Consider the following 72,089-nt stretch of genomic DNA (forward strand, 5'->3'; position numbering starts at 1 on the left):
ATAAAACTTCGGTCACCAACACATATAACTCAACTATACCGAAACGTCACCGAACCTTAAGTGTGCAGACCCTACGGGTTCGAGAACTATGCAGACATGACCTGAGACACTCTTCGGTCAATAACCAACAGTGGGACCTGGATGTCCATATTGGTTCCTACATATTCTACGAAGATCTCTATCAGTTGAACCTCTATGTCAAGGATTCATATAATCCCGTATACTATTCCCTTTGTCCTTCGGTATGTTACTTGCCCGAGATTCGATCGTCGGTATCTCCATACCTAGTTCAATATTGTTACGGGCAAGTCTCTTTACTCGTTCCGCAATACAAGATCCCATAACCAACTCCTTAGTCACATTGCTTGCAATGCTTGTTGTGATGTTGTATTACCGAGTGGGCCCCAAGATACCTCTCCGTCACACGGAGTGACAAATCCCAGTCTTGATCCATGCCAACCCAACAGAGACCTTCGGAGATACCTGTAGAGCACCTTTATAGTCACCCAGTTACGTTGCGACGTTTGATACACACAAGGTATTCCTCCGGTGTCCGGGAGTTGCATGATCTCATGGTCATAGGAACAGATACATTGACATGCAGAAAACAGTAGCAATAAACTGACACGATCATATGCTATGTTTATAGTTTGGGTCTTGTCCATCACATCATTCTCCTAATGATATGATCCCCTTATCAAGTGACAACTCTTTTCTATGGCTAGGAAACCTTAACCATCTTTGATCAACGAGCTAATCAACTAGAGGCTTACTAGGGACAGTGTTTTGTCTATGTATCCACACATGTATTTGAGTTTCCAATCAATACAATTATAGCATGGATAATAAACGATTATCATGAACAAGGAAATATAATAATAACCAATTTATTATTGCCTCTAGGGAAAATTTCCAACAGCTAGATGGCTTCGTCTCCCTCTTTGTTCTTCAATACCATGTTCTTCATGATCTTCATGGAGATCTATTCGATGTAATACTCTTTTGCGGTATGTTTGTCGAGATTCGATAAATTGTGGGTTTATGTTCAGATTATTTATGAATATTATTTGAAGCTTCTCTGAATTCCTATATGCATGATTTCATATCTTAGCAAGTCTCTTCGAGTTATTGGTTTGGTTTGGCCAACTAGATTGGTAATTCTTGCGAGGCACGTATTGTATTGTTGCCATCAAGGATAAAAGATGGGGTTTTCATCATATTGCTTGAGTTTATCCATCTACATCTTTTCATCTTACTTAACGTGTTACTTTGTTCTTCATGAACTTAATACTCTAGATGCAAGCAGGAGTCGATCGATGTGTGGGGTAATAGTAGTAAATGCAGAATTGTTTCGGTCTATTTGACAGTAATTTCCTTGGATATCCATAATCATTGCCTTGGATATCTTCATAATTATTCACTTTTCTATCAATTGCTCGACAATAATTTGTTTACCCACCGTATTATTTTCCTTTATGAGAGAAGCCTCTAGTGAAACTTATGGCCCCTGGGTCTTTTTCCATATTATATTTTCAGATCTATAAACCAAAAATACCAAAAATATATTCCTGCTATTTATTTACTTTTGTTTTACTTTTAGATCTATGAATCTTTTATATCTATCTCTATTAGATCCAAATAACTGTGAAGGGATTGGCAACCCCTTTTTAGCATTGGGTGCAAGTGTGTGATTGTTTGTGTAGGTACTATGATTGGGGCCTTGCTTGTTCCTCCTAGTGGATTTATACCTTGGTTCTCAACAAACTGAGGGAAATACTTATCTACTTCGCTGCATCACCCTTTCCTCTTCAAAGGAAAACCAACGCAAGCTCAAGAGGTAGCAAGAAGGATTTCTGGCGCCGTTGTCGGGAGGGATACATAGCAAGATCAAGCCTACCAAGTACCCATCACAAACTCATCTCTTGCATTTACATTATTTGCCTCTCGTTTTCCTCTCCCCCACTTCACCAATTTGCTGTTTTATTCACCTTTTTCTCGCCAGATCTCTTTTTATCTACTTGTGCTACCATGTGCTTTCTATTTGCTTGCATCTTTTCTTGCTAAAAATCTATTGATATGGATCCTCATCCACTTGCTAATATTTTCAAGAGATCCAATTATGATGAACCAATTGCTAATGAGTTGAGTGTACTTTATTATCTTTATGAAGTTTTGCTTGAGATTCATGAATCTGAAAATTGTGATGAAGTGATTCATGATGTTTCCTTGAATGAAATGCATGATTTCAATGATATTGTCATAAATTCTATTAATATCAATTGTGCTAATAATATGAAAACCCACAAGCTTGGGGATGCTATATTTGATGAGTTTGCCATGACCACTACTTATTGCAATGATCATGATTGGGGTGATAATGCTTCTTATGATCTTGATAATTTGTTTAATATGGTATCGAAAGTGGGTTTGGAAGAGTGTCAACTTTAGGTAAAAGTAATCCCACGTATTTTGAGAGTGTTCAGTATTATGATTTTTTTGATAAAAGTGGGTTTGGAGAGGTCACGACTTTAGTTAATGTTAATACCACTACCTTGGAAGATTGTAAGACTTTTATGCATGTGGATCATGAAAATAATGCTTTATCTGATAGCTATATTGTTGAATTTATTCATGATGCTACTGAAAATTACTATGAGAGAGGAACATATGCTTTTACATATTGCAATAATATCAAGTTTCTTCTCTATGTGTTGGAAATTTTGAATTTATACTTGTTTTCCCTTCCTATGCTAATTGATTCTTGTTCCCATAATTTGTTTGCTCACAAAATACCTATGCATAAGAAGTGGGTTAGACTTAAATATGCTTGCCATGTGATTCATGATGCTGTGTTTATCCCTCAGTTCTTTACCTTTATGCGAGCATCATTGAAATCGTTATGCCTAGCTAGGGGCGTAAAAGGATAGTGCTTGTTGGGAGGCAACCCAATTTTATTTTTATGCTTTTTTTTTCTTCTGTTTTTGAGTGTTGCACACATTATTACCAGTGTAATAATTGTGTTTCTTGGTTTAATTAGTGTTTGAGCCAAGTAAGACCTTTGGGATGGTCTACGGTGTTTGCAAGTTCATTTTGCTGAAAAACAGAAACTTTCGCTCTCACTCCAGGAATTTTGGAAATTCTCCCGAACGTGCTTTTGATCTGAATTTTTACACAAGATTGATTTGCAAATTGTACTGATTTTCCTAATTTTTCAGAATTTTTTGAGTTACGGAAGTGTTCGAAGTATACAGATTGCTCTAGACTATTCTGTTTTTGATAGATTATGTTTTCTTTGTGTTGTTTGCTTATTTGGATGAACCTATGGGTTATATCGGGGGGTATGAACCATGGAGAAGTTGGAATACAGTAAATATTACACCAACATAAATAAAGAATGAGTTCACAAACGTACCTAAAGTGGTGATTTATTTTTCTTACACTAACGGATCTCATGAGTTTTCTGTTGAGTTTTATGTTGTGAAGTTTTGAAATTTTGGGTAAAGATTTGATGGGCTATGGAATAAGGAGTGGCAAGAGCCTAAGCTTGGGGATGACCAAGGTACCCCATGGAATACTCAAGGATACCAAAGAGCCTAAGCTTGGGGATGCCCCGGAAGGCATCCCCTCTTCGTCTTCAATCCATTGGTAAATTTACTTGAGGCTATATTTTTATTCACCGCATGATATGTGTTTTGCTTGGAGCGTCTTGTATGATATGAGTCTTTACTTTTTAGTTTGCCACAATCATCCTTGTTGCACACATCTTTTGAGAGAGACACGTTGAATCGTGAATTTATTAGAATACTCTATGTGCTTCACTTATATCTTTTGAGCCAGGCAATGTTGCTCTAGTGCTTCACTTTTATATTTTTAGAGCACGGCGGTGTTTTATTTTATAGAAATTATTAAAAACTCGTACCTCACTTATATTATTTTATAAGTTCTTTAAACAGGATGGTAATTGGTTTAGGTTATGAATTTAGTCCTAATATAATGGGGATCCAAGAGGGATATAATAAAAACTTTCATATTAAGTGCATTGAATATGATGAGAAGTTTGATTCCTTGCATATAGTTTTGAGATATGAAGATGGTCATATGAGAGTCATGCTAGTAAGTAATTGTGAATTGGAAGAAATACCTGTGTTAAAGCTTGTGATTTCGTAGCATGCACGTATGATGAACAGTTATGTGATGAAGTCGGAGCATGATTTGTTTAACGATTGTCAACCTTTGTGTGGAGGCCGGGATCGGGCGATGGTTAACTCCTATCAACCCTTCCCCTAGGAGAATGCGTCTAATACTTTTCTTCGATAACTAATAGGATTTTGCAATAAGTATGTGAGTTCTTTATGACTAATGTTGAGTTCATGGATTATACGCACTCTCACCCTTCCACCTTTGCTAGCCTCTCTAGTACCGCACAACTTTTGCCGGTGCATTAAACCCACCTTCCTCAAAACAGCCACCATATACTTTCCTCAAAACAGCCACCATATCTACTTATTATGGCATTTTCATAGCCATTCCGAGATATACTGCCATACAACACCACCGTCCCATTGTTTTTGGTTTTATGACATGCACCATCACTTCCATATTGCTTATAGAGTCCTATTTTGTTCTAGATATCGAGTTGTAATCTTTGAGTTGTAAATAAATAAAAGTGTGATGATTTGCATTACTAGAGCATTGTCCCGTGTGAGAAAAGGATGATGGAAGCTATGATTCCCTCACAAGTTGGGATGAGTCTTCGGACTTTACAAAAAATAAAAGAGGCCAAAGATGCACACCAAAAAAAGAGAAAAAATGTGAGAAAGAGAGAAGGAACGATGCTACTATCCTTTTCCACACTTCTGGTTCAAAGTAGCACCATGTTCTTCATAGAGAGTCTCCTATTTTGTCACTTTCATATAACTAGCGGAATTTCATCTTTTCCACAACCACTTAGTTTTCTTTTTGAGCTTTCATACACTTATAGCTCTAGTGCATTTGTTGCATGGCAATCCCTACTCACTCACATTGATATCTATTGATGGGCATCTCTATAGCCCGTTGATACGCCTAGTTGATGTGAGACTATCTTCTCCTCTTTCTTTTTCAACCTCCACCATATTCTATTTCACATATATTGCTGTATCCTTGGCTCACGCTCATGTATTTGTTTAGGGTTTGGAGCCCCTCGGACTGCTTACGAATGGTCATAGATTTATGACCATTTCTTCAAGGATCACTTACACAAGGTCACAAGTTGACATATTTCTTGTAGTGGCACTTAGTTAACGTGACACATAGATTGGATGCATTTCGTAGGAATCTCACGACATCGAGGTCATTCACAATTGATTCTATGTATCGTGCCCTCATGCCTCACAGGTTCCACTGGTTAATAATAATAATATATGGCAGCCAAATATACCTTTAAAAATCAAGATTTTCATGGGTTATCTTCGTAGGCGAGTTGTACTAATTAAAGACAATCTGGCGCATTGTAATTGGCATGTAAGTAAGAAGTGTAGTTTTTGTACCCATCATGAGACAATTAAACACCTCTTCTTTCAATGCAAGTTTGTGGGTTTTCCATGATCGGTCATCCATATAGCGTCGAATATGTATTCGTCGATGAGTATTGCCAATATATATGATCACTGGCTTGATGGTATATCAAATAGATTTTGCACGCAAATAAGGATGAGAGCTTGTGCCTTATTATGGTCGCTTTGGCTATGTCGAAATGACATTGTTTTTAATGATAAAACTCCTTCTCCTTTGCAGTTTATTTTTCATTGTACGCAGTGGTTTCACATGTGGTCTATGTTGCACCAAACGTAGTATCAAGCATTGTTCAAGGCAGTGTGTACGCTGTTGATGCGAGTGAGCGGGGAAGTTTTTACCAAATGTAGTTCCGGTCTCATAGGACTTTACTATTGCCAATATGTCGTTTAGTTCATTTATTTATTTTTGTTAAACTTGTTCATGTTGGTTGTGTGCATCCTAATTATGCAGAGGTCGGATGTTGCTCCGTCTGATTGTATTCCCTTGATGCTATATTTGAAGTTAATAAAAACGCCCATTGTCGAAAACATATACAAGGAAGGGATATAGAAATTACAATTGCAACACAATACAAAGTCACAAGGATGAAGTTGTCACTGATGCTCTCATTTTCGAAAATAAGTCTATACAGACTACAGAGGTTATCAAGTTCCCTTGCATCATGACTCTTACTTGGGAACTCATGGAAACCCAGCTTAGGTTTCTAATTCTTGTCGCCGGCAGTATTGGATCACAAATATAAAATCACCTGTAGAAATTTAGTTAAAAATCCAAACAATAAGAGATAGGAATTTTAGCACCCGGGGGTCTGTACACCCGGTTATCTTAGCCGCCCGCGCATTACCTTGCACGTCAAGATATGTGCCTTGTCCTTGACCGCCGGTTAGATTAGCAGACTACTGGAATGGTAGGTGCATGAAAGTATTTGAAACGCAATTTGGGTACTGGGCCTAGCTTAGCACTGTTCATGTGTAGGTGGAATCTCTTGCATGCGCCACCGTCGATTCATATCGTGACTGACATGTCAGCACATGGTTCAAACCACCGAAATGACCTCCCATCGTTGTAGCACTAGAGATTCTCAAAAATGAAAATTCTTGTATCACTAGGACGCGTTCATCTTCAACCCCCTTGAATGTGTTGAGAGTACTGGTCTGTTAAAGAAGAAATACTTTAACAATACCAGAAAAGCATCCTCATAGAAAAAAAGTATCCTTCAAAAGCAAAAGTTAATACTACTAATAGAGGCGTTGTTTGTGAATAGTGGCTGCTACTACTCTTACCGTCGCTAGCTAGGAGTCCTGCTAGAACTAGTGCACTGTGCGAACAGTGATGGCCGAGCTTGACCGCTAACTAGCCTCTGCGGCGGCATCCTGCTGCTGCATGCTCTCCGACTGGCCGCTGCTTCTTTTTATGACAGTGCTGCTGCATGCTGTGACAGTGCTGCCACACCAAGGCCACTACGCCTATCATCACGGGATCCTCGGCGCATACCAAGGCCATCACTTGAACCGTGTGCTCACAGCAAGGCCACCACTTGAACCACCTCCACCACCAGCACTTGAATCACCTCTGCCACCCCCTTCACTAGTAGAAGCATTGTGACCTTTTAAAGTTTTGTTTGTTTTGCAAGTCCTTTTATTGTGTGTTGTTTCATTACAATCATCGCATTGGTTCCTATCAAGTGGCTTCATGAAACGTCCACTACCAAACTCTGTGGTGCTCATGAGGTTATCCATATCATTCCTGTATCGTTTTGTTTTCCTTCTACCCTTCGGTTGAACCATCATTTCTGGATCCGGCCTAATATTAGGATCGTGATACTCTGGCAACTGAGATGGGTCAAGAAAAGGGTGAAATCTCGACGCCCATGCTAACTTATGAGTTTGCAAGTTGAATTCATGCAACCTCACAACTACACCATCAGAAAAAGGCAAATTCCTCATGCGGCATGCCCTCATCATGTGCGAGCATGTCCAATGATATTTACTAGGCTGTTCACAAGTGCAATGCCGCGTCCGAAGGGACACCGTAAATGAGCAACCAGGCCCGGTCCTGAGATTTTGCGGGCCCGCGGCAAAACTAAAACTCGGAGCCCTAAATTTTCACGTCAATTCAGATATTAGATATAATTAAAAAAGATTGTGATGTTATATCTAACAAATTCATACTAAGATGATATAAAAACATAAGCATGAATTTGCACATCAATTCTAATAAGTACTACTAAATATTATAATTTTATCATCTTTGATGAGTAATCTCCAAAATTCTCGTACTGCTTCCCCGCATGAATTTAAATGAGATAAATAGAATCACAAATCAGGCCACATATGAGAGTTAGAGTGAGAATGAGAGTGAGAGAGGAAAACCTAATTGTACGCATGCATACACACACGAAGATCACTTTTGAGATTTGCAGATCTTTAGGCCTTTACCCATGGGTCAATAATCCTTGTGATGGTATATAGAGTCGCATCTGCCATCAAACATAATTACCAGGAAGTTATAAACTCAACAACTTATCAACATCTAGACTGTGAAACAAGCTGCGCAAAAGCTGTGATGGATCGATATTCTCACCATCTCGCCTCCAAGCAAGAGCCAACAGCTACGATGGATCGATCTCTTCATCGTCTGGCCTCCAAGCTGCGCATCAGTGTCTAATGAATCAATCCCACAGGAGCAACTTGCGTCGATGGTGGACGACGTGGACAAGACCGTAACCTCTGGCTTGCGCCTCCCGATCTGAGCGAAAAGGAATCAGCCGAGAAACTCGCGAACAAGTCAATAAACTAATTGCAATATCAGTGTGTACTTGTCTCCCTTGGGCCTGGGCCTGGGCCTGGGCTATCTGCGTACATGGGAGGGCACCCCTGGATTTTGGGGCCCCAGGGCGGCCGCCCCTGCTGCCCCCCTCAGGGCCGGCCCTGTGAGCGACCAAGATATGATTGCCCATCTCTTATTGTACCGCCTGGCTCATCCACTTGGTATTTCATTTCAACATTATCGAAACAAGTGGCTCGCTGCATGGCTGGCTTCTCTTTTTGAAACTCTAGCCACTCGGCAACCTTCTTCGGATAAATCTCATTGGAAGGCTTCTCACTTCCACCAATCCACTTGTCGATTTCTTCGGAGTGCTTCAGAAAATACTCATTGAGCTTGTAGAAGGTATATTCCGCTATTCCCGTCACCGGCAACTGACGTGCACCCTTCAAGACAAAGTTGAAGCACTCAATAAGATTGCTTGTCATGTCGCCATATCTCATGCCTCCTTCGTCACATGCCCATGACTACTTGTGTCTCTCATCAATATTCTTTTCTAATAAATCTTTCCCACCTTCATTTTCCTTTTCATAGATTATGTTCAATCGTTTCATGAACGACTCAACGGAGAAGGTCACACATGCGGAGTTAACATCCTTTGCCACATCTTTGTTCTTACAAGCTGTGTAAACGTTTGCAACGAAGTGCCTCATGCACCATCGATGGTGAAGTCTCACATGCCCTGGCATGTGAACATCCATGGCCTTCAATATGCCTTGGTGCCGATCGGATATGATGCATACCTCCCTATTCGGAGGAATGACCGTGCTTCTCACAAGTCTCATGAACCATTCCCAGTTGTCTTGGTTCTCCACGGACACCAAAGCAAATGCAACAGGCAACACCTGATCATTAGCATCATGTGCCATTGATATCATTAGTGTGCCCTTGTATTTGCCTGTCAGGAATGTACCATCTATAGACAAAACCGGACGACAATGCTCAAAAGCTGCAATGCATGGGCCAAACGTCCAAAAGGCACGACGGAACACTCCTTCAATATCTTGGACATAGTGGTACATTCGGGGTTTTTATAGGACATCGCGCCCAGCAACCTGGGTAGCATGTTGTACGCCTCTTCCCATCCACCGTACATCATTCTAAGAGCGACTTGCTTGGCCTTTCATGTCTTCCCCATACTTGACCTTATATCCAAACCTCTCGTAAACCCAACTCATCAACAACTTCACTTTAATGGTGGGATCCTCAGCTATATGTTTCTGGTATTTATAACCGATGAATTCTGAGGTTAGCTGACGATATGTCGTCGGTGCTTCATCGGTCGACGATGTGCATTGGTGAGTTGCTTTGCAACTACTTATCCTCCACCAACATCTTTCGTGAGTATTCCATTGACTTTCATTTGCATTTTTCTACCTCGCATTTCACGGTGTATCGCTTGTTGTAGTCTGAGTGAACAACTATGAAAGGCATGTAGTGTTTGACGGCATACTCACACAACCACATCTTGAATTCTAGCATGTGCTTGAACATCAAACTTTTCTTTAGGTAAGACGTAGAAACCGCGTCGTGTGTGCTACTTGAGAACATTCTAGCCTCAATTGTCTTGCTCATGCCACCGTCGACTATAGCCTTATCTCCAAGGCTAACATCACAAAACAAGGGAACTTTGTGATCCCTACCGATGAGTTTTGTATACAACTCCGTTTCTTTCTCAGTGAAGCCATCCTCGTCCAACTCATTCACCGAGCCTTCATCAGATGACTCATCCACAGAAGCACGCTGATATACAATGTCAGGATCCATGTCATCATGCCTTACTTGATCCTCTACGTTACCAACAATGTTGTGGTGCCTCTCATACTCTTCGTCGGAGTCATGACCATCATCTTTGATTGGTGCACTACCTCCGAACTCATATTAGGGATACTCATTGGCTTCGACTTCAAATTTATGCTCAAAAATAGGTGGCACACTACTAATCGGGCTCAAATCATCTACTAAGGGTTGGTTCAAGTCAACATGAAAAAGAGGAGCCCTCACCACCTTACTTCCAAACACCTCGAGTAACTTGACTACCGAGGATGCAACAACCTCTTTGTATGTAACCCAATGCAAATTGGAGTTGATACACATTGTCTTCATTCGACACTTGTATGCCAACCCAACATCATATCTTCCTAATAATTCAACTTGGTCACTGATACGTCTCAAATGTATCTATAATTTTTTATGGTTTCACGTTGTTATTTTGTCAACTTTGGATATTTTGTTTACCTTTTATATCTTTTTTGGGACTAACTTATTAACTCAGTGCCAAGTGCCAGTTCCTGTTTTTTCTGTGTTTTTGACTCTTTTCAGATCTGATTTTGCAACGAAGTCCAAACGGAATAAAATCCCCAAAATGATTTTTTTTCCAGAACGGAAGAAGATCGGGAGGCTTGAGGGCCAAGCAAGTGGGCCCACAGGGAGCCCACAAGCCCTGTTGCCGCGACCGGGGGGGAGGCCGCGGCAACCAAGCTTGTGGCCTCCCTCGCGCTCCCCTGCCTAGGTCTTTGGCCTATAAATTCCCTAAAAGTCCAGAAAAAATCAGGGCGTCCACGAAAACACTTTTCCGCCGCCACAAGCTTCCGTTTCTGCGAGATATCATCTGGAGACCCTTCCCGGTGCCCTGCCGGAGGGGACTTTGGAGTTGGAGGGCTTCTTCATCAACATCATCGCCCCTCCAATGAATCGTGAGTAGTTCACTTCAGACCTACGGGTCCGTAGTTAGTAGCTAGATGGCTTCTTCTCTCTCTTGGATCTTCAATACAAAGTTCTCCATGATCTTCATGGAGATCTATCCGATGTAATCCTCTTTGGCGGTGTGTTTGTCGAGATCCGATGAATTGTGGATTTGTGATCGGATTATCTATGATATATATTTGAGTCTTTGCTCATTTCTTATATGCATGATTTGATATCCTTGTAAGTCTCTCCGAGTCTTGGGTTTTGTTTGGCCAACTAGATCTATGATTCTTGCAATGGGAGAAGTCCTTGGTTTTGGGGTTCTTACCGTGTGGTGACCTTTCCGAGTGACAGTAGGGGCAGCAAGGCACACATCGTGTAGTTGCCATCAAGGGTAACAAGTTAGGCTTTGTCGTAGATATGAGATTGTCCATCTACATCATGTCATCTTGCTTAAGGCGTTACTCTGTTCTTTTGAACTTAATACACTAGATGCATGCTAGATAGAGGTCGACGTGTGGAGTAATAGTAATAGATGCAGAAAGTATCGGTCTACTTGTTTTGGACGTGATGCCTATAGATATAATCATTGCCATAGATAACGTCATGACTTTGCGCGGTTCTATCAATTGCTCGATAGTAATTCGTTCACCCACCGTCTACTTGCTTTCATGAGATAAGCCACTAGTAAACACTACGGCCCTCGGGTCTATTCACACCTATCGTTTCCACCTTCTCTTTTATGTTGCTTTGTTACTTTGTTGCTTTCAGTTCTCACTTGGCAAACAATCTATAAGGGATTGACAACCCCTTCATAGCGTTGCGAGCAAGCTCTTTGTGTTTGTGCACGTACTTGTGATACTCCTTCACTGGATCGATACCTTGGTTCTCAAAACTGAGGGAAATTCTTACCACCGCTGTGCCACATCTCCCTTTCCGCTTAGAGGGAACACCAACGCAAGGCTCCAAGGCCACAGGGGAATCCTTTGCATATTTGCATAGGAAGTCCCTAAAGGCGTAGCCGTAGCAGAAGGATTCCCGGTGTCGTTGCTGAGGAGAATCAAGACAAGAATAGTCTCCCGTCAGCACGCTTGTTTCTGGCGCCGTTGGAAGGTCTTTTGTTGCAGTAGCAAGAAGTATTTCTGGCGCCATTGCCGGGGAAGGAGAGATCTATCCAAGTAGGTCTCACAAACTCATCTCTCGCATTACTTTTGCCAGTTGCCTCTCGTTTTCCTCTCCCCCACTTCACATTTGCCGTTTTCATTTGCCTTTCTCCTTTGCCGTTTTCTTTTGCCTTTTGCCTTTTTGCTGTCCTCCTTTGCCGTTCTCTTTTGCTCGCTTCGCTCGCTTACTTCCTGCTCGTTTGTGTGTGGGATAGTCCATCAATGGATAGACCCACTACTCCAAACGATACCCCTCAAAACGAAGTTCTCAATATCAGGCAAAATGAGGAAGAAAATTTAAAGGACGCTTGGTACACGATTTGCAATGCTCAAAGTAGATCTACTCGTAAGCAATCCACTACCGTTTTTGTTCGCAATTTTTATGTTGGAATTTCTCCTTGGAATAGGTATATCCTTGATACCATTGTAGGCGGGAATTTTTTGTGGAGCCATACTGTTGACTCCTATGGAGCTATCATGAATTTGGTAGGCTCACCCCCGCTCATGGTTAATGGAACTACCTTAACCTTGGAACACGCGATGCAAAGGCTTGACGCTATTGAAAACAAAATTGCCACAGTTGAACTTATTGAGGATTTGGATAGAAAGATCCACAATCAAATTACTCAGTACAGATCCAAAGTGGGAAATTTTTTGAAACATTTAAGGGAGAAGGAACTTATAGTTAATGATTCTTCTAGAATTGGCAAACTAGAAGATGTCATAACCAACTTGGGTTCCGCTTTTGCCGCTGTGCAAAATACTCCAAATCTCACTCTCAAAAAGACCGTCAAGTCTGTTTTTGTTCCTAAATCTAGTGGTGAGTCATCAAATAAAGATGAAGATCTTAAGATGATAAATGATCACACTACTTATGGTTTGAGCACCATAGATGACTATACGTGATTCCATCACCTTTTGCCTAGCTAAGAGCAAGTCTAGTAGAACCCTCAAACCCTTAAATCTAAAATCAGTTTTAAGGGTTGAGAATTGCTCATTTTTTACACTTTTAAGGGTTGAAAAACAGGAGCAAAGACTAGAACCCTCAAACCCAACCCGTAAAAATCGGAATACAGCCAGGACCGCGCGCGCCGGCTGCTGGCGCTCGCGCGCTGCTGCTGCTGCGGTGCCGCCGCGGCGAGCTCCTTCTGCGGCAGGGAAAGGGAAGGGGAGAGGACCTTGTGGGCGAAGGCGGCGGAGGTGGCCTTGGCGGCGGCGGAGATGGAGGCCATGGCGACGGTGGCCGAGGCGGGCGGGGCGGCTGGCGCGGCGGCCGGGGCGGGCGGGGCGGCTGGCACGGCGGCCGGGGTGGACGCGGGGGCGGGGCGGGGCTGGCGCGACGGCGGCCGGGGCGGGCGCGGCGGCTGGCGCGGCGGCCGGGGTGGGCGGGGCGGGCGCGGGGACGCGACGGCCGGGGCGCGGAGGGAGCGCGGGGCGGCGGCCGGAGCGAGGGGGGAGGCGGGGCGGCGGCGGCCGAGGCAACTTCCTCGCGCGGGCGGGAACCAACTGCCTCCCGCGCGAGGTGGGAAGTGGAGTACGGGTTGGGGGCAGTTTTCCCTCCCAACCCTTACTTCTACAGGTTGGGAAAGGGTTTACGGGTTGGACCTTTAATTTTTTTTTACGGGTTTAAGGGTTTAAGGGTTCTAGTCTACGTCGTTTTGTCGACGAAAACTGTAAAAAAGCGGTTATTTTCCAGAATTTGAGGGTTTGAGGGTTCTACTAGACTTGCTCTAAGGGCGTTAAACAATAGCGCTTGTTGGGAGGCAACCCAACGAATCTATCCTTTTTCTTTCTGTTTTGTGTTTTCCACACTTTCATAATTCTTTGATGATTGTGTTTTTTGTGTTTCTTTTTGCGTTTGTGCCAAGCAAAACCGTTATGATTAGTCTTGGGGATGATCATTTGGTCATGCTGGAAAAAACAGAAACTTTCTGCTCACTAAAAGAATTTTCATTTTTTTTTCTGTAAGAGCTTTTGAGTTGATTCTTTCTTCTGCTGCTTTTTATGCAAATTCTTCAGACTGTCGTAAGTTTTAAGATTTTTTGAAGTAACAGAAGTATACGAAGTGTACATATTGCTACAGACTAGTCTGCTGTTAATAGATTCTGTTTTTGTTGTGTTGGTTGCTTACTTTGATGAAACGATGGATAGTATCGGGGGGTATTAACCATGGAAGATTGAAAATACAGTAACCCAACATCAAGATAAGTAGAATTTAAGTTTGCTACAGTACCTAAGGAAGTGGTGGTTTGCTTTCTTATACTAATGTTATCACGAGTTTCTGTTTAAGTTTCGTGTTGTGAAGTTTTCAAGTTTTGGGTGAAGTTCTTATGGACAAAAAGATAAAGAGTGGCAAGATCTCAAGCTTGGGGATTCCCAAGGCACCACAATATGATTCAAGGATGCCGTAAAAGCCTAAGCTTGGGGATGCCCCGGGAAGGCATCCCCTCTTTCGTCTTCAATACATCGGTAACGTTACTCGGGGCTATATTTTTATTCACCACATGTTATGTGTCTTGCTTGGAGCGTCTTGTATCGTAGGAGTCTTTTATTTTTGTTGTGTCACAATCATCCTTGCTGCACACCTAGAGAGATAGAGACATGCACTCACCCTGATTTTGTCGAGCTTCACTTATATCCTTTGGTAGACAATTCAACTCACATGTGCTTCGCTTATATCTTTTGAGCTAGATGCTTTTGCTCTTTGTGCTTCACTTATATCTTTTAGAGCATGGCGGTGCGTGGCTTGGTAGTTGATCTATGCTTTGAAAGTAGTCTCAAAAGGGGTAGTTATCCAAAGGGATACGAAAACTTCCACCTTCATGTGCATTGAATAGTTAGAGAAGTTTGATTCATCTCAACTAGTTTTGAGTTGTGGTTATGGTAATATTGAAGTTATATTAGTAAGGTGTTGTGGATCTAGAAATACTTGTGTTGAAGTTAGTGATTCCCATAGCATGCACGTATGGTGAACCGCTTTGTGATGAAGTCTGAGCATGATTAGTCTATTGATTGTCATCCTTTGTGTGGCGGTTGGGATCGCGCGATGGTTTATACCTACCAACCCTTCCCCTAGGAGTATGCGTTGAATGGTTTGTTTCGATTACTAATAAAACTTTTGCAACAAGTATATGAGTTCTTCATGACTAATGTTGAGTCCATGGTTTAGATGCACTTTCACCTTCCACCATCACTATCTTCTTTAGTGTCGTGCAACTTTCGCCGATGCACAAAACCCACCATTAGCCTCCCTCAAAACAGCCACCATACCTACCTACTATGGCTTTTTCAAAGTCATTCTGAGATATATTGCCATGCAACTACCACCATGACATGTGCCACCACGTCTACATTGCCATTGCATGATCGTAAGATAGCTAGCATGATGTTTCCATTAATGTCTATGCCATGCTAGATCATTGTCACGGTACACTACCGAAGGCATTCCATATAGAGTCATCGTTGCTCTAAGTTTTGAGTTGTAAGTGTGATGATCATCATTGATGGAGCATTGTCCCATGTGAGGAAATAAAAGAGGCCAAAGATGCCCACCAAAATAAAAAAAATAAAAATAAAAAAAGAGGCCAAAGAGCCCATCCAAAAAAAATGAGAGAAAAAGAGAGAAGGGACAATGCTACCACCTTTCCACACTTGTGCATATTAAGCACCATGATCTTCATGATTGAGATTCTCTCATTTTGTCACCACCATATAGCTAGTGGGAAATTTTCATTATATAACTTGGCTTGTATATTTCAATGATAGGCTTCCTCAAAATTGCCTTAGGTCTTCGTAAGCAAGCAAGTTGGATGCACACCCACTAGTTTTCTTTAAGAGCTTTCACATACTCTTAGCTCCAGTGCATCATTTGTATGGCAATCCCTACTCATTCACATTGATATCTATTGATGAGCATCTCCACAGCTCATTGATATGCCTAGTTAATGTGACCATCTTCTCCTTGTTTTTCTTGCAACCTCCACCACACTCCACACCACTTATAGTGCTAAACCATGGCTCACGCTCATGTATTGCGTGAGAGTTGAAACAGTTTGAGAAAGTAAAGGTGTGAAAACAATTACTTGGCCAATACCGGGGTTGTGCATGATTTAAATTCGTTGTGCAATGATGATAGAGCATAGCCAGACTATATGATTTTGTAGGGATAACTTTCTTTTGGCCTTGTTATTTTGAAAGTTCATGATTACTTTGCTACTTTGCTTGAAGTATTATTGTTTCCACATCAATAGCAAACTATTGTTTTGAATCTAGTTGATCTGAACATTCACGTCACATAAGAGGAGTTACAAAGGACATCTATGCTAGGTAGCATGAAAGCATCAAAATTTCATTCTTTATCACTTCCCTACTCGAGGACGAGGAGGAGTTAAGCTTGGGGATGCTTGATACGTCTCAAACGTATCTATAGTTTTTGATGGTTTCACGCTGTTATCTTGTCAACTTTGGATGTTTTGTTTACCTTTTATATCTTTTTTGGGACTAACTTATTAACTCAGTGCCAAGTGCCAGTTCCTGTTTTTTCTGTGTTTTTGACTCCTTTCAGATCTGATTTTGGAACGGAGTCCAAACGGAATAAAATCCCCAAAATGACTTTTTCCAGAACGGAAGAAGATCGGGAGGCTTGAGGGCCAAGCAAGTGGGCCCACAGGGAGCCCACAAGCCCTGTTGCCGCGTCCAAGGGGGAGGCCGCGGCAACCAAGCTTGTGGCCTCCCTGGCGCTCCCCTGCCCTAGGTCTTTGCCCTATAAATTCCCTAAAATTCCAGAAAAAATCAGGGCGTCCACGAAAACACTTTTCCGCCGCCGCAATCTTCCGTTTCCGCGAGATCTCATCTGGAGACCCTTCCTGGTGCCCTGCCCGAGGGGACCTTGGAGTTGGAGGGCTTCTTCATCAACATCATCGCCCCTCCAATGACTCGTGAGTGGTTCACTTCAGACCTACGGGTCCGTAGTTAATAGCTAGATGGCTTCTTCTCTCTCTTGGATCTTCAATACAAAGTTTTCCATGATCTTCATGGAGATCTATCTGATGTAATCCTCTTTGGCGGTGTGTTTGTCGAGATCCGATGAATTGTGGATTTGTGATCAGATTATCTATGATATATATTTGAGTCTTTGCTCATTTCTTATATGCATGATTTGATATCCTTGTAAGTCTCTCCGAGTCTTGGGTTTTGTTTGGTCAACTAGATCTATGATTCTTGCAATGGGAGAAGTGCTTGGTATTGGGGTTCTTACCATGTGGTGACCTTTCCCAGTGACAGTAGGGGAAGCAAGGCACACATCGTGTAGTTGCCATCAAGGGTAACAAATTGCGATTTGTCATAGATATGAGATTGTCCATCTACATCATGTCATCTTGCTTAAGGCGTTACTCTGTTCTTTTGAACTTAATACACTAGATGCATGCTCGATAGCGGTCGACGTGTGGAGTAATAGTAGTAGATGCACAAAGTATCGGTCTACTTGTTTTGGACGTGATGCCTATAGATATAATCATTGCCATAGATAACGTCACGACTTTGCGCGGTTCAATCATTTTCTCGACAGTAATTCGTTCACCCACCGTCTACTTGCTTTCATGAGAGAAGCCACTAGTAAACACTACGGCCCCCGGGTCTATTCACACCTATCATTTCCACCTTCGCTTTTACTTTGCTTTGTTACTTTGTTGCTTTCAGTTCTCACTTGGCAAACAATCTATAAGGGATTGACAACCCCTTCATAGCGTTGGGAGCAAGCTCTTTGTGTTTGTGCAGGTACTTGTGATACTCCTTCACTGGATCGATACCTTGGTTCTCAAAACTGAGGGAAATACTTACCACCGCTGTGCTACATCACCCTTTTCGCTTCGAGGGAACACCAACGCAAGGCTCCAAGGCCACGGGGGAATCCTTCGCATATTTGCCTAGGAAGTCCCTAAAGGCGTAGCCGTAGCAGAAGGATTCCTGGTGCCGTTGCTAAGGAGAATCAAGACAAGAATAGTCTCCCGTCAGCACGCTTGTTTCTGGCGCCGTTGGAAGGTCTTTTGTTGCAGTAGCAGTCACTTGGATCAACCCACTTCAATCTTATCCGCGTTTCTTCCAAAACCTCTTCATAAGTAGGACTCTCAAGAAATATCAACTCTTTCTCATAATTGTCAACAATATCAACATTCATGAATGCCTCTTTGTCAACATAATGAATATTCACAATCTTGTCCATCTAAAAAAGTAACAAAAGTAGCAATGCTAAGTACACCACATTCCTAACAAAACAACTATGAAACATCTATGTCCATCCAAATTAAGCATTACCCTAACCCTAACCCTAACCATAAATCTTAACAATAAGCATAACCCAACCACTACAATGCAACATTATTGGAACAACTATTCTCATTAGTATACATTAAGAACATCATATTTTGGAACAATGTTCTAACCTAGGGTTAAAAAACACATGAACAAAAAACACCCAAATAGACAAATTCAACCAATAAAAAATAATGAAAATGACACCGGATCCACGGACCAAACCAATCCTTTTGGAAGGATTTGAGAGGGGACAAGTGGGGGAGAAAAGGGAAAGGGGGCTGGAGCTTGGGGGATAGGTGGGAGAAGATAGTGAGTGGAGTGGTGGCCTGGTGGGTGAGGGTGACGCTCTAATAACTACCTCAGCAGCAACGCCATGGTCCCTGGCGTTGCACCACAACTTAAAAACGCCAAGGTGCGTGGCGTTTCCAGCAAGAAGAAACACATACTAGTATGGTGTTGTGGAAGTGTAGAAACGCAAGGTGGACATGTGTTTCTTAGTTGAGCAACAACGCCATGGCTCTCGCGTTTCTAAAAGGGTCAGATCGTGAAATATTTTTCTGACGGGTTCATTTTGTGCAATTCTTTAGCTATGTTGGTCACAACAATGATTTTGTTTGGTCATAGTGAGGAGTATCATATGATAGCATCATCCATATAATATTATTATATGATATTATCTTCATAATATATATTAACATAAACTAGTATTATAGATGACCTTATTTGTTGACATGCATGACACATAGTAGCATAACATTTAATATGTTACTGTATCTACCTATATTATCTAAGCCCCTCTTTTATTTTTAATTGACTGCCACATCAGCATATTTGCTAGTCTCAAATACCACATGAGTTACTTCTACTATGACCAGCCCAGCAATATACTTCATGTCTCGTTGACAGATCTACCTGCCAACACTACCTGCCCTATACCATAGTTCACCTACGGCTGATTAGCTAATTTAAGTGGCCTGCATAAGTCTGGTGCCGCTGCAAATTGGTCTGTTGTTCCACAGATCAGGGCGTGAATCTTAGCAAGTTCGAACGGCCGGATAAAGGGGGTCGGAACCCCAAGTGTCATCAATAAAGTTTGCTAGTACTTATACAACACCGTTGGTAGCGTTTGCCGACAAAATTCTTCTAAACTTTACGCAGAACCCAGCATGAATTTCGCAAAAACGACACCGTTGGTGAAAAAATTGTGTGCATCCAGTTAAGCAACTACTCCCTCCGTTCCTAAATACTTCGTTTTTTAAGATATTTCACTAGATGACTACATAAAAAACAAAATGAGTGAATATACATCCTAAAATATGTCTACAAACATCCGTGTGTAGTCCTTTAGTAGAATTTCTAGAAAGACTTATATTTAGGAACGGAGGAAGTAATTATACATAGTGCGCGTTAATTAGCATGTACTATGCCAGCTTCGCCTGCTCAAGCATCTTGGCGACTTGCACCATGGTTGGCCTATCGCGGGGGTCAGATTCCAGGCACTTCTCCGCCACGGTAAACACGAACTTGACTTCCTCCACCGGAAAAGAGGCCAGAGCACCGTCGACGGCGTGCTCCTCTCTCTTCTCCTCCATCGTCTCCTTGACCTGAAAACAGTAACAGAAGAACTGAGGTTTGCCGTTGACACGGCCGGGGATGCATGCCCAATTAATTTGCCATCCTTGCTTCACATCTATAAAAAGGGTACATGCCCATAGCTACTGTTAGGTAGCACTGTACTGCGCTAGTAATGTACTAGTCCTCGTTGATCTTGACATGGGAGATTTGGTGTCCATTGGGGACCTCATGGTGACATGGTGACGGCCACTGCCCATCAGTTTTCTGATGGGTACAAATACAGAGTACAGATTGCTAAGTAGTTGATAGCTAAGGTTGGTTGGTTGTTTCAGCAACATCCATTAGTAACTGCGTACGAATGATTATCCTAGAGATTTAAGCCAAATTATTATGTTCAGAGCATCATATCATGCATAATCGATCGGTTTTACTCCTATTTAGTAATTTGATTTTAGTTGAGTCACTGGTCTCAGTAAAGGAGCCATGATGCTTACCCAGGTCACCAGCCGCGTGCCGTTTTCGAGGAACGACTCATCCGTCGGCCTCTTCCCCGTGAGAAGCTCAAGCAATACGACGCCGTAGCTGTACACATCGCCTTTGGTCGTCGCCCTCCCTGTCTCGAAGTACTCTGTAGCAACAAGCACACCACCCATCAGAAAACACACATGCATGATGATATATCTCAAGGTTCATATACAGATTTAGGTTTGGACCTGGGGCGAGGTAGCCGAAGGTGCCGGCAACGACGGTGGTGACGTGGCTCTCGTTGGGCTTCATGAGCGTGGCGAGGCCGAAGTCCGACACCCTGGCCTCCATGTTGTGGTCGAGGAGTATGTTGCTGGACTTGATGTCGCGGTGGATCACGTGCGGTATGCAGTCGTGGTGGAGGTAGGAGAGCCCCCGCGCCACGCCCAGCGCGATTTTGTACCTCACCGGCCAGTCCAGGAGGGCCTGCTTCTTCTCTTCCTTGCCGTGGAGGATGGTGTCCAGGCTGCCGTTGGGCATGAGCTCGTAGATGAGGAGGTTGAAGTGAGGCGCCGCGTAGTAGCCGCAGAGAGGGACGATGTTCCTGTGCTTGATGTCGCCCATGGTGTCCAGCTCCCGCTCGAACCCGCGGTCCATCTCCGCGCTCCCCCTGCTCAGCCTCTTGATCGCGAACGCCGACTTCTCGTCCAGCCTCAGCATGTACACCGTCCCGTACCCGCCGGAGCCGATGATGTCCTTGCTCGACAGCCCCATGATCATCCTCATGAACGCCTTTGCGCTCAGCGACTGCATCGCCGCCGACCGGAAGATCACCAACTTGCCACCTAGAGTGATCATATCGATCGGTATGCAATCAAATTTCCTTCAACTCATATGCGCAAACAAACTCTGTTCTCTCTTATTTAACGAATGAGGCAATGCTTCTGCCTTCATTTTTTTTTAAATATGCGCAAACAAAATCTTGTTACCTGTGAGGCTGGTCTCGATGATCCTTTTCTTGCGAGCCCACTTCTTGTAGCACAGGAACGAGATGAGCATCTTGGATATGATGAACAGAACAGAGCAGACTGTAATGTAGAGCGCGATCAACGTAGTAGACATCTTCCAACAGGTCCTGAATAAGATCAACAGATGAATCCCTGTAAGATCCTCAGTTCAGCCTGACTAAAGAAAGGTGAATTACCCAGCTTACTTATCCAGAAGAAGGCAACAGAAGCAACCGTATGAGGATCTCTCAGCTTAGGGAGAAACAGAGACGAACGCTAAATATGTTTTGGAACCGGCCAGTGGGAGGATGCTTTGGATTTGTTGGCGATGGTAATCATGTGACAATGTGAGCACAGGCACAGCACAGGTGTCTCGATGAGTAAGCAGCTGGGTGGGGGATCCGAACAAAAGGTGCATTGGCCAATCAATGGGCCTGGTTGGATCATGTGAATGGTAGACCCATGCACAACTACTTTTTGATTGATGCCGTGCCAAATGCCTATCCCCAATTAATTCTCGCACTGTTTACCAGTTTATCCCATTCTCTGGTACTGTCAATTCGTTTTCCATTTCCCCCTTTTCAGGCTAGGGAAAGATTAACACGGATAGCCATCGTCCGTGTAGTGCTTAATTACTCTTTGGCTAAAAATATATCTTGGCCCCGGTATGGAATTACTAGTTTGCTGCCTTCTAGGACCATGTAGCCATACCATTATATCAATTTACATGCACCTCCAAGTCAAACTTAAGTGAGCATGGCATGTACTGTTGTCGGCAGCTGGTCCTCAAAAACGTACTGTACGTTCGATTGCTAAGGGCGGTGGGATCACGCACCGGAAAAGCGTAGGTATAATGTTTGGCAGCGTCGGCCAGCTAGTCGCCCTATCTATCTATAACTGGCACACGATTTCGTCCTTTTGCCATGGATTACGAACAGAAATCGTTGAAATGTGATGAAAAAAGACGACGTTGTCGCTGTCCGTCTCCGCCAAAATGGGTCCTTGCTGGCTTCTTGCTCAGCCGTGTGGACGATTTGGAGCTGCACGGACACCGCGCCGGCCGCCTCCAACTTTGTTCCGAATCACGTGATGAAGCTGGACCGGCGTCGTAGAGGTGGAGCTGGCAAACGAGGAACGAAGAGACCACATGTCTCGTGCACGGCCAGGCGAATTCTGAACACGAGATGCTATAGCAATTGCGCCGTCATGTATCGCCACGGACAGGCCGAGGGGAAATGCTTTTAGATCTGTGGACAGTGCTATACAAGAAAATCTAGGCACTCGTCCTAACTTTTTGGAATGATTGAAATTTCAATCAGTTCGCACATTACTGGAAAATCGTTGCTAATTTATGTAGAAATGAGCTCAAAAAATCTTGGCACGGTGAATGTGTAGGTTCGATGGAGAAGAATTTGTGGCACCCAGCGTACCCAAGCTTGAAAGAATCCATTAAAGCGAAAATTCACACAGATACGTATGTGCGGGTTACACACATGTCAGGACGCCTACAACCATTTATCTGCGTCATGATCTGGACATGGATAGCATCTAGTTATACGAGAGCTCTCAGCCGTTGGATCTAGGATCCAAATGCCATAGTGAGAGCTCACGTATATTTGCAGAAAACCCCTGGAAAGTCCGGTTATTATGTCTAGATCCAATGCATTACACTCTTCAAGAGGGGAAGTCTGACGCACGATCGTGATAGCCACGTCGATTTTTTACCGTGGCAATAGAAGAAAGTTGGAAACGTGATCGATCCTATGCTCATTAAGAACATCTCCAAAACGCGCGCAACCGCGTGACCCGCTAAAATAAGTTTATAGCGTCGGAATAGCAATTTTTTGCGCGGCGAGGAGCGTTGGCTCCAGCGACTACTGAAATAAATTGGGCACGTGCGCCGCTTCAGGAAAAGCGCTAAAATTTTGAGCGTGGATGCACATTCTACGCAAAATAAAGGTGATAGGCATAGTTAATATACGATAAAAAGAATAGTATAGATAGTTATTATAGATAAAAACATGCATATAAAAGATGATAAAAAGATAAAAACTACTCCTGGTCGTCTTCCTCGGACGCACTCGTGTCTGACTCCTCCGTCGTGATGAAGCGTCAGCCCATCGTTCATTGTCGGGGTCCCAAGTCGACGCTCACTTGAGCTCGATGTTGAAAAGTGCGGCCCGCTTCCGCATACGCCTGCCCTCACGATAGGCGGCTCGCTCCGCCGTTCTTTGCGTGAAGAATGCACGCTTGTCGAGCATGTCCTGGGGGAACTGTTTGTTGAAAATATGCCCTAGATGCAATAATAAAGTGGTTATTATTATATTTCCTTGTTCATGATAATTGTTTATTATCCATGTTGAAATTGTATTGATTGGAAACTCAAATACATGTGTGGATACATAGACAACACACTGTCCCTAGTGAGCCTCTAAAGGACTAACTCGTTGACCAAAGATGGTCAAGGTTTCCTAGGCATAGACGTGAGTTGTCATTTGATAACAGGATCACATTATTAAGAGAATGATGTGATGGACAAGACCCAAACTATGAACGTAGCATATGATCGTGTAAGTTTATTGCTATTGTTTTCTACATGTCAAGTACTTGTTCCTATGACCATGAGATCATGCAACTCCCGGATACCCGAGATATGCCTTATGTGTATCAAACGTCGCAACATAACTGGATGACTATAAAGTTGCTCTACAGATATCTCGGACAGTGTCTGTTGGCAAATAGTAATAGTGCAAGTGTGTCATGAACTAAGCTGGAATCTGCAAAACAATTTATTGAAAGGGGAAGACAAGTAATATTGGATCTTTGTTAGATCAACAATATTTCATAACAATTCTAGCATGGTCTTCTCCCTAGAACGACCCAAAGAAAAGAAAATAATTTCAGAGAATCACACTGAAATGTTTTTGGAGTTTTTAATTTTTCTGAAGAAAGGAAAAAAGAATAGAGCCAAAATGAGAAATGAGAAAAACTATTTACACAGGAAAGCTCCCAACAAGCAAAAGAAGAATAGTAAATGTTTTGGGTTTTCTTTTTAATACTACTAACTAGGAAAGCGAGAAAGAAAATAAAATTGAACATGATATACAATGAAATAGGTTCTTTCAAAAAAAGATATACAATGAAAAAGGACGAACATGGACACTTGGAATGAATATGTGGTACATGAATGTAATGTCGGTGAGAAATACACACTCCCCCAAGATTAGGCTTTTAGCCTAACTTGGTCTATGCCCATGGCTGGAAATAGTGAGATCTAGCAGGGTAATACTGAGGTTCCTGAGGGTCCCACTGATAGGTAGGCTCTTGAGGCTCGCACTGATATATAGGCTCGCGAGGCTCCAGTGGTGGCTCTGGATCGAATACCGGGGGCGGTGTCAAGCCCAAATAAACATGAATGTCGTTAGGCATAATAGTGTACTTGTCGCTAAAAAGGTTAAGAAAGAAGGAGTAGGCAAAGTAATATTCTCACAGGTACCCTAACTAAATACCAAGTTATACCAAAATCCTTTTTTACCGGAGTCGATAAAATCATGCCTAACCATGCTAGGATAATCAACGTATTTAGGAGTTAACATCTCATCCTCCCCATGCCTAGTAGGAATGTCAAAATATCTAGCAAGGCAAGAGGAATAGATACCACCAAAGATGGCACCCTAGGAGCGGTTGGTATTCAAACATTGGGCAACAATAGAGCCCAAACTAAAAGTCTTGTCACCATAAAGTGCACTATGCAAAACAACAAGATGATGTGAGCCAAGCGTTCCACTCTCCCACTTACTCTTGATGCATATCCTAGCAAATAATAAATAGTAACGTAAAACATGAAAATGCATCTCTCCCACTTAGTGGTGATGCATCTCCCAACAAATAATGAATAGTAATGTAAAATTGGAAAATGCAGACTAGCAACCTATCACCTGGGGGTCCTCTCATATCCCCTATAGTACTTGCATCTATAAGATTACTTGCGTCTCTAGGACGTGGCTCTAGGGGACTCTCTTCATTAGGAATTTTGCAAACTTGGGGAACCAATCAAGGGTCATTTATTTTTCTTCATCGTATAGGTTAAATGATATCGTGGGTGGATATCTCCTAGCACGAAGGTATTAGTGAGTAGGAAATATGATCACATTTATCTCTGAGGAACTGGGTGAGTCTCACTTGGTAGGCCAAGTAATAATAATCATCATCAATTCATGCATCCTTCAAGAATGTGTTGCATGACCATTCACACAACTGCACCTCAGTTGCGCGGGGAAGATGGTACTTTGGCTTCTCCTCTGGAGTTTCCTTGGAACTCCGGCTTGAAGAACCCCTCAATATCCTTTTAAGCATATTTATTTTTCTCTGATTTTTTGACATTTTTAGTCCCTCAAAATAAGAGTGAACAAAACTCAAAAATTGATAGCAACTACCCCCACAAGTGTCTAGAGGTTATATCATGCATCAAAACTACTTTGAACCACACAAATTCAACATGAAAGTTCGTATAAATGGTTACCAATTGTAGAAAAAATTGCAAAACATAAAGCACTAGAACAAAAACTAATTGGAGCAACGGATGAGTCACATACCAAGGGGCAATTCCTTAAAACAGTTTCAGAAACGAATCTTCGAGAAAAGAGATAGAAAATAACTCAAAAAGAGCAGGAACTCGAGTTAGGAGGTAATTGTGTTTTTTTTCTAGAGGTAGGAGGAGGCAATGTGCTGATACACTAAGTGACTAGCTCCCCATGGGACCCACGAGCTTGCATGGCATGTCGATTGGGTAGGCGCTCCTTGTGAGCTCGTGGCTCACACGTGCACCCCCTTAGGGTGTGTTCAATGCAAAAAATCTTATTGACTACGAAAAATCATACTAAATTTTCAGGTCATTCCGACGACTTCTATTTTGGGGGAAAATACTATTGCATGGATAATTCATTAAACAGGATAATCCTAGCATGCTACTTTATTAAAACTTTAAATAACAGAAAGTAAACTATGGGTACAGTAGGTTGTTCTTATTAAATTTATACACCACATGCCCATCACAAAGTACCAATTAATAAGTTTATCAAGTCTTATTGACATGCCTTTTCCAAATAACATGAAACTGAGAAATCTTTGTATAACACTAAGTTACCTCAACGGGTATAAGCATTTTCCTGACACTAAGAATTTCAAATATCTTTTTGGCGGCAGAAAAATGAAATTTCAACCCTCCAATAGTAATTGTCTTAACTGGTTTAATGGAGTTTGTATTACTCGGTGAACTTTGTTTCCTTAAGAAATATACCGTATGTTTGTTACCATTGACATGAAAAGTAACCTTTCTTTTGTTGCAATCAATAATGGCCCATGCAGTATCCAAAAAGAGTCTACCAAGGATAATCAACATATTGTCGTCCTCGGGTATATCAAGAATAACAAAGTCTGTTAAGATAGTAACATTTGCAAATACAAGAGGAATGTTCTCTCAAATACCAATAGGTATAGAAGTGGTCTTGTCAACCATTTGCAAAGATATTGAGTCCTTATGAGCTTATCCAAATCAAGTTTCTATATAAAGAGAAAGGCATAACAGTAACACCGGCTCCTAAATCACGTAAAGCAGTCTTGACATAATTTCTTTTAATGGAGCAAGGTATAGTAGGTATTCTTGGATCTCATAACTTCTTAGGTACTCTTCCTTTAAAAGAATAATTTGCCAATTTGGTGGAAATTTTAGTTTCAGGTTTCTTCCTTTTATTAGTGACAATATCTTTCATATACTGAGCACAAGGATTCTTTAGCAAGATATCCGTCAAACATGTTCGCAAAAAGACAAGTCTAAGCATTGAAGTAAAGTGCTTCGAATCTTCCTCATCCTTACTTTTCAGAGGTTTACTAGGAAAAGGCATGGGTTTGAACCCATGGCTCTCTTTCCCTACCATATTTTCTAGCAATGAAGTCCCTTTTATCATACCTTTTATTCTTAGGGGGTGGGTTATGAAGATCAACAACAGGTACTATTTCTACTTCATTGTCAGCTTCTTTATTATATTCTGGTTGAGAATCAACATGAACATCATCATTATCATAATCACTAGGTGGAAGTTCACTAACACATTGTGTCTTAGCATTAGAAATAGAAACATCATTATGATTCTTAGAATATTTTTCTATGACAGGTTCACTAGAGGCATGAAAGGTCATATCATGTTTCTTTTTGTTTTTGTACTTAGATGGACTAGGTGCATCACTATTAATCTTCTCAGAATCTTGTTCAATTCTTTAGGATGACCTTCAAGGAATAGAGGAGCGTGAGTCATTTTACCTCCTCTAGTCACGACTCTAATAACGCGCTCATTCATATTATTATTCATTTCATTGAGAAAACTATTTTATGACTTAGAGACTTGTTCTATCTTAGTAAGAACCATGGTTTGATGTTTACTTAGCTCTTTAATATGATTAGCAATCCTAAACATCAAGTAACTTAAACGTTCAATCATCATGGCATTTTGTTTCAATTAATTCTTAACATACATACTGAAGTTTTCTTGCTTAACAATGTAAATATGAAGTTCATCCATGCATTGACTAGGAGATTTATTATAAGGGATATCACCTTCATTGAATATATAAAGAGAATTTACCTTTACTACATGTCTCAGTGTATCAAGTCCATGTATTTATTCAATAGGTGGTAAATTCTTGACATCTTCAGATTTAATACCCTTTTCTTTCATATATTTCTTAGCTTCTTGCATATCATCTAGTAGCACGGTAGTTTGATAGTTTTGATAGTTTTAGTAACAGTAGCAACAGTAATGGGAACAACAATGATGTCTACTTTGCAATTTTATTATTGTAGACGTTGTTGGGCCTCCAAGTGCAAAGTTTCTAGGACATCAAAAAAATCCCTCAAGTGGATGACCAAAGGTTTATCAATCCATGGGAAGTGTAGGATGAAGATGGTCTCTCTCAAAGAAACCTGCAATCAAATACAAGAAATCTCTTGTGTCCCCAACACACCTAATACAATGGTAAATTGTATAGGTGCACTAGTTAGGTGAAGAGATGGTGATGCAAGTGTAGTCTGGATAGTTAATGAAGTTTTTTGTAATCTGAAAATACAAAAACAACAAGGTAGCAAGTGGCAAACAACAAGGAAAATGTTATATCAATGCTTGGAAACAAGGCCTAGGGTTCATACTTTAACTAGTGCAAGATCTCAGCAGTGTTAGCATAACTGAATCATATAGCCATCCCTCAATGCGCGACAAAGAATCACTCGAAAGTTCCTATCTAGCAGAGAATATAAAATGAAATAGCTGTAGGTAGTAAAACCACCTCAAAGTTATCCTTTCCGATCAATCCATTGAGCCATCGGTATAAGTGCCACAAACAACCCTAGAGTTTGTACTACAATAACACCTGTGATACACATCAAGCAACTCTATTGTCACCTAGATACTCCAATGCCACCACAAGTATCCGTGAGTTGACTATTCTACATGCATCAAAATAATTCAGATTCATCATATTCAATCCAACACAAGGAACTAATATGTATCGAACGTATCTATAATTTTTGATTTTTCCATGCTACTATACTATCAATCTTGGATGCTTTATATCCATTTATATGTTGTTTTATATCAATTTTGGGAACTAAACTATTAACCCAATGCCAAGTGCCAGTTGTTGTTTTTTTCATATTTTTGGCTTTCCATGAAACCAGTACCAAATAGAGTCCAAACACTAGGAAACTTTTTGACAATTTTTTCTGGACAAAAGAGGACCTAGAAGCTTCGAAAGGAGGCCAGAAGTTGCATGAGGAGATGACAAGGCAACGGGGTGCGCCTAGGGGGTAGGCGCGACCTGTTACCTTGTGGCCCTCTTGGCTCTGTGTGACCTAATGCAACCCGATAAATTCTCAAATATTGGGAAAACATCACAGAGCCACCTCAAACACTTTTTCTGCTGCCGCAAGTCTCTGTTCCGATGGGAGGCCATCTAGGAGTAAATTGCCGAAAACCACCACAATTGTGTCGCTGAGTGCCAAAAACCACCATTTTCATAAAAGTTTGTTGAAAACCCCGATTTTGAGTAATTGTTTGCTGGAGGCACTAAATGCTCGATTGAGAGCCCTTTGATGTGAAATATGATAGGGGGGCCCAGTTTCAGGGTTGATGTGGCAATAAGAGTTAATGACGTTTGCAGAAATGTTAAGTCAACAAGAGTGCATTTAATCGAGCACCTTATTTGCAGGGACCGGCCACAGCTTACCCCACCAGCATGCCGCGACAGTGTCGTGTGACAACGACCACTGGCGAGCCGGGCGAGACCAGCCCCCGCCTCTAGAGTATCTCTCCCTACCCCCTCCCCCCGCACTGAGCTCCATCATCGTCGCACCCGACACACGCCATGGCCGCTGCCAGCCACAGGAGCAGCCGACGCTGGTGGTGGTGGTTTGGAGAGGCAAAGCGTGGCGTTGGGCTAGGAGGCTCCCACGGTAGAGGACGCGCCGAAGTTGACGCGTGGCGGCGCACCATGGATGGGAGGATGCTAGGAGGAGCGGCGTGAGAAGACATGATCGTTATCGTGTCCAATGGATGTGGGGCATCATGGAGGATGTTGATGGCGCAGTGGCGTCTCGACCATTTCCTTGCTCTGCTCATGCCCTGGCTTGCCGGCCGGCGGGGCTCCGGCTGGTGTGGCTAATGACCCTCCCGTGCGTGGCGGAGGATCAAGGAACATGCCCTCCCGTAATATAAGAGATCATTTATTTTATTTTATTCTTTCTTCCTATGAAAGGTGGACCCCTCATGGTAGCAACATTGACCAATGGGCCCTGCTGTTAGTTTTTGGGTCAAAACATGGGCAAACATCATTTTTAGTGCTTTCTACAAACAATTACTCAAAATCGGTGTTTTCAGCAAACTTTTATGAACACAGTGGTTTTTGGCACTGAGCGACGCAATTGTGGTGGTGTTTTGCAATTTACTCGCCATCGAGATACCTTTTCCGGTGCTCTATCGGAGGGGGATCAATCATGGAGGCCATCTACATCAACTTTGCTGCCTCCATGATGTTTTCTAAGTAGTCCACCACAGACCTACGAGTCCATAACTAGTACCTAGATGGCTTCTTCTCTCTCTATGATGTTCAATACAAAGTTCATCGTGATTCTCGCAGTGACCTATTCGGTGTAATCTTCTTTGCACTGTTTTTGTTGGGATTCGATGAATTGTGGGTTTATGATCATATCATTCAAGAATATTATTTGAGTATTCTTTGAAATATTTTATGCATGATTATTATAGCTTCATATTTCTCTGATCTATCGGTTTTGTTTGGCCAACTAGATATATTTATATTTAGTGGGAGTGGTGCGTTGTGATGGGTTCAATATTGTGATGGTCAATCCTAGTGACAGAAATGTACATGACACATATTTGTATCTCTGTCATTAAGAATAAAATGATGGGGTTTCAACATATTGCTTGAGTTTACTTTGTCTACATCATGTCACCTTTCCCCCAAGCATTACTTTGTTTCATACTTAATACTGTAGATGCATGTTGGATAGCGGTCGATGAGTGGATTAATAGTAGTAGGTGCAATCATGAGTCAGTCTACCTGGTTATCGACGTGATGCCTATACACATGATGGTTGCCTTGTCTAAGATGTCATAACTATGCGCTATTCTATCAATTGCCCAATAGTATTTTTTCTACTCACCGTATGTTATCTTTAAGAGAGAATCCTCTAGCGAAAAATATGTGTCGGTGCAGGTGTGCACACGGTCACCTAAGGGACCTTCAGGCCCCTTGTGGTTCAGTGTGGATGTTGTATCACACAAAGAGTAGAGAGTACAGAAACATCACACTGATGAGACTCGAGGGTTTTTACCCAGGTTTGGGCCGCTACGAAGCGTAAAATCCTACTCCTACTTTGGTGGATTGATTGGGGAAGATGAAGTCTGCTACCTCTTGAGCTTGCGTTGGTTTTTTCCCTTGAAGAGGAAAGGGTCATGCAACACAGTAGCAGTAAGTATTTCCCTCAGTTTGAGAACCAAGGTATCAATCCAGTAGGAGTATCAAGATGAGGCACCAATGTACGTGCGCAAAAACAGCAAACTTGCACCCAACTCTACAAAGGGGTTGTCAATCCCTTCATGATTGATTGCAAGGTGAGATCTAAAGGCGTAAAGTGCAACAAAGTAAAAGTGTAGGGCTGAAAATATGATGTGAAGTAGACCCGGGGGCCATAGTGTTCAATAGAGGCTTCTCTCAAAATAGCAAATATTATGGTGGGTGAACGAATTACTGTCGAGCAATTGATAGAACCGCGCAAAGTCATGACGATATCTAAGGTAATGATCATACATATAGGCATCACGTCCGAGACAAGTAGACCGATACTTTTTGCATCTACTACTACTATTACTACTATATGCATCTAGTGTATTGAGTTCATGACGAACAGAGTAACGCCTTAAGCAAGATGACATGATGTAGAGGGATAAATTCATGCAATACATATAAACCCCATCTTTTTACCCTTAATGGCAACAACACAATGCGTGCCTTGCTACCCCTTCTGTCACTGGGTGAGGTCACCGGACGGTATGAACCCAAAACCAAGCACTTCTCCCATTGCAAGAATCATAGATCAAGTTGGCCAAACAAAATCCACAACTAGAAGAGAATTACAAGGATATGAAATCATGCATATAAGAGATCAGACGAAACTCAAATAAGGTTCATAGATAATCCGATCATAAATCCACAATTCATCGAATCTCGACAAACACACCGCAAAAGAAGATTACATCAGATAGATCTCCATGAAGATCATGGAGAACTTTGTATTGAAGATCCAAGAGAGAGAAGAAGCCATCTAGCTACTAGCTATGGACCCGAAGGTCTATGGTGAACTACTCACGCATCATCGGAGAGGAAATGGTGTTGATGAAGAAGCCCCTCCATATCCGAATCCCCCCTCCGACAGGGCACCCGAACGTGCGCCAGATGGGATCTTGCGGAGACAGAAGCTTGCGACGGCGGAAAACTATTTTCGTGGATCTCTCTCGTGGTTTTGGTTTTTTTCGGGGATTTATAGGCGGAAGAAGTAGGGCAGAGGAGCCACAGGGGGGCCACAAGCCTGCTAGGCACACCCCCTGGCCACGCCTAGGGGGCTTGTGGCCTCCCCTGGTGCCCTCTGCCTTGGTTCTCAAGCTCCCTACATATCTTCTGTTCCGGAAAAAATCTTTTCGGAGGTTTTATTCCGTTTGGACTCCGTTTAATATTCTCTTATGAAAACGGTCAAAAACACGGAAAAAACAGGAACTGGCACTTGTGAGTTAATAAGTTAGTCCCAAAAATATATAAAAGGCATACAAAACATCCAAAGTTTGACAAGATAATAGCATGGAACCATAAAAATTATAGATACGTTGGAGATGTATCAAAGTCCACACGGAGCTATGCCCCGACAATGGTTGCCGGGGAGAGCTAGCACGTGTGAACGCTTACACCTGGCTCTAATCCCACGGGGACATAGCTTACCAAGTGTTGAATCTCTAGGTGCTCAAATGCCCAAAGATCTAGATCCTCTGTTATAGTTCAAGGGGCATCCATAGTGGCAACTGACATGATCAGAAAGCTAACAGTGCTATCATACCGAACTCTAGCACTTAAGACATAGCGCCATAAATGCAGCCCTAGGTGGCGAGCGGGGATGCGTTCCCGGCAAGCTTCTGCGACCTATGAGCTAGACGTGGCTTGAGGTGTTGACACGCTTCTAGACGGGTGTCAACAAGATGCAACATGTCCTCCGGCGTGGCGCCATGTAGCTAGCGAGAGCCACCTAGCCATTTGGGGGCTCGACACCTCATCGACAAGTGACTAGTGTAGCGACGAGGTGGAGCTATGGCAGGTTGACCCACTCTTGCCGGGAAGGCGCCTTGCCGGGTCATGATGAGGATGGTTGCACCTTCGCTCCCGGCAGGTGCCAGGGGTCCTTGGCGCGTCTTGGACTATTGTTGTTGGTCTTGAGATTGGGGATGACTCCAACACCCATGCATAAGTCAGGGGCACTAGGTAACCCTTTATTAGTGCACCGGCAGTAGCCCCCGGGCCTGGTCCATACTCGCTCGCGTAGCGTTGTTGGGTCAGGCCCAAATTTCGTGCATGGGCATGGAATTCGCAAAGATGTAGCTATTATCCCATTGTTCCGCGTTGTCCCACCTCCCCAGGCCGTTTTCGCCATGCGCGCCGCGTACATTGCATGAATCTTGTGGCGGGTGCACGTGACTTAAAGGCCTAGTCGTGGCAGGAGACGCAGCGCCGTGGATTGGATGGATGGGGCGGTTACATGTTCGCCCGTGATGGTGGGCAACATCAGAGGTGGAGGTGGGCGGCGACCCTTGGAGCGTAGCAGAGCCAGCCCTCTGCGTCCTCCCTATAAAAGCATGAGGGGTGTGGCAGACGATGCTCATCCATCCTTCTCCTCCTCTCCAACCTAGAGTTTCTTGGTTTTCTCTTCTCTTCTTAATCTTCAAGGTGGCTTAGGATCTTGGTCACGGTGAGGAAACGTGGGTGTCCCCCATCCCGTGTGGGGGTCGCAGAGTTTCCCGTTCGAATCATGCAACCACTTCAGTTGTAGTGTTGGGCGTTGACAAACCATAGGGAGTGTGGCTCCATGTGTGTGATGACCCGATGACGAAGGTAGTGGTGGCTCTCTGGATATTGTGGCAGGGTCTCCCGTCCATGGTGACATGTTTGGCATGCATGGGCGGGAGATTTTCTCCTACGAGTTCTTCTCGAAGGTAGGGTGGATTCCCTGCCTTTGGCCACTAGGGATGACCATGCTCTCTGTGAGAAATCCAGAGAGCATGGCGTCCGCGCGGGTGTTAGAGATGATGGAAGTCGTGATGGCGGCGACCTCTGCTGCTCCGAGGGCTAGGGAGGTGACTCCGATCCATCGTGGCCGCCGGCAGCACCATCATCAACAGCTGGCCCCAGCGGCACCATCATCTGCACCTGCCCACTTCTCCCCTATCAGCTTCTTATGCCCCTCCGGGCGTAGGCGCTCCTTGGTCCTGGCGGGGGGGGGGGGGGGGGGGCGTCCCTCCGGTCTTGGCGAGGAGGCGCTTAATCCCATCTGGGCACGCTCTTCGTCCGCCTTCTCTCCATCATCCAATATTTAAAGAAAGGGGGATAAGAAAGTCGTTATGGAACACTTATCTTTTTATAAGGCCTTTGCTAAATTTTTACTAGTGGAATTGTAATCTATTTTATCCATTCTGTACTAAAGAAATGAATAAAATGATTGTCGTTTACTTTCCTCGAGTATTATCCCCATGTCCTTCTCTCCGCGTTGTGCTGTATGTTTCCACCGCACACGATTCCTTGCTGGGGTGGCACAAGGCGCAAGTGTGGAAGGGGGAGCGAGCCCCCTGCGACAAACAATCCTCGTCCCCCGGCAAGGCCCCTTGTCGGTATTGACACGGTCTTCCCCCTCCTTTGTGGCTAGTGAGCGACGAGTGGCGAAAAGATGGCCTATCCTGAGAAGATTCCCTATCATGGAGAGATCCTTACCGCACACAACCGAAGGATGAATGGTAGGTGTTTTCTCAAAGGAAAGAATGGAACCACATTCGAGACAAGGCAGTTAAATTTATCTCCCCAGGGGAAGCCCCTTTGAAGGTGCGATGGTTCCTTGTCCTCGCCCTTGCGCTGTCCTTTGTTCACCTAGAGGCAAAACATATAGAGCAAAGGAGGGCATCTGCCCTCTTGGGAAGAGGGGAGGCCCGGTAACAAAACCTATAAGTCCATCAAGCGCTCTCAATAACTAGTAAGCTAGGGCATTAGTGACATCATAACACAAGTAAATGCGCAATGCATGATGCATATGCAAATGATGACATGATGCGGTGCCTAGCTTTATTTATGCACATGGTCTTCGCCTGGCTTTGTACAAAGGGTTACATGCAACTTCGGCAAGGCTTGTACAAAAGGTGGTTGCCGAGGACTGGGCCCGACAACCGCTCCTTATGGGCATAACTTACGAAGCTGCTCAACATTCCATGAGTTAAGCACCTTGATGACATCTTCGGTCTCCAAACGTACTGCGCCACACCTGGTGACTCATACTACCCAGTAAGGGCCTTCCCACTTTGGCGTCAACTTGTTGGAACCCTTCGTGGAGTGAACGCACCTAAGGACAAGGTCGCCTTCCTCAATGCTTTGGGCGTGGACCTTGCGGCTAAGGTAGCGGTGCAAGGCGTGCTGGTAGCGTGCAACACGCGTAGCAGCCCGGAGACTATCTTCCTTGAGGAGCATGGCATCGTCATGCCTCAGTTGCGGTTGCTCTACTTCGTCGTAGGCAAGAACTCGAGGTCACCCGTATATGAGTTCCATGAGCATAACTGCTTCGGCCCCATATACTAGGGAGAAAGGTGCCAGGCCATTAGCTCGATTTGGTGTCGTTCTGAGGGACCAAAGATCCACTGGCAGCTCATCAATCCAGGACTTGCCGCATCTTTGCAGTGTATCAAAAGCTCTCATTTTGAGCCCTCGTAGCACTTCAACATTCATCCTCTCGACTTGCCCTTTTCTCCTTGTGTGGGCAACAGAGGCGACAGAGACCTTGCTTCCAAGGCTTTGGACGTATTGTATGAATGCTTGCCTCGTTAATTGGGTGCCGTTGTGAGTGATTACCCTGTTGGGTACTCCAAAGCGGCACACCAATCCCTTCATGAACTTGATAGCTGACTGCGCGGTCACCTTTCTCACTATCTCTACCTAATGCCATTTCGTGAACTTGCCGATTGCAATGTACAAGAACTCAAAACCCCTGGCAACGCGGGGGAAGGGGCTCAGGATATCGAGCCCCTAGACCGAGAAGGGCCAGGATAGAGGGATCGTCTCGAGGGCTTGATCTGGTTAATGTATGTTCTTGGCATGGAAATGGCAGGCTTCACACTTGGTGACCAACTCCCTCGTATTTTGGAGGGTCGTGGGCCAATAGAAACCTTGGCGGAAAGCTTTCCCGGCAAGGGCCCTTGACCCTATGTGTGATCCACATATGCCTCCATGAATCTCCACCAACAGCCTTAGTCCTTCCTGACAGATGCACCTAAATTTCACACTATTGGGTCTCCTTCTATAAAGAGTGTCGTCGACAAACTGGTACACACTAGACCGGCGGGCTACTCTTTCGGCCTCTTCTTGTTCTTCGGGAAGTTCTCCTGTTTGAAAGAAATGGACGATGTGCAGTGCCCAAGACGGAGCCCGTGGCTCGATGACAAGGACTAAAGGCATCTCCGTGTTCATGGGAATGCTTGCCTCTACCGCAAGAACTTGGGGTTCCGCGGGAGGGAGCAGCTCACCAGGCGAAATGGAACTGCCTCCATCACCTTCTCTACCGGGGGCTTCACGAAGCTCTGCCGGGAAATGCTTGCCGGAGTTCGGTTTTCTTCTCTTATTGATCATCCTTGAGGGGGACTGATAACCCAAAAGTATAGGGGATCAATCATAGTCCTTTCGATAAGTAAGAGTGTCGAACCCAACGAGGAGCAGAAGGATCTGACAAGTGGTTTTCAGCAAGGTAAAATCTGCAAGCACCAAAATTATAGGTAACAAGTATTTGTGTGGTGAGATGATTCGTAGCAAGCAACAAGTAACAAAAGTAGCAACGGTGCAGAGAAGTGGCCCAATCCCTTGTGTAGCAAGGGACAAGCCTGGACAAAGTCTTATAGGAGGAAAAACGCTCCCGAGGACACATGGGAATTTCTGTCAAGCTAGTTTTCATCATGTTCATATGATTCGCGTTCCTTACTTTGGTAGTTTGATATGTGTGTGGACCGGCGCCCGGGTACTGCCCTTACTTGGACAAGCATCCCACTTATGATTAACCCCTCTCATAAGCATCCACAACTACGAAAGAAGGATTAAGACAAAGTCTAACCATATCATTAAACTAGTGAATCCAAATCAGCCCCTTACGAAGCAACACATAAACTAGGGTTTAAGCTTCTGTCACTCTAGCAACCCATCATGTACTTACTACTTCCCAATGCCTTCCTCTAGGCCCAAATAATGGTGAAGTGTTATGTAGTCGACGTTCACATAACACCACTAGAGGAAAAACAACATACAACACATCAAAATATCGAACGAGGCGGAACTTATAGCATGACTTATCCCATGTCCTCAGGAACAAAAGTAACTACTCACAAAGCATAATCATATTCATGACCAGAGAGGTAATGAGTAGCATCAAAGATCTGAACATAAACTCTTCCACCAAGTAATCCAACTAGCATCAACTACAAAGAGTAATTAACACTACTAGCAACCTTACAACTACCAATCAGAGTCGCGAGATGGAGATTGGTTACAAGAGATGAACTAGGGTTTGGAGATGAGATGGTGCTGATGAAGATGTTGATGGTGATGAGTCCCCTCTGATGAGAGGAGTGTTGGTGATGACGATGGCGACGATTTCCCCCTCCGGGAGGGAAGTTTCCCCGGCAGGATCGTCCTACCGGAGCTCTAGATTGGTTCTGCTCAAGTTCCGCCTCGTGGCGGCGACGAATCCTCCGAAAAGCCTCCTCCTAATTTTTTTCAGACCAAAACCCTTCTTGTAGCAAAAGAGGGGGGCCAGTGGGCCAGCAGGGAGCCCACAAGCCCCCTAGGTGCGACCAGGGGGTGGCCGCGCCTAGTAGGCTTGTGGCCACCTGCTCGCACTTCTTTGGCCCAGTATTTTTTATGAATCCCAAAAAAATCCACGTTGATTTTCACGGCTTTTGGAGTTGCGCAGAATAGGTATCTCAAACTTGCTCCTTTTTCAGGCCAGAATTCCAGCTGCCAGCATTCTCCTCTTCATGTAAACCTTGCAAAATAAGAGAGAAATGGCATAAGTATTGTACCATGAAGTGAAATAACAGCCCAAAAAGCGATAAATATCAACATGAAAGCATGATGCAAAATGGACGTATAACCTCCCCCAAGCTTAGACCTCGCTTGTCCTCAAGCGAAAGCCTAGATCAATAAACATGCCCACATGTTTAGGGAGAGAGGTGTAGACAAAACAAGATATGAACATGCAGGCATGATGATCATGATCAAAATAGCAATACCATCATATCATCTCTTATGCTAAAGTGACAATTCCTTCACAAAGTAAAGTATGGATCAAGAACCTTACCGAGAATTAACAACCGATAGCCTTTAGTCATTGAAGCAATTGCAATTTATCACAACATGAGAAAGAGTCAAATAAGAGCTTGTAAAGCAAATCCACATACTCAATCATCCTTTCGTTCTCTACAAATTCTACGACTCACGTGGTACTCATGAGATCAAAGTTTCAGTTGGACACAGAGAAAGATAGGGGCTTATAGTTTCGCCTCCCAACTGCTTACCTCAAGGGTAATGTCAACAATAATAATTCATGAATGCTTACCTCCAAGTTGACATATGAATATAGATCTTTCCCTAGCATATGACGTTAGCCAAGATAAAGGCGAAACACGGAATTGGTGAAGATCACCATGACTCTTTCAAGGGCAAAAAGTAAAGGTACAACATAGGCCCTTCGCAGAGGGAAGCAGAGGTTGTCATGCACTTTTGAGGTTTGGATGTGTGTCCTCTTAGTGCGGAGGAATGTCACTTTATATTGCGTCCTGTGATAAATAACTTTATTATGCAGTCTGTCCGTTTTATGTCTTCCTCATCACAGGTTCGTCCAAAGCTTATTTCAACACACTAATAGATCATACATATTAGGGAGCAATTTTTATTGCTTGCACCGATGACAACTTACTTGAGGGATCTTATTCAATCCATAGGTAGGTATGGTGGACTCTCATGGCAAAACTGGGTTGAAGGTTTGTGGATGCACAAGTAGTATCTCTACTTGGTGCGGGAGTTTTGACTAATATGAGGTGGAAGCAATCATCACATGCTAAGGGAGCTCTAATCATATAACATTGTTCGGAACCAAGCAAACACAATTCATTATGTTGTCTTCCTTGTCTAACATCTACTTCTAGGCATGCAATAGTTTAGTGAGTGTTCACAACCATAGATGGTGTCAAAGATGATATATTTATATGTGAACCTCTCCTTCTTTATCACTTCCTATTAATTGCAACAATGACCAAGGTCTATGTTTGTCTACCCTCAACAAGTTTCAATCATCATTCTTTTTATATGTGAAGCCATCACTTCCCATGAGATCATTACATGATCTTTCATGCTTTTGTTCTATACTCAATCTTTTGATCATGGCATGAGGCAAGGCACTTCAACTAAGACACTCTTTATTATATGGCTCACGAGCTCGAATACATCGGGGGTGACACAAAGCAAAACTCAAGCCTAAAACACTAAGACCTTTATTCTACTAGAGAAAGAGAAAACTAAAAAGGAACAAACTAAAACAATGGTAAAGGCAAAATATGTGATGGTGATACGATACCGGGGCAACTCCCAAAAGTTGTTGCAACATGGGTTTGATCCTCCATCTTCCGAGGAATAGGTGCTCCATCATGGAAAGATGAACGAGTCTCTGGAATCCTCAAATCTACAGCCAACCGTATTGATTTAAATCTACACTCATACTCACAGTTTTGGTTCTGCAGGTCATAGATCTGGGCCTGGAGGTGATCAATCCTATCGTAGAGCCTGGAGAGGTGTTTCCCAATGTCATTGGCATCAATCCTATGCTTGCTGGTGAACTCCATGATCATCATGTGGTTGGCGTTGAGTCCACGCTCCTCCATCCCTTGGCACTTGAAGACATGTTGCTCCATTGCTTCGAGCCTCGCCTCCATGCTTCCGGTCTTCTTGGGCCCCGCAACATCACGGATGTGCAACATCCCCTCACGCATCTCGATAGATTGTGGGTGTTGCAGGACTCCCGAGAGGTAGGGATTGATGACCTTCTCGAAGATCTTGTCCTTCGGGGCTTTTGGGGACGTCATAGCGATCTACATCTGCAACAGAAACAGGATCGAAATGAAAACACAGGAAATTTGCGTGATACAAGGGTCAGACCTTTCGGGAGAATATATAATGATTTTTTCCAAACCAGAAGGAGTACTCCGCAAGAAAACGAAGTCCGGGAGGCACACGAGGTGGCCACAAGCCCCCCCAGGTGCGGCCAGGGGGTGGGCCCGCGCCTGGCAGGCTTGTCGCCTCCTCGCGCGGTTTGTGGACTACTTCCAATTTTTCTATTTTTTCAAATATTCCAAAAAGGAGAAAAATTTCTACTGGAAAAGTTTTGGAGTCTGTTTTCTTACCGAATCACATACCTTTTCGTTTTTGGAGTCTGAAGCAGGCTGATAAATATCCCTTAGGTATTCCTCCGGAGTTATGGTATTGGTAACATTGCTTTCAACATTTATGGGAGTACCTGAGATATAATGCTTGATTCTCTGCCCATTTACCACTCTCGGACAATTACCTTCCATGTTGTTGATCTTGATAGCACCGGAACGATATACTTCCTAAACAATATAGGGACCTTCCCATTTAGAGAGAAGCTTGCCTGCAAAAAATCTTAAACGAGAATTATATAGCAAGACATAATCACCCACATTGAACTCACGTTTTTGTATCCTTTTATCATGCCACCTCTTAACCTTTTCTTTGAACAACTTGACATTTTCATATGCCTGAGTTCTCCATTCATCAAGCGAGCTAATGTCAAATAACCTCTTCTCACCAGCAAGTTTGAAATCAAAGTTGAGCTCTTTGATTGCCCAATAAGCTCTATGCTCTAGCTCAAGAGGTAAATGACATGCTTTGCCGTACACCATTTTGTACAGAGCCATGCCCATGGGATTCTTATAGGCAGTTCTATAAGCCCACAGTGCATCATCGAGCTTCTTAGACCAATTTTTTCTAGACCTATTGACAGTCTTTTACAGAATCAGTTTAATCTCTCTATTGCTTAGCTCTACTTGTCCACTGGACTGAGGGTGATAGGGAGACGCAATTCTATTGTTGACATCATACTTAGCAAGTGTTTTACGGAAAGCACCATGAATGAAATGTGAACCACCTTTGGTCATTAGATATCTAGGGACTCCAAATCTAGGGAAAATAACTTCTTTAAGCATCCTGATAGAGGTGTTGTGATCAGCACTACTAGTGGGGATAGCTTCTGCCTACTTAGTGACGTAATCAACAACAACTAGGATATGAGTATACCCGTTAGATTTTGGAAAAGGTCCCATATAATCAAAGCCCCAAACATCAAATGGTTCAATGAAAAGTGAATAATTCATAGGCATTTCCTGGCGTTTACAAATATTACCTATTCTTTGACATTCGTCACAAGACAAGACAAACTTACGGGCATCCTTGAAGAGAGTGGGCCAATAGAAACCTGATTGCAATACCTTGTGTGCAGTTCTATCTCCTGCATGGTGTCCTATGATACGTCCATTTTGCATCATGCTTTCATGTTGATATTTATTGCTTTATGGGCTGTTATATTACTTTGTGGTACCATATTTATGCCTTTTCTCTCTTATTTTGCAAGGTTTATTTGAAGAGGGAGAATTCAGGCAGCTGGAATTCTGGACTGGAAAAGGAGAAAATCTTAGTCCACTATTCTGCACATCTCCAAATGCCCTGAAAAGTTACGTGGATTTTTTTGGGATTATATAAAAAATACTAGGCGAAAGAAGTACCAGAGGGGGGCCACCAGGGGTCCACAAGCCCTGCCACCGCCACCCCCCTGGTGGTGGAGGGCAAGCTTGTGGGCTCCCTGACGGCCCACTAGCCCCCCTCTTTTGCTATATGAAGGGTTTCGTTCCAGAAAAAAAAAATCAATCAGGAGCATTTTCGTGGTTTCGCCGCCGCCACGAGGCGGAACTTGAGCAGATCCAATCTAGAGCTCCGGCAGGACGATCCTGCCGGGGAAATTTCCCTCCCGGAGGGGGAAATCGTCGCCATCGTCATCACCAACACTCCTCTCATCGGAGGGGAGGCATCTTCATCAACATTTTCATCAGCACCATCTCCTCTCCAATCTCTAGTTCATCTCTTGTAACCAATCTCCGTCTCACGACTCCGATTGGTACTTGTAAGGTTGCTAGTTGTGTTGATTACTCTTTGTAGTTGATGCTAGTTGGATTACTTGGTGGAAGAGTTTATGTTCAGATCCTTGATGCTATTCATTACACCTCTGATCATGATTATGATTATGCTTTGTGAGTAGTTACTTTTTTTCTTGAGGACATGGGATAAGTCATGTTGATAATAGTCATGTGAATTTGATATCCATTTGGTGTTTTGATATGCTGTATGTTGTTTTTCCTCTAGTGGTGTTATGTGAATGTCAACTACATAACGCTTCACCATATTTGGTCCTAGAGGAAGGCATTGGGGAGTAGTAAGTAGATGATGGGTTGCTGGAGTGACAGAAGCTTAAACCCCAGTCTATGCGTTGCTTCGTAAGGGGCTGATTTGGATCCACTAGTTTAATGCTATGGTTAGACGTTGTCTTAATTCTTCGTTTGTAGTTGCAGATGCTTGCGAGAGAGGTTAATCATAAGTGGGATGCTTGTCCAAGTAAGGGCAGTACCCAAGCGCCGGTCCACCCACATATCAAACTACTAAAGTAACGAACGCGAATCATATGAACATGATGATACTAGCATGTCAGAAATTCCCGTGTGTCCTCGGGAGCGTTTTTCCTCCTATAAGACTTTGTTCAGGCTTTTCCCTTGCTACAAAAGGGATTGGGCCACTTTCTGTACCGTTGCTACTACCTTTTACTTGTTACTTTTCGCTTGCTACGTTTCATCGCGCTACACAATCAATTGTTACCGCTACTTTCAGTGCTTGCAGTTATTACCTTGCTGAAATCCGTTTATCACAGCCTTCTGCTCCTCGTTGGGTTCGACACTCTTACTTATTGAAAGGACTACGATTGATCCCCTATACTTTTGGGTCATCAAGACTCTTTTCTGGCGCCGTTGCCGGGGAGTGAAGCGCCTTTGGTAAGTGGAAATTGGTAAGGAAACATTTTTATACTGTGCTGAAATTTATAGTCACTTGTCACTATGGAAACTGTTCCTTTGAGGAGTTTGTTCGAGGTATCTTCACCATGAACGGAAGCACGAGGAGTTGTTCCTCAACCTGAGGTACCTACTGAAAATATCTTTGATGAAATTCCTTCGGGCATGCTTGAGAAACTGTTGGCTAATCGTTTCACACGAGATGGATCTTCACATCCAGACTTGCATCTGATCTATGTAGATGAAGTTTGTGGTTTATTTAAGCTTGCAGGTTTTCCCGAGGATGAGGTAAAGAAGAAAGTCTTTCCTTTATCTTTGAAGGATAAGGCGTTGACATGGTATAGGCTATGTGATGATACTAGATCATGGGACTACAATCGGTTGAAATTGGAATTTCATCAAAAGTTCTATCCTATGTATTTAACACATCGTGATTAGAACATTATTTATAACTTTTAGCCTCGTGACAGGGAAAGCATAGCTAAAGCTTGGGGGAGGCTTAAATCAATGCTATATTCATGCCCCAATCATGAGCTCGAGAGAAATCGTCACTCAAAACTTTTATGCTCGGCTTTCTCATGAAGATCGTACCATGCTTGACACTTCTTGTACCGGTTCTTTTATGAAGAATGATATTGATCACAAGTGGAATTTATTGGAGAGAATCAAACGCAACTCTGAAGATTGGGAGCTGGAGGAAGGTAAGGAGTCAGGTATGAATTTCCAGTTTGATTGCGTTAAATCTTTTGTTGAGACAAACACTTTTAGAGATTTTAGCGCTAAGTATGGACTTGACTCTGAGATAGTAGCTTCGCTATGTGAATCTTTTGCTGCTCATGTTGATCTTCCCAAAGAGAAGTGGTTTAAATATCATCCTCCTGTAGAAAGCAACATAGCCAAAACCAATCTAGTTGAGGAGAAAGTCATTGCTTTTAGTGATCCTGTTGTTCCTTGTGTTTACACTGAGAAACCACCATACCCTGCTAGGATAAAGGATTATTCTAAACCTCCAACTGTGATACGTATGGGTTACATTAGACCACTTGCACCCCCTGAGGAGATTAGAGTTGAACCTAGTGTTGCTATTATCAAAGATCTCTTAGCCGAAGACATAGACAGGCATGTTATCAAATTCTGTGAGGACTCTGCTAGAATTGCTAAACCTCACGCGAAAGACAAACACGGACCTGTAGTTGGCCTGCCCGTTGTTTCTGTCAAGATAGGAGATCACTGTTACCATGGTTTATGTGATATGGGAGCTAGTGTTAGTGCAATACCCCGTTCTCTATATGATGAAATCAAAGATGAGATTGCACCTGCTGAGTTAGAACCCATTGATGTCACTATTACGCTAGCTAATAGAGACATTGTCTGCCCTTTGGGAATGGTGAGAGACGTAGAAGTACTGTGTGGTAAGACGAAGTGTCCTACTGATTTCCTCAACCTTGGTACTACACAAGATAGCTTTTGTCCCATCATATTTGGTAGACCCTTTCTCAACACTGTCAAAGCTCACATTGATTGCATTAAGTAGACTGTCACAGTTAGTTTTGGGGGTGTGTCTCATGAATTTAACCTCTCCAAGTTTGGAAGACAACCCCATGAAAAAGAGTCATCTGGAAGGGATGACATTATTTCTCTTGCCTCTATTGCCGTGCCTCCTACGAACCCTTTAGAGCAATATCTGCTTGAGCATGAAAATGATATGCATATGGAGGAGAGAGATGAGATAGATAAAATTGTCTTAGAACAATATCCTATTCTCAAGAATAATCTGCCTGTTGAAGTGCTTGGGGATCCTCCCCCACCAAAGGGTGATCCTGTGTTCGAGCTTAAACAGTTGCCTGATACTCTTAAGTATGCCTATCTTGATGAGAAGGAGATATATCCTGTCATTATTAGTGCCCTCCTCTCAGAGCAAGAAGAGAAGAAGTTACTAAGAACTCTGAGGAAGCATCGTGCTGCTATTGGATATACTCTTGATGATCTTAAGGGTATTAGTCCTACTCTATGTCAGCACAAGATTAAAACCGATCCTGACTTTAAACCAGTAAGATGAAAGAGGTCGTAAGATGAAAGAGGTCGTTAGAAAAGAAATATTAAAGCTTCTGGAAGAAGGAATCATTTATCCTGTTGCTCATAGTGATTGGGTAAGTCCAGTACATTGTGTACCTAAGAAGGGAGGTATCACCGTTGTTCCTAATGATAAGGATGAACTAATCCCACAAATGATTATTACCGGCTATAGGATGGCGATAGACTTTTGGAAATTGAACAAGGCAACCAGGAAAGATCATTATCCTTTGCCATTTATCGACGAAATGCTAGAAATGCTATGGTTAGACGTTGTCTTAATTCTTCTTTTGTAGTTGCGGATGCTTGCGAGAGAGGTTAATCATAAGTGGGATGCTTGTCCAAGTAAGGGCAGTACCCAAGCGCCGGTCTACCCACATATCAAACTATCAAAGTAACGAACGCGAATCATATGAACATGATGAAACTAGCATGACAGAAATTCCCGTGTGTCCTCGGGAGTGTTTTTCCTCCTATAAGTCTTTGTGGAGGCTTGTCCCTTGCTACAAAAGGGATTGGGCCACTTGCTGCACCGTTTCTACTACTTGTTACTTGTTACTTTTCGCTTGCTACGTTTCACCTCGCTACACAATCACTTGTTACCGCTACTTTCAGTGCATGCAGTTATTACCTTGCTGAAATCCGTTTATCAGAGCCTTCTGCTCCTCGTTGGGTTCGACACTCTTACTTATCAGAAGGACTAAGATTGATCCCCTATACTTGTGGGTCATCATCCTCCATAGGACTCGGAGTGACACTTCTGTAGGATCTGTCCCTGTTCATGTTCAGGTACACAACGTCTAATAACACCATCTACTCCTTCCTTATAAAGGTGAGGATCATCCCAAAAGTAATGTCTCAAGTCAAAGAAGAATTTCTTCTTTTGCTGGTATGTGAAACTAGGTGATATATATTTGGCAACGATATAGTTTGCATAATCAGCATACCACGGTGCACTACGTGAAGCATTGATGACATTCAATTGCTCATCAGGAAAGCAATCATCAATAGGTTGTGGGTCATCAAGAACATTCTCCAACCTAGACAAGTTATCTGCTACTGGGTTATCAGTACCCTTCCCATCGACAACGTGCAAATCAAATTCTTGCAGCAAGAGAACCCATCTGATAAGTCTAGGTTTAGCGCCTTTCTTCTCCATGAGGTACTTAATAGAAGCATGATCAGTGTGAATAGTGACTTTGGAATCAACAATGTAAGACCTGAACTTTTCACATGCAAACACGACTGCTAAAAATTCCTTTTCAGTAGTAGCATAGTTTCTTTGGGCACTGTCTAGAGTTTTACTAGCGTAGTAAATAACATTCAACTTCTTATCAACTCTTTGCCCTAGGACAGCACCAAAAACATAATCACTAGCATCACACATGATCTCAAAAGGTAAGTTCGAATTAGGTGGTTGAACAATAGGTGAAGTTATCAAAGCCTTCTTAAGTATTTCAAAGGCTTCCTCACAATCATCGTCAAAAACAAAAGGAATATCCTTTTGCAAGAGATTGGTAAGAGGCCTAGAAATCTTAGAGAAGTCTTTAATGAACCTTCTATAGAAACCAGCATGACCAAGGAAACTTCTTATACCTTTGATATGTGTGGGGCATGGCATTTTCTCGATTGCATCAACCTTAGCCTTATCGACTTGAATACCTCTTTCAGAAATTTTATGTCGTAAGATGATGCCTTCATTAACCATAAAGTGGCACTTCTACCAATTTAAGACAAGATTGGTGACTTTACATCTCTGCAAGACCCGATCAAGGTTGCTGAGGCAGTCATCAAAAGAAGACCCGTAAACGGAGAAGACATCCATGAAAATCTCAACAATCTTTTCACAAAAGTCAGAGAATATAGCCATCATACATCTTTGAAAGGTGGCAGGTGCATTACATAAGCCAAAAGGCATACATCTATATGCAAAGGTACCGAAAGGGCAGGTGAAAGTGGTTTTCTCCTGATCAGATTGTGCAACTGGTATTTGGGAGAAACCAGAATAATCGTCTAGAAAGCAGAAGTGTGTGTGTGTTTGGACAGTCTTTCTAGCATTTGATCGATAAAAGGCAAAGGGTAATGATCTTTCCTAGTGGCTTTATTCAATTTCCTAAAATCGATCACCATCCTATAGCCAGTAATAGTCCTGTGTGGGACCAATTCATCCTTATCATTAGGGACAACGGTAATACCTCCCTTCTTAGGGACGCAATGCACCAGACTCACCCAATCACTATGAGCAACATGATAGATAATACCTGCTTCCAGAAGCTTTAGTATTTCATTTCTTACTACCTCTTTCATCTTAGGATTTAATCTCCTTTGATAATCAGCAACTGGTGTGGAATTAGGGTCAATTTTAATCTTGTGCTGACATAGAGTGGGACTAATGCCCTTAAGATCATCAAGAGTATATCCAATAGCAGCACGATGCTTCCTCAGAGTTTTTAGTAACTTATTTTCTTCATGCACTGAGAGGCTTGCACTAATTATAACAAGATATATCTCTTTTTCATCCAGATGAGCATACTTAAGAGTATCAGGCAACTGTTTAAGCTTGAACACAGGATCACGCTTTGGTGGGGGTGGATCCCCAAGCAGTTCAACAGGCAAGTTATTCTTAAGGATAGGATATTGTTCTAAGACAACTCTATCTATCTCATCCCTTTCATCCATATGCATATCATTTTCATGCTCAAGCAAGTATTGCTCTAAGGGATCGGTAGGAGGCACGACAATAGAAGCTAAGGCAATAGTTTCATCCTTACTAGGCAACTCTTTTTCATGAGGTTGTCTACCAAACTTGGAGAAGTTGAACTCATGTGACATGCCTTCAAAGCCAACAGTGACAGTTTGCTTCTCACAGTCAATATGAGCATTGACGGTATTAAGAAAAGGTCTGCCAAATATGATAGGATAAAAGCTATCTTGTGTGGTAGCAAGAACGAGGAAATTAGGAGGATACTTCTTTTACCACACAAGACTTCAACATCCCTAACAATTCCCACAGGGCAGATAGTATCTCTATTGGCAAGCTGAATAGTGACATCAATAGGTTCTATCTCAATAGGTGCAATCTCGTCTTTGATTTCATCATATAAGGATTGAGGTATTGCACTAACACCAGCACCTACGTCACATAAACCATGATAACAATGATCTCCTATCTTAACAGAAACAATAGGCATGCCAACAACAGGCATATGTTTGTCTCTAGCGTGAGGTTTAGAAATTGTAGTAGCATCTTCACAGAAGTGAATATTATGTCCCTCAACATCGCCGGACAGAAGATCTTTGATAATAGAAATGCTAGGTTCAACTCTAATTTTCTTAGGGGTTGTAGGTGTTCTAATGTAGCATCTACGTATCACAATTGAAGCTTTAGAATGATCCTTTATCCTAATAGGGAAAGGTGGTTTCTCAATGTAAGCACTGGAAACAATAGGATCATTATAGGAAATGGCTCTCTCTTCAACTAGATTGGGTTTAACTACATTGACTTCTAAAGGAGGATGATATTTAACCCACTTCTCTTTGGGGAGATCAATATGAGCAGCAAATGATTCACATAGTGAAGCTACTATCTCAGAGTCAAGTCCATACTTAGCGCTGAAGTCACAAAAAATATTTGTTTCAACAAAGGATTTAACGCAATCAAACTTGAAATTCATACCTGTCTCCTTACTTTCTTCAAGCTCCCAATCTTCAGAGTTGCTTTTAATTCTCTCCAATAAATTACATTTGAAGTTAATATATCTCTTCATAAAAGAACCGGTACAAGAAGTGTCGAGCATGGTGCGATCATCATGAGAAAGCCGAGCATAGAAGTTCTGAATGATAATTTTTCTCGAGAGCTCATGATTGGGGCATTAATATAACATTGATTTAAGCCTCCCCCAAGCTTGATCGATGCTTTCTCTGTCACGAGGCCAAAAATTATAAATATAATTCCGATCACGATGTACTAAATGCATAGGATAAAACTTTTGATGAAATTCCAATTTCAACCGATTGTAGTCCCATGATCCAGTATCATCACATAGCCTATACCATGTCAACACCTTATCCTTCAAAGATAAAGGAAAGACCTTCTTATTGACCTCATCCTCGGGCAAACCTGCAAGCTTAAATAAACCACAAACTTCATCTACATAGATTAGATGCAAGTCTGGATCTGATGTTCCATCTCCTGTAAAAGGATTAGCCAGCAGTTTCTCAAGCATACCTGAAGGAAATTCAAAGCAAATATTTTCAGTAGGTACAGTAGGTTGAGGAGAAACTCTTTGTGATTCCGTTCAAGGTGAAGATACCCCGAACAAGGCCCTCAAAGGATTAGTATCCATATTGACAAGTGACAATAAATTTCCTTACCAATTTCCACTAACCAAAGGCGCTTCACTCCCCGGCAATGGCGCCGGAAAAGAGTCTTGATGACCAACAAGTATAGGGGATCAATCATAGTCCTTTTGATAAGTAAGAGTGTCGAACCCAACGAGGAGCAGAAGGATCTGACAAGTGGTTTTCAGCAAGGTAAAATCTGTAAGCACTGAAATTATCGGTATCAAGTGTTTGTGTGCTGAGATGATTCGTAGCAAGCTACAAGTAAAAAAAGTAGCAACGGTGCAGAAAAGTGGCCCAATCCCTTTTGTAGCAAGGGACAAGCCTGGACAAAGTCTTATAGGAGGAAAAACGCTCCCGAGGACACATGGGAATTTTTGTCAAGCTAGTTTTCATCATGTTCATATCATTCGCGTTCGTTACTTTGACAGTTTGATATGTGGGTGGACCGACGGTTGGGTACTGACCTTACTTGGACAAGCATCCCACTTATGATTAAACCCTCTCGCAAGCATCCGCAACTACGAAAGAAGAATTAAGACAAAGTCTAACCATAGCATTAAATCAGCCCCTTACGAAGCAGCACATAAACTAGGGTTTAAGCTTCTGTCACTCTAGCAACCCATCATCTACTTACTACTTCGCAATGCCTTCCTCTACGCCCAAATAATGGTGAAGTGTTATGTAGTCGACGTTCAAATAACACCACTAGAGTAAAAACAACATACAACACATCAAAACTTCGAACGAATACCAAATTCACATGACTACTTATAGCATGACTTATCCCATGTCCTCAGGAACAAAAGTAACTACTCACAAAGCATAATCATATTCGTGACCAGAGAGGTAATGAGTAGCATCAAAGATCTGAACATAAACTCTTCCACCAAGTAATCCAACTAGCATCAACTACAAAGAGTAATTAACACTACTAGCAACCTTACAAGTACCAATCCGAGTCGCGAGACGGAGATTGGTTACAAGAGATGAACTAGGGTTTGGAGATGAGATGGTGCTGATGAAGATGTTGATGGTGATGAGTCCCCTTTGATGAGAGGAGTGTTGCTGATGACGATGGCGACGATTTCCCCCTCTGGAGGGAAGTTTCCCCGGCAGGATCGTCCTGTCGGAGCTCTAGATTGGTTATGCTCAAGTTCCGCCTCGTGGCGGCGGCGAATCCTCCGAGAAGCCTCCTGCTTATTTTTTTCAGACCGAAACCCTTCTTTTAGAAAAAGAGGGGGGCCAGTGGGCCGGCAGGGAGCCCACAAGTCCCCTAGGCGCGGCCAGGGGGGTGGCCGCGCCTAGCAGGCTTGTGGCCACCTGCTGGCACCCCTTTGGCACTTCTTCGGCCCAGTATGTTTTATAAATCCCAAAAAATACACGTTGATTTTCACGGCTTTTGGAGTTGCGCAGAATAGGCATCTCAAACTTGCTCCTTTTTCAGGCCAGAATTCCAGCTGCCGGCATTCTCCCTCTTCATGTAAACCTTGCAAAATAAGATAGAAAAGGCATAAGTATTGTACCGTGAAGTGAAATAACAGCCCAAAAAGCGATAAATATCAACATGAAAGCATGATGCAAAATGGACGTATCAGGGACACACAGGGTTGAGTGAGATGAAGGACAAAAACACCTGGTTCCACACAAATCTTTTGTGTGGCACACTTCGACAGGTGATCGGCAATGCTATTTTCTGCGCGTGGCACATGTTCTGCCTGTAACCCATCAAAGTGTTCCTCCAACTTCCTTGCTTCCTCGACATATGCCTCAATCAACGGGCTCTGATAATCCTTATTGACCTGTTTCACCACAAGTTGGGAGTCCCCTCTGACGATCACCTTCTTGATCGATAACTCCACCATGATTCTAAGTCCCGTGAGGAGCCCTTCATACTCAGTGGTGATGTTGGCATCTTCTTCCCGAGGAAATTGCATTTGGACCAAGTACTTGAGGTGCTCTCCTGTGGTGGCGATGAGGAGCACTCCTGCCTCGGCACCCTGGAGTGAGAAGGCACCATCAAAGTACATGACCCATTCCTTCGGTTATGCCCTACCGGGCAGAGTGGTTTCCTGAACTTCTTCATCTGGTGTGGGCGTCCATTCGTCAATGAACTCCGCTAGTGCTCTTCTCTGGATGGTGGAAGTGCTTTCGTACTTCATCCCAGAACTTGATAGCTCCAGCACCTGCTAGACGATCCTGCCTATGGCTTCAGGGTTCCTCAAGATGCACTTTAGTGGGAAGCTGGTGACGACCGTGATCTCATGGGCTTGGAAGTAGGGGTGCAGCTTCTCAAGGCTATGATGAGGCTGACGATCAGATTTTGTACTCCAGAGTACCTTTATCTAGCCCCCTGTAATAGGGAGCTCACAAAGTACACTAGCCGCTACATCACCTTCTTCTTCGCCAACTCCTTGGAGCTTGCATTGCTAGCCTGCGAGGTGTCTTCTAAGCCAGTGTTGGGTGTTGCCACGGATTTTTTGGCTTCATCCCGGGTAGCGTATGCCGCAGTGGCTTTATTGTCATCCATCTCCTACGGTGCCACCAAGGCCACGCTAACCACTTGATTCTTTGCCGCCAGGTGTAGCAACAACTCCTCTTGCGGTTGGGGAGTGACCAAGGTGGAAGGGGAAGAGAGGTATGTTTTCAGATCATGTAGCACCGCGTCTGCTTCTGGGGTCCAATTCATCGGGCTGGCCTTCTTCAAGATCTTGAATAATGGCAAGGCCAGTTCGGAGGATTTTGAGATGAATCTACTCAATGCGGTAAACACATCTGGTCAGGCAGCTCACGTCCTTGTCTGTCTTGGGGGCTTGTATCTGCTCGATAGCTTTGATCTTGTCGGGGTTGGCTTCCATCCCTTGCTATGACATGAAGAACCCAAGCAGCTTGCCAGATGGGACACCAAACACACAGTTCAAAGGGTTGAGCTTCAAGTTGATCTTGCGCATGTTCGCAAAGCTCTCTTCTAGGTCTTGAACAAGCATAGCCTCGGCCTTGGTCTTGACCTCTATGTCATCCGTATATGTTTCCACGTTTCTGTGCAGCTGGGGTCCAAATCCAATTTGCATGTCCGTGGCAAAGATAGAACCAACGCTCTTTAACCCGAAGGGCATTCACACAAAATACTACGTGTCGCATGGGTTTATGAACGAGGTCTTTTCCTCATCCTCTTTGACCATGAAAATCTGGTGATATCAGGAGTACACGTCCACGAAGGAAAGCCGGGCACACTCGGAAGTGGCGTCAACAATCTAATCAATACGCGACAAGGGAGATGGGTCCTTCGGGCATGTTTTGGTTAAGTCTATGAAATCAATACAATCCTCCATTTCCCATTCACTTTTCGTACCACTACCGGGTTGGCTAACCACGTTGGATGCAGTACTCCTCGGACAAAACAGCCGCTTCCAGGTTCTTGATTTACTCGGCGATAAATTGTTGCCTCTCCAAGGACCGATTCCTAACCTTTTTCTTGACGGGTCTGGCATGAGGGCATACAACAAGATGGTGCTCAATTACCTCTGTGGGATCACCGGGGATGTCGGAAGGTTGCCACGCAAACACAACAACATTCGTCCGCAGAAAGCAACGAGTGCGCTTTCCTATTTGTAACTAAGGGTGGTGCTGATGGTGAATGTACTACGAGAGCCATCCTCCCTTGCCAGGAGCTTCTTCGTTGCAGGGTCGGAGACTTTGGACTTCCAGCCGACGGAGCTCTCCAGAAGGTCATCGATGGGTGCAGCGCACTCCGTGGAGGCGCGCTTCCCTGAGTCCTTGCCGGGGCTTCCGCTAGACTTCTTCTTCTTCTTCTGGCTTTGGGACGGAGTGGATCCTTATGTGGTTTCAGCTGACACCGCGTCTCGGAACATCCGATCTATGCAAATGACGACGTCCTTCTTGTCAGACAGGATGGAGATTACTCCCATGGGGCCTGGCATCTTCAAGACATCATAGGCATAGTGGGATGCCACCATGAACTTTGCCAAGGCCGGGCGCCCAAGGATTCCATTGTATGGCAGAGAGGGACCGACCACACCGAATACGACCTTTTTGGTCCGGTAGTAGAGCTCTCCTCTAAATATAATCAGCAAAGCGATCTTTCCCTTTGGCTGGCCTCTGCTAGGGTTGATACCTTGGAATGAACCCGTCGTCTTTAGCTCGCTATCGGGGATCTGCAGTCTCTTGACCACCTCGAGAGAAATCAGATTCATCCCTGCCCCTTCGTAAACTAACTTCTTGTTGACCTTGAGGTTGTGTACTGTCGGGGAAACCAACAGCGACGAACACCCGACCACGGTAACGCGGTTGGGGTGAACCTCTCCGTCGAAGATGATAGACGTGTGGGGCCATTTGAGTGGTCTTCGATACTCTGTCGCTGGCTCCATGTCATTAACCTTGCGAGCCCACAATTTGAGCTGGCAGCAAGGGGAGCGCAAGGACGCACCCCCGTCAAAACACATGGCATCAATTGCCATCTGGAACTCCGTGTCGCTGGAATCCTCTCCATCATCTTCGTCGTCACTTACGTCGTCATCTTCTTTCCTCTCGCGGCTCCTGGCAGACTTTTCCTTCTATTGTGGGGCCTTGCCGCCATGACCCTTCCCGGCAACATTTTCTTGGACCTTCTCCTTGTTGCGCTTCTCATATTTAGCCTTGTGTTTCTCAGCAAGCTACTCGACTTGGCGACATTCATGGAGATCGTGGCCCTTGTTGCGATGGATCTTGCAGTATGGCCCGTCAGACTTTCCGTCCTGCTCTAGCACGATGGGCTCCCAGCAATCAACACATGAAGGAGTTCCCTTGCCGGGGTTTTTGGCTTTTTCCTTGTTGTCAACGCTGGGACTGCGAGAGCCTTCGACAACCAACACTACTTCGCTTTTGTGCTTCTTATTACGCTTTCGGTTTCTCCCCTTCGATCCAGCGGCATCGCAGTCCTTATTGGAGTCGACTTTGATGCCCGCTTTCTCTCCGAGGAGTCGCCATCCTTCTTCAACGTGAGCAAACTTGTTCGCCAACATGTACAAATCATTGACGGTCTTCGGGAGTTTGACGTTCATCTTTGCCCGCATTCTCCTGTTCTGCACGTTCGAGTGGAACTCAACAATTACGGGTGCAGAGTGTATCTCCAGAATGTTGCATTGTACTGATGTTTCAAAAGGGATCACCGGCAATGGCGCAGGAATGCTTTTGATGTTCGTTGTGCTGCTGCACAAAAGACCTTCCAGTGGCGCCAGAAGTGGGCACGTTGACGACACCAGGAATCCTTCTGCGTTGGTGTTTCCTCGAAGCGGACAGGATGATGTAGCACAGTGGAGGTAAGTATTTCCCTCTGTTTGAGAACCAAGGTATCAATCCGGCAGAGGAGTATCTCAAGATCCTGCACAAACACAAAATCATGCACCCAACGCTATGAAGGGGTTGTCAATCCCTTATAGATTGTTTGCCAAGTGAGAACTGAAAGCAACAAAGTAACAAAGCAAAGTAAAAGCAGAGTTGTAAACGATGGGTGTGAATAGACCCGGGGGCCGTAGTGTTTACTAGTGGCTTCTCTCATGAAAGCAAGTAGACGGTGGGTTTACAAATTACTGTCGAGCAATTGATAGAACTGTGCAGAGCCGTGACGATATCTATGCAATGATTATTTCTATAGGCATCACGTCCGAAACAAGTAGACCAATACTGTCTGCATCTACTACTATTACTCCACACGTCGACCGCTATCCAGCATACATCTAGTGTATTAAGTCCGTAAGAATAGAGTAACGCCTTAAGCAAGATGACATGATGTAGAGGGAGAATCTCAAACCAATGATAAAAACCCCATCTTTTTACCCTTGATGGCAACTACTTGATGTGTGCCTTGCTGCCCCTACTGTCACTGGGAAAGGTCACCACATGGAAGAACCCAAAACCAAGCACTTCTCCCATTGCAAGAATCATAAATCTAGTTGGCCAAACAAAACCCAAGACTCGGAGAGACTTACAAGGATATCAAATCATGCATATAAGAAATCAGCAAACACTCAAATATATATCATAGGTAATCTGATCACAAGTCCACAATTCATCGGATCTCGACAAAAACACTGCCAAAGTAGATTACATCGGATAGATCTCCATGAAGATCATGGAGAACTTTGTATTGAAGATCCAAGAGAGAGAAGAAGCCATCTAGCTAGTAACTACGGACCCGTAGGTTTGAAGTGAACTACTCACGAGTCATTGGAGGGGCGATGATGATGATGAAGAAGCCCTCCAACTCCAAAGTCCCCTCCGGTAGGGTGCCGGGAAGGGTCTCCAGATGAGATCTCGCGGAAACGGAAGCTTGCTGCGCCGGAAAAGTATTTTCGAGGCTCACCTGATTTTTTGCGGAATATTTGGGAATTTAGAGGCCAAAAACCTAGGACAGGGGGCGGCCAGGGAGGCTACAAGCCTGCCCACTGCCGCCTCCCCCTGGTGGCGGAGTGGGGGCTTGTGGGCTCCCTGCAGCCCACCTGGCTTGGCCCAAAAGCCCCTGGACTTCTTCCGTTCAGGAAAAAATCATTTCGGGGTTTTTCTTCCGTTTGGACTCCGTTCCAATATCAGATCTGAAAAGAATCAAAAACACGGAAAAAATAGGAACTGGTACTTGGCACTGAATTAATAAGTTAGTCCCAAAAAGATATAAAAAGGAACATAAAACATACAAAGAAGGCAAGATAACATCGTGAAACCATAAAAAATAATAGATACGTTTGAGACGTATTAAGCATCCCCAAGCTTAACTCCTGCTCGTCCTCAAGTAGGGAAGTGATAAGAATGAATTTTTGATGCTTTCATACTACCTAGCATAGGTGTCCTTTTTAATTCCTCTTATGTGACGTGAATGTTCAGATCCATTAGATTCAAAACAATAGTTTGCTATTGACGTGGAAACAATAATAATTCAAGCAAACTAGCAAAGTAATCATGAACTTTAAAAATAACAAGGCCAAAAGAAAGTTATCCCTACAAAAGCATATAGTGTGGCTATGCTCTATCATCATTGCACAATGAATTTAAATCATGCACAACCCCGGTATTGGCCAAGTAATTGTTTCACACCTTTACTTTCTCAAACATTTTCAACTCTCACGCAATACATGAACGTGAGCCATGGTTATAGCACTATAGATGGTGCGTAATGTGGTGGAGGTTGCAAGACAAAAAGGAGAAGATAGTCACATTAACTAGGCATATCAATGAGCTGTGGAGATGCTAATCGATAGATATCAATGTGAATGAGTAGGGATTGCCATACAAATGATGCACTAGAGCTACGAGTATGTGAAAGCTCTTAAAGAAAACTAGTGGGTGTGCATCCAACTTGCTTGCTCGCGAAGAGCTAAATCAATTTTGAGGAAGCCTATTATTGGAATATACAAGCCAAGTTATATAATGAAAATTTCCCACTAGCTATATGGTCGTGACAAAACGAGAGACTCTCAATCATGAAGATCATGGTGCTTAATATGCACAAGTGTGGAAAAGTGGTAGCACTATCCCTTCTCTCTTTTTCTCTCATTTTTTTAATATTTTGGTGGGCTCTTTGGCCTCTTTTATTTCCTCACATGGGATAATGCTCCAATAATGATGATCATCACACTTTCAACTCAAAACTTAGAGCAACTATGACTCTATATGGAATGCCTTCGGTAGTGTACCGTGGCAATGATCTAGCATGAAATAGACATAAATGGAAACATCATGCTAGCTATATTACGATCATGCAATGGCAATGTAGACGTGGTGGCACATGTCATGGTGGTAGTTGCATGGCAATATATCTTGTAATGACTTTGAAAAATCCATAATAGGTAGGTATGGTGGCTGTTTTGAGCGAGGCTAATGGTGGGTTTTGTGCACCGGCGAAAATTGCACGGACTAAGAAGATAGTAATGGTGGAAGGTGAAAGTGCATCTAAACCGTGGACTCAACATTAGTCATGAAGAACTCATATACTTGTTGCAAAAGTTTTATTAGTAATCGAAACAAAGCATTCAACGCATACTCCTAGCGGAAGGGTTGGTAGGTATAAACCATCGCGTGATCCCGACCGCCACGCAAAGGATGACTATCAAAAGACTAATCATGCTCAGACTTCATCACATAGCGGTTCACCATACGTGCATGCTACGGGAATCACTAACTTCAACACAAGTATTTCTAGATCCACAACACCTTACTAGCATGATTTCAATATTACCATAACCACAACTCAAAACTAATTGAGATGAATCAAACTTCTCTTACTATTCAATGCACATGAAGGTGGAAGTTTTCGTATCCCATTGGAAGTTTTCGTATCCCATTGGATAACTACCAATCCACGCACCGTTGTGCTCTAAAATATATAAGTGAAGCACATAGAGCAAAAGTATCTAGCTCAAAAGATATAAGTGAAGCACATATGAGCTGAATTGTCTACCAAAAGATATAAGTGAAGCTCGACAAAATCACGGTGTGTGCATGTCTCTCTCTCTAGGTGTGCAGCAAGGATGATTGTGACACAACAAAAATAAAAGAATCCTACGATACAATACGCTCCAAGCAAAAACACATAACATGTGGTGAATAAAAATATAGCCCCAAGTAACGTTACCGATGGATTGAAGACGAGAGAGGGGATGCCTTCCCGGGGCATCCCCAAGCTTAGGATTTTATGGCATCCTTGAATATATTGGGTGCCTTGGGCATCCCCAAGCTTGAGCTCTTGCCACTATTTATCTTTTTGTCCATAAGAACTTCACCCAAAACATGAAAACTTCACAACACGAAACTTAAACAGAAACTCGTGATAACATTAGTGCAAGAAAACAAACCACCACTTCCTTAGGTACTGTAGCAAACTTAAATTCTACTTGTGTTGATGTTGGGTTACTGTACTTTCAATCTCCCATGGCTAATACCCCCGATACTATCCATAGTTTCACCAAAATAAGCAACCAACACAACAAAAACAGAATCTGTTAACAGCAGACCAGTCTGTAGCAATCTGTATGTTTCGTATACCTCCGTTACTGCAAAACTTCAGAAAAATTACGACAGTCTGAAGAATTTGCGTAGAAATCAGCAGCAGAAAGAATAAACTCAAAAGCTCCTACATAAAAAAACATAAAATTATTTTCGTGAGCAGAAAGTTTCTGTCTTTCCCAGCATGACCAAACGATCATCCTCAAGACTAATCATAACGGTTTTTCTTGGCACAAACGCAAAAAGAAACACAAAAGCACAATCACAACAGAATTATGAAAGTGTGGAAAACACAAAACAGAAAGAAAAAGGATAAATTCGTTGGGTTGCCTCCGAACAAGCGCTTTTGTTTAACGCCCTTAGCTAGGCGAAAGTGATGGAATCACGTATAGTCATCTTTGGTACTCAAACCATAGGTAGCCCTCATCATAGATTCATAAGGAAATCTTATTTTATTTCTAGGAAAGTGCTCCATGCCCTTCTTTAAAGGAAATTTAATTCTAATATTTCCTTCCTTCATATCGATGATAGCACCAATAGTCCTTAGGAAGGGTCTACCAAGAATAATGGGACATGAAGGATTGCAATCTATGTCAAGTACAATGAAATCCACGGGTACATAGTTCTTATTTGCAACAACAAGAACATCATCGATCCTCCCCAGGGGTTTCTTGATAGTAGAATCCGCAAGACGCAAATTAAGAGAACACTCTTCAATCTCATGAAAACCAAGAATATCACATAAAGACTTTGGATTCGCGGAAACACTAGCACCCAAATCACATAAAGCATTGCACTCATAGTTTTTGATCTTGATTTTGATAGTAGGTTCCCACTCATCATGAAGTTTTCTAGGTATAGAGACTACTAGTTCAAGCTTCTCTTCAAGAGATTTCATCATAGCATCTACGATATGTGCGGTAAAGGCTTTGCTTTAGCTATAAGCATGTGGAGAGTTTGCAATGGATTGCATCAAAGAAATGCATTCAAACAAGGAGCAATTATCATAATTGAATTCCTTGAAATCCAAAATGGGAGTTTCGTTACTACCCAAAATTTTGACTTCTTCTACTCCACTCTACACACCTTTATCATCAAGATAGGTGGACTCCGAATCATCGGGGCGCTTTTCAACCAAAGTGGATTCATATCCAGCCCCTCCATAAGTAGGTATGACACGCGAAAGCAAAGATTCAAGAGGAGAAACACCAAGCACTTTAAGATCTTCGTGATTTGCATCACTAGAACGCACCCTTTTAAACCATTCATGTCTAGCGCGAATTTGGGCGGTTCTTTCTTTGCTCTCATTCATGGAGATACGCATAGATTTCAAAGTTTCATCCAAGTTGATCTTGGGAGGAGCGCATCTAACTTCCAAAGCATCAATATCACAAGATATCCTATCAACGCTCTTAGCCAAATCGTCTATTTTGAGTAGTTTTTCCTCTATGGACGCATTGAAAATATTTTGAGAGTTGATGAACTCTTTGATATTACTCTCTAGATCAGAGGGTAATTTGATGTGATTTCCATAAGTGTTGCCGTAGGAATTGCCATAATTGTTAGAGGAGTTACTAGGAAAAGGCCTAGGAACATAGTTTCCTCTAAAAGCATTGTTGTTGCCAAAATTGTTCCTACCAACAAAATTCACGTCCAAACTAGCATTGCTACTCTCAGTCAAAGAAGATAGTGGCATGTCATTAGGATCTACGGTAGCATTTCTACTAGCAACCAAATTGATCAACTCGTCCATCTTAGCACTAAGAGAGCTAATCTCTTCTATAGCGTGCACCTTTTTGCTAGCAGGCGACCTTTTAGTGTGCCACTGAGAGTAGTTTGTCATGATATTGTCTAGGAGTTTTGTAGCGTCTCCTAACGTGATTTCCATGAACATTCCACCGGAGGCGGAGTCCAAGATATTGCGACAAGCGAAATTCAAGCCAGCGTAAAAGATTTGTACAATCATCCATAAACTCAAGCCATGAGCGGGATAATTTCTAATCATAAGCTTCATCCTCTCCCAAGATTGTGCAACGTGTTCATGATCAAGTTGCTTGAAATTCATGATATCGTTACGTAAGGAGATGATCTTAGCCGGTGGAAAATACTTGGATATCTAAGAATCTTTGCACCTATCCCAAGAATCGATACTATTTTTAGGCAAAGAAGAAAACCAAGTTTTTGCGCGATCTCACAACGAGAAAGGAAAAAGTTTCAACTTAATCACGTCATTATCCACATCTCTTTTCTTTTGCATGTCGCAAAGCTCAATGAAGGTATTAAGATGGGATGTAGAATCTTCACTAGGAAGGCCAGAGAATTGCACTTTCATAACAAGATTCAGCAAAGCTCCGTTGATTTCATACGATTCCGCACTAGTGGCAGGAGCAATCGGAGTACTAATAAAATCATTATTATTAGTGCTCGAGAAGTCGCAAAGTTTGGTGTTTTCAGACATGATGTATTCAACAAACAAACAAGCACACAAGAAAGCAAGAAACCGGCAAAGGAAAACGGCAAGGGCAAGAGAAAACGGCGAAGGAGAAAGGCGAATGAAAACGACAAATGTGAAGTGGGGGAGAGGAAAACGAGAGGCAACTGGCAACAAAAGTAAATGCAAGAGAAGAGTTTGTGAGACCTACTTGGATAGATCTTGATTTCTCCTCCCCGGCAATGGCGCCAGAAATACTTCTGATGTTTCAAAAGGGATCCCCGGCAATGGCGCAGGAATGCTTTTGATGTCCGTTATGCTGCTGCACAAAAGACCTTCTAGTGGCGCCAGAAGTGGGCACATTGATGACACTAGGAATCCTTCTGCGTTGGTGTTTCCTCGAAGCAGAGAGGATGATGTAGCACAGTGGAGGTACGTATTTCCCTCAGTTTGAGAACCAAGGTATCAATCCGGCGGAGGAGTATCTCAAGATCCTGCACAAACAAAAAAGCTTGCACCCAACGCTATGAAGGGGTTGTCAATCCCTTATAGATTGTTTCCCAAGTGAGAACTGAAAGCAACAAAGTAACAAAGCAAAGTAAAAGCAGAGTTGTAAACAATGGATGTGAACAGACTCGGGGGCCGTAGTGTTTACTAGTGGCTTCTCTCATGAAAGCGAGTAGACGGTGGGTGAACAAATTACTGTCGAGCAATTGATAGAACTGTGCAGAGTCGTGACGATACCTATGCAATGATTATTTCTATAGGCATCACGTCCGAAACAAGCAGACCGATACTGTCTGCATCTACTAATATTACTCCACACGTCGACCGCTATCCAGCATGCATCTAGTGTATTCAGTCCGTAAGAACAGAGTAACACCTTAAGCAAGATGACATGATGTAGAGGGAGAATCTCAAACCAATGATAAAAACCCCATCTTTTTACCCTTGATGGCAACTACTTGATGTGTGCCTTGCTGCCCCTACTATCACTGGGAAAGGTCACCACATGGCAGAACCCAAAACCAAGCACTTCTCCCATTGCAAGAATCATAGATCTAGTTGGCCAAACAGAACCCAAGACTCGGAGAGACTTACAAGGATATTAAATCATGCATATAAGAAATCAGCAAACACTCAAATGTATATCATAGATAATCTAATCACAAGTCCACAATTCATTGGATCTCGACAAACACACCGCCAAAGAAGATTACATCGGATAGATCTCCATGAAGATCATGGAGAACTTTGTATTGAAGATCCAAGAGAGAGAAGAAGCCATCTAGCTACTAACTACGGACCCGTAGGTATGAAGTGAACTACTCACGAGTCATTGGAGGGGCGATGATGATGATGAAGAAGCCCTCCAACTCCAAAGTCCCCCCCGGCAGGGTGCCGGGAAGGGTCTCCAGATGAGATCTAGCGGAAACGGAAGCTTGCGGCGGCGAAAAAGTATTTTCGAGGCTCCCCTGATTTTTTGCGGAATATTTGGGAATTTATAGACCAAAAACCTAGGTCAGGGGACGGCCAGGGAGGCCACAAGCCTGCCCACGGCCGCCTCCCCCCTGGTGGCGTAGTGGGGGCTTGTGGGCTCCCTGGAGCCCACCTGGCTTGGCCCAAAAGCCCTTGGACTTCTTCCATTCGGGAAAAAATCATTTCGGGGTTTTTCTTCCGTTTGGACTCCGTTCCAAAATCAGATCTGAAAAGAGTAAAAAACACGGAAAAAATTGGAACTGGCACTTGGCACTGAATTAATAAGTTAGTCCCAAAAAGATATAAAAAGGTACATAAAACATACAAAGAAGGCAAGATAACAGCGTGAAACCATCAAAAATTATAGATACGTTTGAGACGTATCATGTACTCTCCTGAATCTCTGGATGTATTTTTGCAGGGTTTCACCCTGCTTCCGCGGTAGGAGCTGCAAGTCGCTGGGTTGTCCTGGCTCCTAGTGGCCGCCCGGGAAGGCGCTGATACATCTCAAATGTATCTATAATTTTTTATGGTTTCATGGTGTTATCTTGTCAACTTTGGATGTTTTATATACCTTTTATTTCTTTTTTGGGACTAACTTATTAATTCAGTGCCAAGAGCTAGTTCTTGTTTTTTCTGTGTTTTTGACTCTTTTCAGATCTGATTTTGGAACGGAGTCCAAACGGAATAAAATCCCCGAAATGAATTTTTCCATAACTGAAGAAGATCGGGGGACTTGAGGGCCAAGGCAGGAGGCCCACAGGGAGCCCACAATCCCTGTAGCCGCGGCCAGGGGGGCCGCGGCTACCAGGCTTGTGGCCCCCCTGGAGCTCCCCTGCCCTAGCTCTTTGGCCTATATATTCCCTAAAATCCCAAAAAAAATCAGGGCATCGACGAAACCACTTTTCCGCCGCTGCAAGCTTCCGTTTCCGCGATATCTCATCTGGAGACCCTTCCCGGTGCCCTGCCGGAGGGGACTCTGGAGCTGCAGGGCTTCTGCATCAACATCATTGCCTCTCCAATGACTCATGAGTAGTCTAGTGCAGACCTACGGGTTCGTAGTTAGTAGCTAGATGGCTTCTTCTCTCTCTTGGATCTTCAATACAAAGTACTCCATGATCTTCATGGAGATCTATCCGATGTAATCCTCTCTTTGGCGGTGTGTTTGTTGAGATCCGATGAATTGTGGATTTGTGATCAGATTATCTATGAATTATATTTGAGTCTTTGCTGATTTCTTATATGCATGATTTTATATCCTTGTAAGTCTCTCCTAGTCTTGGGTTTTGTTTGGCCAACTAGATCTATGTTTCTTGCAATGGGAGAAGTGCTTGGTTTATAGCGTGCGGTGACCTTTCCCAGTGACAGAAGGGGCAGCAAGGCACACATCGTGTTGTTGCCATCAAGGGTAACAAGATGGGCTTTCATCATAGATTTGAGATTGTTCATCTACAATATGTCATCTTGCTTAAGGCGTTACTTTGTTCTTATGAACTCAATACACTAGATGCATGCTGGATAGCGGTCGACGTGTGGAGTAATAGTAGTAGATGCAGAAAGTATCGGTCTACTTGTTTTGGACGTGATGCCTATATGTATGATCACTTCCATAGATAACGTCATGACTTTGCGCGGTTCTATCAATTGCTCGACGGTAATTCGTTCACCCACCGTCTACTTTCTTTCATGAGAGAAGCCACTAGTGAACACTACGGCCCCCGGGTCTACTCACAATTATCATGTCAGCTTTTACTTTTACTTTGCTTTGTTTACTTTTTGCTTTCAGTTCTCACTTTGCAAACAATCTATAAGGGATTGACAACCCCTTCATAGCATCGGGTGCAAGCTCTTTGTGTTTGCGCAGGTACTTGTGACTTGATGAGATCCTCCTACTGGATTGATACCTTGGTTCTCAAACTGAGGGAAATACTTACCGCCGCTGTGCTACATCACCCTTTCCTCTTCAAGGGAACACCAACGCAAGGCTCCAAGTCCGCGGGGGAATCCTTTGCATATTTGCCAAGGAAATCCCTATAGGCGTAGCCAGCAGCAGAAGGATTTCTGGCGCCGTTGCCAGGGAGGAGAGATAAAGTCAAGATCTATCCAAGTAAGTGTCACAAACTCATCTCTTACATTTACCTTTTTTGCCAGTTGCCTCTTGTTTTCCTCTCCCCCACTTCACATTTGCCGTTTTCATTTGCCTTTCTCCTTTGCCGTTTTCATTTGCCTTTTGCCCTTTTCCTTTGCAAGTTTTCTTGCTTGCTTGTGTTCTTGTTTGTTTGTTGAACTCATCATGGCTGAAAACACCAAACTTTGCGACTTCTTGAATACTAATAATAATGATTTTATTAGTACTCCGATTGCTCCCGCCACGAGTGCGGAATCATATGAAATCAACGCTGCCTTGCTGAATCTTGTTATGAAAGAGCAATTTTCTGGACTTCCTAGTGATGATGCCACATCCCATCTCAATACTTTCATTGAACTTTGCGATATGCAAAAGAAGAAAGGTGTGGATAATGATGTTGTTAAATTGAAGCTTTTTCCGTTCTCTTTGCGAGATCGTGCAAAAACCTGGTTTTCTTCTTTGCCTAAAAATAGTATCGATTCTTGGAATAAGTACAAAGATGCTTACATATCCAAGTATTTTCCGCCGGCTAAGATTATCTCTCTGCGTAACGATATCATGAATTTCAAGCAACTTTATCATGAACACGTTGCACAATATTGGGAGAGGATGAAGTTAATGATTAGAAATTGTCCCTCCCTTGGCTTGAGTTTCTGGATGATTATACAAATCTTTTACGCTGGTTTGAATTTTTCTTCTCAAAATATCTTGGACTCCGCCTCAGGTGGAACGTTCATGGAAATCACGTTAGGAGAAGCTACAAAACTCCTAGACAATATCATGACCAACTACTCTTAGTGGTTCACTGAAAGCTCACCTGCTAGCAAAAAGGTACACGCTATAGAAGAAATTAACTCGCTTAGTGTTAAGATGGACGAGTTGATGAATTTGGTTGCTAGTAGAAATGCTCCTTTAGATCCTAATGACATGCCACTATCTTGCTTGATTGAGAGTAGCAACGCTAGTTTGGACGTTAATTTTGTTGGTAGGAACAATTTTGGCAACAACAATGCTTTAAGAGGAAACTATGTTCCTTGGCCTTTTTCTAGTAACTCCTCTAACAATTATGGCAATTGCTACAACAACACTTATGGAAATCATAACAAATTACCCTCTGATTTAGAGAGTAATATCAAAGAGTTCATCAACTCTCAAAAGACTTTCAATGCGTCCATCGAGGAAAAACTACTAAAAAAGACTATTTGGCTAAGAGCGTTGATAGGATGTCTTGTGATATTGATGCTTTGAAAGTTAGAGGTGCTCCTCCCAAGGTCAACTTGGAGGAAACTTTAAAAGCTATGCGTGTCTCCATGAATGAGAGCAAAGAAGGAACCGCCCAAATTCGTGCTAAGCATGAATGGTTTAAAAGGGTGCGTTCAGGTGATGCAAATAACGAAGATCTTAAAGTGCTTGGTGTGACTGCTCTTGAATCTTTGTTTTCGCGTGTCAAACCTATTGATGAAGGGGCTGGATATGAATCCACTTTGGTTGAAAAACGCCCCAATGATTCGGAGCCCACCTATCTTGATGATAAAGGTGTGGAGAGTGGAGTAGAAGAAATCAAAATATTGGGTAGTAATGAAACTCCCACTTTGGATTTCAAGGGATTCAATTATGATAGTTGCTCCTTGTTTGAATGCATTTCCTTGATGCAATCCATTGCAAACTCTCCACATGCTTATAGCCAAAGCAAAGCCTTTACCGCACATATCGTAGATGCTATGATGAAATCTCTTGAAGAGAAACTCGAATTAGAAGTCTCTATACTTAGAAAACTTCATGATGAGTGGGAACCTACTCTCAAAATCTAGATCAAAAACTATGAATGCAATGCTTTGTGTGATTTGGGTGCTAGTGTTTCCGCGATTCCAAAATATTTATGTGATATTCTTGGTTTTCATGAGATTGAAGAGTGTTCTCTTAATTTGCATCTTGCGGATTCTACTGTCAAGAAACCCATGGGAAGGATCAATGATGTTCTTATTGTTGCAAATAAGAACTATGTACTCGTGGATTTCATTGTACTTGACATAGATTGCAATCCTTCATGTCCCATTATTCTTGATAGACCTTTCCTAAGGACTATTGGTGCTATCATCGATATGAAGGAAGGGAATATTATATTTGAATTTACTCTAAAGAAGGGCATGGAGCATTTTCCTAGGAAGAAAATAAGATTTCCTTATGAATCTATGATGAGGGCTACTTATGGTTTGAGCACGAAAGATGACTATACGTGATTCCATCACCTTATGCCTAGCTAAGGGCGTTAAATAATAGCGCTTGTTGGGAGGCAACCCAACGAATATATCCTTTTTCTTTCTGTTTTGTGTTTTCCACACTTTCATAGTTCTGTTATGATTGTATCTTTTGTCTTTCTTTTGCGTTTGTTCCAAGTGAAACCGTTATGATTAGTGTTGGGGATGATCGTTTGATCATGCTGGAAAATACAGAAACTTTCTGCTCACGAAAAGAATTTTCATTTTTTTTCTGTGAGGTATTTTGAGTTGATTATTTTTGCTTCTGATTGCTACGCAAATTCTTCAGACTTTCGTAAGTTTTCAGAATTTTTGAAGTACCTGAAGTATAGGAAGTATACAGATTGCTACAGACTGATCTGGTGTTTTAACAGATTCTGTTTTTGTTGAGTTGGTTGCTTATTTTGATGAAACTATGGATAGTATCGGGGGGGTATTAGCCATGGAAGATTGAAAATACAGTAATCCAACATCAACATAAGTAGAATTTAAGTTTACTACAGTACCTAAGGAAGTGGTGATTTGCTTTCTTATACTAATGATATCACGAGTTTCTGTTTAAGTTTCGTGTTGTGAAGTTTTCAAGTTTTGGGTGAAGTTCTTATGGACAAAGAGATAAAGAGTTGCAAGAGCTCAAGCTTGGGGATGACCAAGGCACCCCAAGTTGATTCCAGGATGCCGAAAAAGCCTAAGCTTGGGGATGCCACGGGAAGGCATCCCCTCTTTCGTCTTCAATCCATCGGTAACGTTACTTGGGGCTATATTTTTATTCACCACATGTTATGTGTTTTGCTTGGAGCGTCTTGTATCGTAGGAGTATTTTAGTTTTGTTGTGTCACAATCTTCCTTGCTGCACACCTAGAGAGAGAGACATGCACTCATCGTGATTTTGTCGAGCTTCACTTATATCCTTTGGTTAGACAATTCAGCTCACATGTGTTTCACTTATATCTTTTGAGCTAGTTGATTTTGCTCGATGTGTTTCACTTCCATCTTTTAGAGCACGGAAGCGCGTGGCATGGTAGTTGATCTATGCTATGAAATTAGTCTCAAAAGGGGTAGTTATCCAAAGGGATATGAAAACTTCCACCTTCATGTGCATTGAGTAGTTAGAGAAGTTTGATTCATCTCAATTAGTTTTGAGTTGTGGTTGTGGTAATATTGAAGTTATACTAGTAAGTTGTTGTGGATCTATAAATACTTGTGTTGAAGTTAGTGATTCCCGTAGCATGCACGTATGGTGAACCGTTATGTGATGAAGTCTGAGCATGATTAGTTTATTGATTGTCATCCTTTGTGTGGCAGTCGGGATCGCGCGATGGTTTATACCAACCAACCCTTCCCCTAGGAGTATGCGTTGAATGCTTTGTTTCGATTACTACTAAAACTTTTGACACAAGTAAATGAGTTCTTCATGACTAATGTTGAGTCCATGGTTTAGATGCACTTTCACCTTCCACCATCACTATCTTCTTTGGTGTCGTGCAACTTTCGCCGGTGCATAAAACCACCATTAGCCTCCCTCAAAACAGCCACCATACCTACCTACTATGGCTTTTTCAAAGCCATTCCAAGATATATTGCCATGCAACTACCACCATGACATGTGGCATAGCTTCTACATTTCCATTGCATGATCATAAGATAGCTAGCATGATGTTTCCATTGATGTCTATGCATTGCTAGATCATTGTCACGATACACTACCGAAGGCATTCCATATAGACTCATAGTTGCTCTAAGTTTTGAGTTGTAAGTGTGATGATCATCATTGATGGAGCATTGTCCCATGTGAGGAAATAAAAGAGGCCATCGAAGCCCATTTACAAAAAGAGGCCAAAGATGCCCACAAAAATAAAAATTCTATAAAAAAAGAGGCCAAAGAGCCCACCAAAAAAATGAGAGAAAAAGAGAGAAGGGACAGTGCTACTATCTTTCCACACTTGTGCTTATTAAGCACCATGATCTTCATGATGTAGAGTCTCTCATTTTTTCACCACCATATAGCTAGTGGGAAATTTCCATTATATAACCTGGCTTGTATATTCCAATGATAGTCTTCCTCAAAATTGCCTTAGGTCTTTGTGAGCAAGCAAGTTGGATGCACACCCACTAGTTTTCTTTAAGAGATTTCACATACTCTTAGCTCTAGTGCATCATTTGTATGGCAATCCCTACTGATTCACATTGATATCTATTGATGAGCATCTCCATAGCTCATTGATATGCCTAGTCAATGTGACCATCTTCTCCTTGTTTGCCTTGCAACCTCCACCACACTCCATTCCACTTATAGTGCTAAAACCATGGCTCACGCTCATGTATTGCGTGTGAGTTGAAAAGGTTTGAGAAAGTAAAGGTGTGAAAACAATTATTTGGCCAATACCGAGGTTGTGCATGATTTAAATTCGTTGTGCAAGTATGATAGAGCTTTGCCAGAGTATATGATTTTGTAGGGATAACTTTCTTTTGGCCTTGTTATTTTGACAGTTCATGATTACCTTGCTAGTTTGCTTGAAGTATTATTGTCTCCACGTCAATAGCAAACTATTGTTTTGAATCTAACAGATCTGAACATTCATGTCACATAATAGGAGTTACAAAGGACATCTATGCTAGGTAGCATGAAAGCATCAAAAATTCATTCTTTATCACTTCCCTATTTGAGGACGAGCAGGAGTTAAGCTTGGGGATGCTTGATACGTCTCAAACGTATCTATAATTTTTGATGGTTTGATGCTCTTATCTTGTCAACTTTGGATGTTTTATATACCTTTTATATCTTTTTTGGGACTAACTTATTAATTCAGTGCCAAGTGTGAGTTCCTGTTTTTTCTGTGTTTTTGACTCTTTTCAGATCTGATTGTGGAACGGAGTCCAAACGGAATAAAATCCCCGAAATGAATTTTTCCAGAATAGAAGAAGATCGGGGGACTTGAGGGCCAAGGCAGGAGGCCCACAGGGAGCCCACAAGCCATGTAGCCGCGACCAGGGGGGCCCGCGGCTACCAGGCTTGTGGCCCCCCTGGAGCTCCCCTGCCCGAGCTCTTTGGCCTATATATTCCCTAAAATCCGAGAAAAAATCAAGGTGTCCACGAAACCACTTTTCCTCCGCCGCAAGCTTCCGTTTCCGCGAGATCTCATCTGGAGACCCTTCCCGGTGCCCTGTCGGAGGGGACTTTGGAGCTGGAGGGCTTCTACATCAACATCATTGCCTCTCCATTGACTTGTGAGTAGTCTACTTCAGACCTACGGGTCCGTAGTTAGTAGCTAGATGGCTTCTTCTGTCTCTTGAATCTTCAATACAAAGTTCTCCATGATCTTCATGGAGATCTATCCGATGTAATCCTCTTAGGCGGTGTGTTTGTCGAGATCCGATAAATTGTGGATTTGTGATTAGATTATCTATGAATTATATTTGAGTCTTTGCTGATTTCTTATATGCATGATTTGATATCCTTGTAAGTCTCTCCGAGTCTTGGGTTTTGTTTGTCCAACTAGATCTATGATTCTTGCAATGGGAGAAGTGCTTGGTTTTGGGTTCATACCATGCGGTGACCTTTCCCAGTGACAGAAGGGGCAGCAAGGCACGCATCGTCTTGTTGCCATCAAGGATAACAATATGGGCTTTCATCATTGATTTGAGATTGTTCATCTACATCATGTCATCTTGCTTAAGGCGTTACTCATTTCTTATGAACTCAATACACTAGATGCATGCTCGATAGCGGTCGACGCGTGGAGTAATAGTAGTAGATGCAGAAAGTATCGGTCTACTTGTTTTGGACGTGATGCCTATATTTATGATCATTGCCATAGATAACGTCATGACTTTGCGCGGTTCTATCAATTGCTCGACAGTAATTCGTTTACCCACGGTCTACTTGCTTTCATGAGAGAAGCCACTAGTGAACACTACGGCCCCTGGGTCTACTCACAATTATCATCTCAGCTTTTACTTCTACTTTGCTTTGTTTACTTTTTTCTTTCAGTTCTCACTTTGCAAATAATCTATAAGGGATTGACAACCCCTTCATAGCGTTGGGTGCAAGCTCTTTGTGTTTGTGCAGGTAGTTGTGACTTGACGAGATCCTCCTCTGGATTGATACCTTGGTTCTCAAACTAAGGGAAATACGTACCGCCGCTGTTCTACATCACCCTCTCCTCTTCAAGGGAACACCAACACAAGTCTCCAAGGCCGCGGGGGAATCCTTTGCATATTTGCCAAGGAAATCCTTATAGGCGTAGCCAGCAGTAGGCGCCAACGAACTCGTTGCACAAGTCAGCCCAGGATGCAATGGAATTCTCTGGAGGTGCATCATCCACGATCTCACATTTGGCTTGAGCGCCAAATGGAAATTGTTGGCAAGCGCCTTCTCATCTCTTCCTCCGGTGGCTTGGACGGCAATCATGTATATGCGCAAGAACTCCGCCAGATTGAGCTTCCCATCACACTTTTCCGTCAGTTCGTACATATAAGCCCGGCTTGACGGACAACGTACCTGCCACAGCTCGCGAGTGAAGGCGGGACACCCGACCTCGTAAGGTAGGTTTCCGCCAGCACTAGGCACGGGGTTGCCAGTATCGTGTTTGTCAGATTGACGGTGTGCTTCCCAGCGCCGCTGGATGGTGGTGCGTGCATCCTCCTTCCACCGGTCTTCCAGGACGTGTGGCTGGTCACGCGGGCTGGTCGAGGCCATAGATGTCTCGTCGGGCCCGTCTATGCGTGGAGCTTGTCACAGCTGTCCTTGAGC

The 72,089-nt window shown here is 43.1% G+C and overlaps 1 protein-coding gene across 1 annotated transcript; it reads right to left on the bottom strand.

The window, feature by feature from the left end:
* Positions 1–19,829: 19,829 nt before the first annotated feature.
* LOC123439727 (receptor-like serine/threonine-protein kinase At1g78530) lies at positions 19,830–22,011 on the bottom strand. The gene is made up of 5 exons (XM_045116412.1): positions 21,802–22,011; positions 21,578–21,723; positions 20,837–21,433; positions 20,618–20,751; positions 19,830–20,152 (listed from the first exon to the last, which is right to left on the bottom strand). The coding sequence occupies exons 2-5, from the start codon at positions 21,708–21,710 to the stop codon at positions 19,970–19,972; spliced, it is 1,047 nt and encodes a 348-aa protein (XP_044972347.1). The 5' UTR covers positions 21,711–21,723; positions 21,802–22,011; the 3' UTR covers positions 19,830–19,969.
* Positions 22,012–72,089: the final 50,078 nt, after the last annotated feature.

The sequence above is a fragment of the Hordeum vulgare genome, chromosome 3H (assembly GCF_904849725.1).
Source record: "Hordeum vulgare subsp. vulgare chromosome 3H, MorexV3_pseudomolecules_assembly, whole genome shotgun sequence".
Classification (NCBI taxonomy): domain Eukaryota; kingdom Viridiplantae; phylum Streptophyta; class Magnoliopsida; order Poales; family Poaceae; genus Hordeum; species Hordeum vulgare.

Bases quoted from the DNA above. Each gene is read 5' to 3' on its own strand.
- LOC123439727 (XM_045116412.1), bottom strand. From the start codon at position 21,710: ATGTCTACTACGTTGATCGCGCTCTACATTACAGTCTGCTCTGTTCTG. The intron at 21,434-21,577 runs GTAACAAGATTT...TGATCACTCTAG, and splicing joins CATCGAGACCAGCCTCACAG to GTGGCAAGTTGGTGATCTTC. The intron at 20,752-20,836 runs GTCCAAACCTAA...TTGTTGCTACAG, and splicing joins CTTCGGCTACCTCGCCCCAG to AGTACTTCGAGACAGGGAGG.